We start from the raw sequence: 72,089 nt of genomic DNA on the forward strand, positions 1-72,089 counted from the left end.
TGCCCCAAAATGTATTTTGTAACGTATTCCGTTACGTTACTCAATGAGAGTAACGTATTCTGAATACTTTGGATTACTTAATATATTATCATGCTTTTTACAACAACTATTGCTGTGTGATTTTTTACTATTACTGAAGGTAATAATCATGTGCAGTTCTGAAAGCAATACCAACTAGATTTTTAAATCTTAATGTAAAATGAGTAACAGTAGGGTGGACATTAGGTAAGGCTGCACTTTTTGCAGTGATCTCGTATAGAAAACTATTCCGTGCGTATATAAAACAGGTCTGCGGCTCCGAACCGTAGTAAAGGGACCTCTGGCTAATACGTCAGGTTCCGTGTCAGGCTCGTAGCTGAAAACTAGCTTTACTTTGTTGTCTGGGTCAACTTTGGTAGCGAGAGACAGCGAGAGGTGTTGAAAGGCTGCTCCAGTCGAACTTATTGTTTCGGAGGAAAACACGAACACAGTGTACAGCCGAGTCTTAATAGCTTCAGGCACTCTTTTTGGCTGCAGTGGTTATTATTATATTTACATGCTTCCAGCTCCCGTTTCTGATCGGTGACAGCTCGTACTTTTCCACTCTCCTTTTTCTCCCTCCCTCGCGCTCCCAGACACATAACGGGTACAGCAGTCCATTCTCCCTGCAGCACGGACTACACTGCCCATGAGGCTACATTCTTTAGGGCGATGCCATTAACACTCTGATTGTTGCCTTCATATTAAATAATTTTTTAAAATATTTCTTCACGTCATTATGAAACGCGAGATTGAGACACAGGCATTTGAGCCTCTTAATGCGTGTTTTGTTTGGGTTTCCACCGGCGTGGATTTACCAAAAATAGAGAGGGCATAGCCTAACATATGAAACAGGAAAATACCGCCGTGCAATCCCTTTATTTCAGTAACTGTATTCTAAATACCACCTTTTTAAATGGTAACTGTAACGGAATACAGTTACTCATATTTTGTATTTTAAATACGTAACGGCAGTACATGTATTCCGTTACTCCCCAACACTGCGTAGTTTGAAGCAAACCTTTCAGCGCAGGTGTTCTTCCTTTATTTATTACCTCCTGTTTCAATTAAAAGTCCAGTTTAGAAAACTGTTTGAGCTTGGGTATAAAATCTTCCATTCTAAAAGCAGACAGGGTGAGAGGCAAGAAAATATCACTGCACTTGACTCGCTCAAGCTAGATTATTGCTAGGTCGCTGTCACTTACTCTGCAGCTGCGGAGTAGCATAAGAACAACTGGGCTCACGAGTGCTCCCTATCTTAAGGTAAGAGAGCTGCCAGCCTCACCCAGTGCCTCTTCACTACAGTTGTAAGATTGCTGAGCACACAAAACAGGTTAAACACAATATAAACATCAGCTAAACAATGGAAAGCCGGCCGTTTGAAGTGTTTGAAACCTTTGATTGGCGACATACAGACAGTGATACACTCTCATTGCAAGGCAGCAATCAGTTTGTGAGAGACTGCGCAATTTTTTAATAAAAAAAAATTGTCCAAATTGCTTAAACTAAATGGAAAATTAGTTTATAGTTCAAATCATTTAATAAATATAGCTATTTCATTTATTTGTTCATTTTATTTTTTTTTCCCATGATGACAGGTGAGTCTCTGCTTCCTCTACCTCCCCTGACCGCACGTCACTGGTAACACTTTATAATGACCACTGGAAAAAGATTTTAACCTGATAATTAAACAAATACTGAAAATGTTTACCAATCATTAGTAATGCTTTAATTTAAATGTGTCTGTCAACAGAGTCTGAAAATACAACATTTTTCCTTTATGAACCAAACTTTGTATTAAGGATTGTAATATAGTTGGTATAAAATGATAAGGATTCCATTTTAATGGTAACAGTGCAAGTTTTGCATTTTTAGATTAATAATAAAAATAATGTTAGCCAAATGATGTTATTGTTTTGTGATGAAGGTTTCAGCACTGATTGGGAAGCCTGTTTACATTCACAAAGGGTGTATACACAATGCCAAAATGGCAACGCATGAAAAAAAATAACAGCAACTCAAAGCCAAGACGAGAAAAATACTTTATCTTTTGAGATCACTAATTAATAATGATGGCACAGTAATCTTTATATTTTGCATTGCTTTGTTGCATTATAAAAAAGGGGCCCCTTAAAGCTACATTAGGTGACTTACTAAAAAAAAGAATAACCCCAAGAGTCAGAGCTCCATTGAGCCAAGCATTCCTTAAACTTTAACTAGTGACTTCAAAAATTTCTTCATGAATAAAATTTTAACCAAATATAACAGTCTCAGAAATGTGTCATTATGTACAGAAACTTTATAAACTATGATGCTTATTTAAAATCCTTCTCTCCAGTTGATCTCTCAGAGTTAACTTCAGCTTTGAAACATCATGTCTTTTAGACCCCATTTCTACAATACTCTTCAAAGAAGTCCTACCATTAAATAATGCAACTTAAAAAGGCCAGTGATCTTTCACCCTAACTGTCTGCTTTTCAGAACAAGATTGTAGACTTTTGCTGTGTAAAACCAACAGTGGTGGATGGGTAATTCCTTTATGATTCTTTTACTTAACTGCAGGTATAACTCTTTTACTCAGACTATGAGATGTCACCTGAATATGTAAGAGAATGACAGCTTTCCAACTGGAATGTTGAGGCTTCAGTTTACCAGGTACCATCTGTCTATTTGTCAACACACTTTCACAACAGACTGCTCATAATTGTAGACTCCATGAAATCAATGCAGGGAATGTGGCTTCCAACTCCAGTAAGCCACTCCCAAGTGAAATACAGCACAACTTATAATTTGTTTTGTGACCTGTTGTTACTTACCACCATAACTGTCTCCTTTTAGGAATGAAAATTACCAGCTCCACCCTGAAAACCTGATGTTCCATAAGTTCTCCTTTTGTTTTCATCGGTTGCGCTGCTTATTACAAAAAGCTGTGTTTTTTGTATTGTGTAATGTCTTTTGCAATGCAGGTGGTGGCAATGCAGGAAAATAAAACAGCAATGTTTAGTGTACAATGCTTGTGCTTTTCATACAAACACAGAGTTTCATATAATTAAGGTATTTGTCGTTTTATGACTACAAATTGTGCAACATTTCACACACATTTATCACTTTTTAAAAAAAATCTTCAAACCACTGACTTTCTGTAAATATTTATGAAAGTACAATTTCAAATATATTTGTCAAACATTTGTGATTCACATCAGGCACTGCCTTCTTATGTTCTTGTTTGTTTTGTTGTGGCCCATTGGTAGCTCATTATTGACAGGAAATCATAAAAACTGTACATCAAAGAATGTGACCACTCTGAAACTAGCACCTGTTACTGATAATGCTACCTGGAGATATTATGGCCAGTTGTCATGGTGTATGCTGTGTGGTATCGTGGCAGATTTATTTTCTGATGTATTAATCACATATTTTAACCATATCACTTTAGTATAGCATGATCACTCCTGTTACCAGTTGTATGCATGCATGCATGTAGAATGTTATCACAAGTGGGCCCCATGTTATTGCACCTTCACAGTGGACCCACTCTGATCAGTTAATAAAGTTCATTTGATAACTTGATTGTTATGGCTGCCACTTACTCAGTAAGGCTGTACGTAGTTTTTCACACAATGTTTCTACATTTTGGCTTAGTTTTTGTTAAATAAATAATGCCTCTTTACATATGTTTTTGTTGTCATTTTACCTAATTGTCTTTTAATTTGGTTCTACAAACAAATGTGAAATTTTAAAGACTTTTCTACTTCACTTTTTTAAAGGGGGGAAAGGGAGTGTATACAACAGCTCATTGTTTTTCCTTAAAGTGATGTCCAAGGATAATACTCTTCCTTGTTGTTGTTGGCTGTAATGGAAGGCATCACTGACACCTAGTGGAGGAATGTGTCTAATTTTTGATTATTTCATGGAAAATCACAGCTGTTTAGGTCCCTGCTTTTACATGGTAACCAGGGCCCGTATCCCTAAAGAATCTTTGTGCAAAAAGTGGCTCCTAGCGGCCAAATTCTAAGAAAATTCTCAGAGTCATGACGTTTTCCTAGAATTTCCCCTAAAAGTGACACGACAATCCCAGTTAATATAAAAGCTATTCCTCAAGATTCCTAGCGCTTAAAAGGGCTCCTAAGGCGAGATCTGCTAAGAGCAGGGAAGAGGACTTTTAGTGGCTTAGGAGTTCCCCTAAGCAGCTGCACAAAATGGCCAACAGAAGAGGCAGGAGAGATGTCCTGCAAACACTGGATGACAGGGAATTATTGAGACGCTACAGATTGGATCGTGCAGGAATCATGTTTGTGGTGGATCTCCTTAGAGATGCAATTACTTCACCAACTCGACGCCACAATGCTATTACACCGGAGACGAAAGTAATCACAACCCTGAGGTATTTGAAAAAAATGCAACAATGCAGCAGTGATGACTTGGGTCTGTCCCAATCCTCCGTCAGCAGAGTCATCACCCAAACACTGACAGCTTTGTCACAACCTAATATTGTGACACAATTTGTTTCATTCCCGCTGGATGCCCGCACTTTACACACACATAAAAGGGCATTTATGGACATTGCAGGATTCCCTGGCGTTGTGGGTGTAATTGATGGAACACATGTGAGAATAATTGCGCCATCAGAGGACGAGGCTGTCTTTGTTAACAGGAGGAATTTCCACAGCATCAATGTGCAAATAGTGTTCAATGCGGCCTGTAAGATTTTGGACATTGTGGCGAAATGGCCAGGCTCCACACATGATGCGAGAATGCTCTCCGAGAGTGGCATCAGACAGCTTTTTGAGAGACGCTATGTGCTAGCTAATTGCCACTTGTTAGGGGACAGTGGCTACCCATGCAAACCATGGCTCCTTACACCTTACCTCCAGCCACGCCAAGGGCCCCAACTAAACTATAACAGGTAAGCCAAACAATACAAAAACCATGGAAATGAAATGCAAGCAATATGTTAGAGCATCCAAGTAGTGCAATATTTCCATCAAATAATTAAAGGTCTCTGTATTCTATTGTAGGGCCCACAAGACAACAAGAGCGGTGGTGGAGCGTGTCATAGGCCGCTTTCATGTTCTCCACAGAGAGGTGCGGCTGAGGCCTGAAAAAGTCAGCAAAGTCATCATAGCCTGTGCAATATTACACAATATTTGCAAGGTTAGACAGATTGCAGAACCTCTGGAGGATGGCGATGAGGATGAAGACGGCGATGAGGATGAAGACAACGATGAGGATGGTGGTGAAGAAGATATTTACATTCCACAGGGGAACCTAGCCCAGAGTAGACTGCCTTACAGGGCAAACTTCACAAATTTACATTTCAGGCAAGCTGTAGCCCCATGTCTTTTGAGAACTTGTGATGGTATTAAGAACTACCACAGTTTTCACCTGCAATTGTTAAATGCAAGACACAGAACACAATCTGTAAATGGTTTATTTTTTAGGTGTTCAATTTTAAGGCGGTAGTACTCCTCCTGAAGGGAAAGGACTTTTTTTTGTTGTTCAAACACATCAATTGTGAGTTGCAATCTGCTCTCCTGCAGGTGCTGCGGATGGGAATGGTGTTTGATCCGCCGGGCTATCCTGAGTAGCAGCTGCAGATGGTTCAGGCGGCAATCTCATCGGCAAACTTGATGGGCCCGGTTCTTGTGATGGCTCCATGCTACAGAAATACATAGGCCTAGTTTAATTATTGTTTTGATTAAATTAATTAGATACAATGAGCATGGATAACACATGAAATGGCTTCTGCAATGAATAAACACTGTAGATATGAATAACCCTGTGTCCTACCTTTGCTGCACTTCAAGGGCCTGCATCATTGATGTGTCAATGCCTGTTGGCAGCCCGGTGACACTGACCTCAGAGTGTCCCAGGACTTGAAAGACAGTGTCGGCCACCTGGGACAGCCGCTTTGCAGGTGGTCCACCCCCTAGAAAGAAACAGTCAATGAACACAGTACTTAGGCATGTAAATTAACTTTGCCAGCAGGAGCAAGTTGCCAGATTATGTGGTAGGCTATAATATTTTGCTCACCTGTGAGTGAGGATTCCCGCTTGTGTGCTGCAATCTCATCTTTTGCCTTGGACTGCAGCACATACCACCTTTTCTCACAATCGTCGCCTGTCCGCACCACCAGTGGAAAAGAGGCATTGATTGTTTGGGATATTGTGTCCCAGGCGCGCCTCTTGCCTTGGCTAGTGACAGTTGGGCCAAATTTTCCTCGTAACATACCTTTATGTTCGCTCACCAACTGGGCCAGCAACAAACCTTGCTCCTCAGTCCAGTTCGGCTTGCGAGTCCTTTTTTTCTCCATTTTCTGTGTTTGTAGGATATTTGTTTTTTTTAGTTGTTTTTATAAATAGAGCAGCCAGCAATCACAGACATTGATAAAAGCTGAGCCATGTTACCCTCGTTAAGACCACACTGGACTTGTAACGTTGTGATTTCTACTTCATTAGGGACAGCCCCTTGAGATAGGCCATCTTGTTTTCAATGGGGTCCATATGGGAGTGAAAGTACAAAATATGCCAGCTAGGATATTGATATGAGCAAATAAGACACAAATCATTATTTGAACAGGGTGCAATGAGTTTAAGTTTTCACATATTTTAGATTCTAATGTTAGGCTATAACCCCTACAGCTTACTATTCATTTTCCAGATATTTTCTTGAATGTGAAATATTATTTACAATTACAGTCAGCATAAGATTAGAGTGTATAATTATGTTTATTGATTTGAGGGTACATCCTTTGCTCATTCTCACCAAAAGCTCATTTCCATCAAACTTGTAGGATCAACCAATCACGGCTTTTGAAATGATGACTCATACCTAGCAACGGGGTCAACCACACCTCCTCACTAAGATAGGATTTTCCATCCATTCCTTGCTCAGAGTTCACTGAAAATGTTCTGGAATCACTTCTAAGCTAAAACTCCTGGCAAGGAAGTTTTAGGTTACGTTAGGAGCTCTCTGAGAGGATTCTCAGAATCTTTAGGGATACGGGCCCAGGTTACCATGTAAAAGCAGGAACCTAAAGAGCCAGGATTTTCCATGAAATAATCAAAAATTAGACACATTCCTCCACTAGGTGTGAGTGATGCCATTACAGCCAACAACAACAAGGAAGAGTATTATCCTTGGACATCACTTTAAGGAAAAACAATGAGCTGTTGTATACACTCCCTTTCCTCCCTTTAAAAAAGCGAAGTAGAAAAGTCTTTAAAATTTCACATTTGTTTGTAGAACCAAATTAAATCACAATTAGGTAAAATGACAACAAAAACATATGTAAAGAGGCATTATTTATTTAACAAAAACTAAGCCAAAATGTAGAAGTATTGTGTGAAAAACTATGTACAGCCTTACTGAGTAAGTGGCTGTTGTTTGTCTGTCTAAATCTGTGTTAGTCAGAACTTCTCTTTTGCCGAGATAATCCATCCCACTTCACAGGTGTGGCATGTCAAGGTGCTGATTAGACAGCATGATTATTGCATAGGTGTGCCTTAGACTGCCCACAATAAAAGGCCACTCTGAAATATGCAGTTTGATCACACAGCACAATGCTACAGATGTTGCAGCTTTTAAGGGAGCGTGCAATTGGCATGCTGACTGCAGGAATGTCTACCAGAACTGTTGCCTGTGAAATGAATGTTCATTTCTCTGCCATAAGCCGTCTTCAAAGGCGTTTTAGAGAATTTGGCTGTACATCCAAATCGTCATCAAACAGTCCTACACACACAAAAACATGTGAAAATATAAACAACCAGACTATCAGCAGTGATTTAACTACTTTAAGACCTCTGTGAAAATCATTTACAGTATATATCACAGAATTTAAGCCCTTTAAAATCACAGAGCATACAGAGAAAAGTACTAAACTGAATCAATTTCAGCTTTCGTTTTTCATGATGTATATTGTATTAATAAATAAATTTCATTATATGTATCTTTACCACACATTTGCCACACAAGTGTAGATACTGTAGGTTCAGTGAATGCTTAAATTGCACTGATTAGAATATACTGGACATTCAAGGTTAAGATTCAGCGCACTGTGTTAGAGGCTGGGATTTGATGAATTTATCATATATACAACCTTTGATCATCATTTATGTTCAGTTGAGAATGAATCTGTGCACTCACATATTAAATGAACTGAAATCAGTAGTGCGATCTCCAGTCTTGATATAAGGAATGAGAGAACTGACAGCTGTTATTTTAATCAGCCTGTCTCAGTTGTTTAACTTACTGTCAGCATTGTAATCGCTAGTTTAAAGGCTGTAGGTTGCAGCCATTGCTCTAACACTGTATAAATGTAACAGGTCTCAGTGCTGGTTCTAACAGTCTGAGCTGCTTCCAGCTTTATTTGAGAAGAGCACAGCAGCTTACAAAACACGTAGCTAGCTCGTACAGCTGCGATGTAAAATCTTCATAAGCTAAGATGACATTAAAATAACGGGGCTACGTGCAGTGATGCTAGCGTTAGCCATGTTAGCACGTTACCTTCAACAGGTGGTCAGACTGAGTAAACGGGCACTCAGTCAGAGTTTGAGCTCTCCGTTTCGCTGCAGGCTCCCTTCATTCTTCACATATCCGTGTCGATCCGAGTGTAAATCCCGAGGCTGAACGGCCTTTGTACAAGCACACACGCTTCTTAGCAGGGCGAAGCTATGAGCTAGAAAAATCCAGGCAGACAGCCTGTGTCTGTCCAACCAATCAGAGCGCTCCTTACGTCCCACGGTGTGGCTAATTTGAATAGCCGCAGGATTTTTAAAATGAAGTTGTTAATCCAGCAGCTAATCCAAAATTAATCCCTGAGCGAACAGGAAAGGGAAATGGATTTTGAAATGCAGTTTATTAAACTGGAATTCAAAAATGTTTTTTGAAATGAAGTTTTTTAAAAGCATTTTAAAAATCAGTTTATTAAATTGGAATTCAAAAATGAATTTACAAATGGAGAATTTATTCTACAATTCATTATTTAAGCACAGAATTCTTTATTTTGATGTGCATGGCTCTTGTGGTCCTCCATACATAACAACATACTACATACTACTAAGTATGACAAATACTTTGTTACTGTGCTTAAATAGAATTTTCAGGTATCTGTACTTTATTTCATTAGTTATTTTTCTGACAACTTTTTACCCCTCTCTACATTTTGAAACAAATATCTGTACTTTGTACTCCTTACATTTTAAGAACAGTTAGTTTTGTTTCAAGGCATTTGAGGGCAGTTGTTATAACAGCAGGCCTTTAAACATCAAACCAATTTGAGCCTAAAGAGTAACACTTAAAAGACAATTCTGTTTGTGTATTAATTATACATAAAAAAAAAAAAGATGGAAAAGGCAAATAAACTTTTGCCATACTGAGGGGTTAAAGTGGGCCAGTGTTTTTTTTTTCTTTGTTGTTGTTATCTTGGCACAAAACCAGAACAACTGCAGGTGTCTGTAAGTTGTGTTCACAGTACTTCAGCATCTAGCAGAAGAGTAGCAAACATAGAGAGAGTAATATGTTTTAAATGGCAGGTAATTTCAAATTCTTTCAGCTGAACAAACCTCAGCAAACACACAAACTGTTTGCATGCAGTTTGTCACACAGTGTGTTGCTAGCTAAAGGTCCACCTGCTGTATTTCACAGGGATTAGAAAAGAAGGGATCTAACTTCACTCAGACACAAAGAAAGGACAAGAGAGGAAAAGGAGAGGTTAGATTTAAATGTAAGAACTGCTCAGAATTGATAAACTGGACATTTAAGGCTTACATGCAAGTCCTCATGTTTTTATAACAGATAGCGGGTGTGTACATGTGACATTATGATTTTTCATATGGTGAAACATGCTGAAAAACAAACTGAGGTAGACTGTGTTATTTAAAGATTGCATGAGCTAAATTAAATAATACTGTTAAAACCACTATAAGAATGAAAATGTAATAAAGAAGTCTGGAAAATGTGTAAATATATATACATTGAAAATACAACTTCAGCAACCAGCAACTATAACAGATTAATTTTTGATATATTGTTGAATAAATTTTTAAGACCATCTGTTATATAAAACACAAACTCACACATTCTTTAAAGTTAAAAATTATATTCTGATTCTGAGAAGTCACACTGTTAGACTTTTCATCTCCACTTTACGGTAACATACTGGCGTCACTGTTGCCAGCGTCATACCGTGACGCCGTATTACTGTAGCTTACCGTTCTGCAGGATGATACCGTTTTTTGCTGTTGTGGTATAATACTCTTGGACAAATTATGGTAACGCACCGTAGCTTTTTTTACGGTATCTCACTGGCGTCACTGTCGCCAGTGAGATACCGTTATGTCGTTATGTCGTAAATTACGTCAACAAAGTAACATTATACTGCGATTAAGAAATTGGTATACTACCGTTTCTTCACGGTATGTCACTGTATGCCCGCTGCAAGGTAATAAACTGCAATATATTTACAAGTAACTTACCGTTATCACGCATCATCAGTACCAAAAATATTAATCTCTGCTAGAGGATACCGTCCCAACAGGCGGTCATTTACTGTTTAACACGTCGTAATTTGCCGTAATTTAAGGAAATAGTACCATACTGTAAGAGACTGGAGGGTTAAAAAAATTGTATTGTATTTAAAAAAAAAAAGGTACCATTTATTTATTTATATAAAAACATATATATACCCATTAAAGATCGATTGATCGAGATAGATAGATACACACACACACACACACACAATAATTCATGTGCTTCACACCACTTTTTATTTCTGTTCTGATTTTTCCCTGCTGAAATACACATTTCCAAAATCAAAAACTGAAAAGAACTGAAAACATATTTTCATTGAGGAAGCACTTGTTTTTACTAAACCATGTAAGCCATTATTTCCTCAGATGGTTGTACAAACAAAAACAATATTATGTCATATCCATATCATGGCAGACAACATATGCTCAAGTGTTGGGTTTTCTCAGTTATATTTTGTAGGGTCTTAAACCTACAATGTGAAGTGCCTTGGCATTCATTTTGTTGGCACCATACAAATAAACTGAATTGTAATGAATATAATATCAAGCCCCACACTTCTGCCTCTATATACACTTTATCCAAAATACTGGCTCACACCACCAAATCAATGCACAAAGCAGGGTCCACAAGGACATGGATGAGCATGTGTGGAACTGAAGGAACTTGACTGACCTGCACTGAACCCTGATCTTGCTTTATGGACTGAGTTCATTGATTTGTAGGGTGAGCCAATACATGTGACAATTAAAGTGTAAGTAGCTGAAATAATTTTTAACAAACGGGTAAAAGAAGGAAAAAAAAAAAAAATCAAAACTGTTGCACTCAAAAAACCTATTGGACAGAGACAGCGTCTTGCAAGATGGCAAAAGAGCTTGTCTTCATTGTTGTTCGTCTTGTGTAAATGTCCAGAAAGCATGGGCCATGGACCGTCTGTGGAGACACAGGTAACAACACATTGGTCACTTAAATTATACAAGAAATTCACTAAAAATGGCAAAAACAGTTACCTAATTTGAAGTTTTCCACTCAAATTCAGTAAGCCGCTGGAGGAAAGTTGTGACATGAGGGTTAATGTGAACAACCTTTGGCTTCACAGTGGTCCCAGTCTTTCTGCTTGTCCCAACCTTGGAGGTACATTTTGTTCCCTCTTCAGGGTTTATCCTTGCAAAAAACCTTAAAACATGCCATAATAAATAGTAACATACAGTAACATTGAGTTGTGATTTGAAATAATGAGTTACTTAGGGATAATTTATTCATCATCTATCACTATTAGCTAACTGTTCAAACATACCTCTGAATTAGTTCCAATGTTGCACACGCTGACTCCTGGTATTCCAGGTTCAATACATAGAATGAACCAAAGAAGACTGACATCGTATCAGCAAAGGTGTTCTCTTTGTCCAGCTCAACAATTACACGTCCCTCTGCACTCACCATCCACCTGGTGGCGGTCATTGAACTTTGTCCTGTATGTATAGGGGCAACATGTTGTCATTATGCAACACAAAATAATTTCAATACTTCACTTCTTCACACTGTCTAGATAGTCATAAAGCAAATAGCTACGTACAGTTAATTATTAAACATAAGTCCGTTTTAACATATTAGAATTGTACATAATTGGGAATTATTCTGCACATTAAACACACCTAACAAAGAGTCAGCCCAATTAAATTACCGGAGATGAATCAACTGTATGGTTATTTTGGAGTTTATAGTTTGTGCTGCTGTTAAACTTTACAGTATTGACTTCAGTATTTCTGCTGTTGGTGTAGCTAGACTACCATGTTGATCAGTAATATGTAATATGAAATTTGATATTGTTACCTTGCTGGGTTCACTGAGACACATGTCCAACAACCTTGGTTTATAAAGGAAATTACAGAAATTTGAGCTACGAAAAAAGAGACTGGATACCTGTGCCAAACAGAAATTTTAATATGGTCTAATCAGCTCTATTTCATAAATGACTTCTTACCAAGCATAATCAGCCTTGGAGCGATTGGCAGGTTGCTCTCTGCTTCAAGGGACATCCTGGTAGATGTTTCCTGCCAGAAAAAGGACCAAGACATTTTATGTAACAAAAAACAAAACAAAAACAGGACAGCAATCAACAGCATTAAACATAGAGCTGTATGAAAAAAGCTTACATCTGCTAAGACAAAGAGGGGGTCTTCATCTTCCTTATAGTACTTCATCATGAGAAGTATGGCTGCTGTGCCAACCTTGTTGTTGGTCAAAACTCCCTCACTTTCTATCTGCTGGATGAGTGTCCTTATACCAAGGTTCCATTTGAGCTTCTGGCTGGAGAAATAGTTAATAATCCTTCTGCCTTTGGTTATGAGGGCCTGACCTAAGTGCTCACTGATATCGATGCCTGTGAGTTTGTAAAAGTGGTTCAAAAAACCTTTCTGAGTAAACAAGAATGGCCACTGCTCCTGAATTTCAGGTACTGAAAGTGAGGGACAACTGTTGATAAGCTGCCGCTGAGAAATATATGTGAGGCACATGAAGTCATCCACATCAGGTCTCTCCACAGCTCCAGGTCCTTCTGAATTAAAAATTGTTAACAAGATGTGCTTCTTTTCCTCTATAGAAGCTGGTGTTTCCCCATCAGGAAGTTCAACTGGCTGCCAATTTATACAACCATAGCTATCAACAAGGCATCTAACTTTTTTAGGTGAGGTCGCATTACTGTTGGGACTGCAGTCTTCCTCATTCCTGGTTCTCTTTTTTTGACGAAGTCTATGTGTTGTATTATCTTGATTAACATGTTCAACTCTAGATTTGATGCTTCTTAGTAGTGAATGATGTCCACAACCCAGTCTTTCTCCCTTTTCAGTAAAATCTGCAAATGTTTGAGGGTATCTGTTTACAATGATTTTAGCAACTTCTTCACAAGATGCACGTTTAGGGTTCCTGCAGTGAACTTGCATGGCCTCCACAACAATTCTAACCATACTTATCCTGTTCTCTGGATGAGCTCTGTCTCCTCTTGTGATTGCATGCGACAGTCGGAGTGGAAATCTTTCCCAAGGAATCTGTAAGTGTGAGACCCAAGAGCTGGAGTAATGGTTGTACATAGTGGTGGACGTGGAGGAGGAGTGAGGTGGATGGCTTGATGTTTCAGCTGATGCAGCAGGGCAAGGCTCCAGGGTAATGGTGTCATTCAGGTTCTCTGGTCTGTTGCCATCTAAACAAATAAATAAATAAAGATCATTGGAAAAGTTACCTTAAAAAGCTACTATGTCAACAAATATGTCCTCACTAAAAGATGAACCATTCAATTAGGATTGAGTAGTAACGGCAAGGCAGTTTTTGGGGACCTTGTCTGAAGATGAAAAGAAGCAATCCCAGGACTGCAAAAGAACTACAAACTCAAGGTCTTGCATTTAAAGGACCATAAGTCAATATATTTTACAGTATTTCACAATTTCAAACCCTTAGTTGTACCACTACCAATGAAAGGTTAATGGTGTTAGATTTAGTGTCTACTTTTGTTTATGTTTTCCGTGTTAATTATCTACCAGACAATGTGAGCCCCAAAACGCTCTTCAATATTATACTGTCAAAGTACATGTGTAGTATGGTGAAGAGAAAAAAAAGCTAATCAGTGACATATGAGTCTATGAGTGACCTTCAAATCATAGACTCAAGTCTATGATTTGTACAGAACCTACACAAAACCTCCTTTAAATGCAAGAAGTAGTTTACGTATCAGAATTGGTGTGAGAAAGGGTTTGAGATCGTCCGCCTCTACAAACACTTTTACTTTTTTGTTGTACACCAATAACGTCCGTCAGATGTTCTACAATGCAGATTATTTTCTCTCTGTCTAGTGTTGGCAGGAGGCTTGTAAGTTCCTCTTCAATTTCCATCCCTGAAAGAGAATTAAGAGGAAACTGAATGGTGTAGGGAGACAACAAAAAGGCCTGCCATGTTATAAAGTGGTGGTGGGTAATAATCCATCAGACTGTCAGCATTTACACAAACACTTCTTTCTGTACGGCAACGCAAGCAGTGAAGTCCAAGGTCAATGAGGAGTACTGAGTGAAGCAACTCGAGCACAAAGTACAATTCAGAATCGTTAACAAGTATAACAGCTATCTTCCCAAAAACCAAGCCATCATCAGTGTAATCTACAATGGAAACATAGCCTTTGACATACTTGGTACCTTTGTAGACAACTGCTGACACATCCAAAGTTTGCCACAGCTTCTTGAATGAGAGCGTTGTAAAGATGATCATTCTAATCTCTTGTTTCTCCAATCATTTGAACTATAGGTGGAAACATTTGGCCCACTGAGAGGTAGGACTGCAGTAACTGATGCTGTTCAGTCTTGCATAAGTTGACGAAGTTATGCAAGACTGAACTTGTACATGCTTTGAAATACGAGTGCTTGCTCTCAAACCTAAGGGTGCACAAACGAATGAGTGGTCCAAAGTGAAGGATAAGCTCTGCATAATGTAACAAATAGTGATGTTTTGCTTTTAAAGCTTTGTCAGGAAACCTACTGTGTCTCAGATATATATAGTCCTCTATGAAAAAAGTTCTTGATTGATTTTGTCCACTTCTGCTTATGGAATATTAAATGAAGACAGTTTGTCAGACAGTATTGCAAGAACATCGTGCATTGCACTGAGAAGATCCTGAAATTCCTCTATGATGCTCTGTATAGTGCTGGTTGGTAAGAGCATTTTAGCCTGCATTTTTAAATGACACAAAGCCAACTGTCTTCTAATAGACTAACTGTGTCCTGTCCTTGTATTATAGCAAATTCCCCAATTTCATGTTGCCTTGACTGCTAAACTGTCTACTTATGTTTTCGAGAAATACGGCTGGAAAATGATGTTCGGACACTGAAGTATTTAGAGCAATCTTCAAATGGACATAATACTTTTTTCCCGTCTTTGATGTGAAATCTGAGATGGGCACAGAGTTGTAAAGTTTTGTGCAGCATACCCACATCCAGGAACTTGACAGCTGAGGTCACCAGTGAACTTATAAAACTTCTCCTCAGTGGTCTCCCTTCTTGTTCTGTGATTCCTAGGCATATGTGAATGAAAGGCAGAAAATGTTCTGAAAGTGGCAGGACAGTTCTCAGTTCCACAAGAAAGCCTATAGTTAGCTACATGTTTGTGGCTTTTAACATGCAAACTGAACAATATAAATTTGTGTGCACGGAAGCCACAAAATTTACAAATACACATAGTTGCAAAAAGTTCAATGACCAATTACCTTTCCTAAATGACATATGCAATGCAAAAAAAAAAATAAGAAAGAAAAATAAGAGTATTGTCAATAGGGACCAATTCCCAGTTTTTACATGATCAAAATTATTAACAAAAGGCTTCAATAAACAGAAAATGTGTGCTGACAAAAGACAAGAGAGCAGTGCACAAAAAGATATTTGAGCTCGACGCCTTAATGCGTTTAGCCTAAGTCAGCACTTCGCACTGTACAGGTAGTACAAGCACACCTGAAAACACTGACCAGCTAACAGCTTTAAGCATTTGGGCGCAACCTCGGTAGTTCACCGATTCACCTGTTGCAAACGTCCAATTTTCTATCAAGTCTCATAAATCCATCGGCAACTATTACCTAACTAGTCTTTTGAGTCTCCACATTCATAGATATTGATATTTTGTCTTAGCATTTGAATGAAAATAACCTGGCACGGTAGCTTAAAAGTCAAAACAAACAGTAATAAGAACGCATTTCTGACTTCTCTCGAATAAGTGAAAAAACACTTACCTTCAGACTGATTAGCTGGTGTCAATCCAACTTTAATGTTTCCCATGTCAGTCCGTTTTAGGGAAAAAGTGTTAAGTTTAGTTGTTTCATTTACTTTTGAGATACTCCCTCATGGACGAGAAATTTGGAGTCTAGTAGAGTTGTCACAAATAGCATACGATCTTCAGATATAATCCAATCAACCGTGCATTTAACCTGACTGAACTCCATCCAGTTACCTCTGACTACTTCTAAGTTGCACATGTTAACGGTCCGTAAATTATCTCTGTTGTTCTTCCACCATCTCATCATCACTCTGAAAAGCTAAGAAAAGCAGATCAATATTTTCTTCTTGTTGTTATTTAATGGTGGTTGGCAACCAGCGAAAGGAGCATTAGCCACCTCGATCAATATCTTCTGTCCGCCATTGTTGTTTTGGAAATGTGCGCCATACGTCACGTTGTACGTCAGGTAAAGGTGTGGTCTCGACTATTGCTCTCCCATTGGGATGTGTAACCAGTGCTACACACACCTGTCGCATAACACGCTTTAAAAACGTAACATTCGCTTTAAAAACACAACCCAACGCGCTAAACATGAACAAACAAAAACACCCGTGTTACATTATCATGTATATCCAGGACATCTCTTCTGAACCAAAATGAAGTGGTGCTACAAGGAGAGAGTGCATTTTATAGCAGTCTGGCCTGCCACAAAATGCACCGCTAAAATACAGTTTCTGCTTGTCCCAGAATTTATTAAATTTGAGAGTGAAGTTGTGGGACTGATGCTGGTTAGTGGTGTAGGTTTCATGGATGTGACACCTGAACTTGTGTAAAATGACCACCAGAGCATATTCCGAGACTTCTGGTTAGTTCACTGTAGTTAGGCAGAGGTGTCTTAAAAGTACCACCTTATACAGAAAAAAAGAAGTTCCAGTATAAAAAACAATAAGAAGAGAAAAAAGCTACACCCTGCTAAATGAAGTAACTTTTAAACATTACTCTAAATGTAACATATAGAAAGGAAATCAGTCTAAGTATATGTTACCTAGTAAGTATATTACTAATGCTTCTTGGGGACTACATTGGCCCCCGTTTTAGTATATAGAAGTATACTTGAAATGAACTTTTAGATGTACTTTTTGTTCACTATAACTGTACTAGCATAATGTCCTTTCCAGTCTATAAGAGTATACTTAAAATATACTCTACTCTAACACAATACTAAACTTACAAGTATACTATTGATTTACTTTTTAGTTTATATTTGGCTTACTTCTGGTTGAAACATAGTAATTAAAATCCAGTTGAAACATATTTTTCACATGTAACAAATCACTCCATTCCCCAGACAGTCAGATAGTAGTTCCAACTATCAGAAGGCTTCCTTTGCAGAGAACTACACTCATAGTTCACGTACCAGAATTATATTGCAAACAGGTGAGAAAATGATTTGAGAGTTGAGGTTTATTAACTATTAACCCTTTTCACTTACGGTTTAAACATTTATTTTTATCCCACTTACTCTGTTCAGAAGGTAAAAGACATTACACAAGAATTTGTGACAAATTCTTGTTTAAAACATCAATTATTTGTTTCATAGTTGTTTTAATTTTACAGTTAAAGCATTGTAATGCTTGCTGGGTATTTCGTTGTACTTCTTAGTATACTTCAGTTATACTTCAAATACTTCAAATAGTGTAGCTGCAACTTACTCAAGTTAAAAATGATGCTGTATATTGTAGTTTACATGTGATACTACTCTCACAATGAATTGCATTTTATGGTAATACACTCTGAATGAGGATTTAGGGATTTAGGTAATTACTCTTAGATCTACAGTAGAAAACAACAGAAATCCCAATTGTGTAATAGTATAATCTCAGTAACATCACCAATTGTTACATTTGCTGTATTTTACAGCTGTTTCCATGAGTTACCGTAAAAATAATGTAATCTCATGGAATTTTCCCACAATTACTTGCAAATTACAGTACTAAACTGCAAACATCCTTTAGAGTTTTTTACTGTTGGTTTTGCAGTACTAAGCTATGGAAATTACTGCAAAGGCTAACAGTGCAGCGATGAATGACAACTGTCAAAAGTGGTCACGTGAGGACCAGAACTAGACCACAGAACAATTGAAGAAAGTGTGGTGTAGACTATGGTGTAGAGATAAGACATTTGTACCAACCTTGGTTAACACTGCTTAATATAAATCATCGCTGGAATATTTTAGATGAGGACGCTGTTGACAAACTAGCTAGTGGGTCTTCAGGGTAACGCTACGAGAGTGTCTCTCAGTATGGGCCAGAAGAAAGCACTGACACCTGAGGAAGGTGATGTTATTAAGAAGTCACTGGAGTTTATGACAAAGGAAATTTCTGCTGTCAAACTGCAACAGAAACCATCCTGGACCTCGGTGGAGGAAGTTAAGGCTCGCCGTATCCTGAACGCTGAGCTGGCATACCTGGAGAAAGAGTAGGAGATTTGGAGCAGTACATCCAGATGAATGATGTGATCATCACCGGCTTTGCATCAAACCTCGGACATATGCTCGGGCGGTGGCCTATGGCAATGTGGGTGAGCCCGGAGAGGAAGATGTCAGCTCCATGGAGCATCAAGTGGTTACCTTTCTATGGTTCAAAGGTGTTGAAGTGGACTATAACAACATTGAGGCTTGCCACCCTCTACAACAGTGAAAAACTGACAGTGACAAATCAGCCATCATTGTAAAAATTTTTAACAGAAAATTGCAATAATAAAATCAGCAGGAAAGCGTGTTACTTGAAGAAACAGGGAAAAATTCTAAGTGCATGGATCACAAACTGTAAAGTATTCATTAAACTCAGTAGAACACCGGAACAAGCCAAAGTATTGGTCATTAGAAACATTGAAGAGCTGGACAAATACTGATGTTCATCTTACACTGGAGGTATGAATACACATGTGACTTGACACACAACACACCACATAGCACAGTCTGAAAAAAACTTCATCTTCATCTTGAATTTACACCCTAAAATAACGAGGCCAAGCAGAATTACACCTCATTGTGCCACCTTAATTGACAATATTTTCACCAACAACATGGAAAACAACATTGTGAGTAGGGATGGGTACCGGTGTCCGGTGCCATGATGGCACCGGTTCTGACATCAACGGTAGTAACCAGACCGAAAAGCAGCGCACATTTCGGTGCTTTATTTCGGTGCTTTTTTTTCCTGAGCCAATTCTAGCCAATCATTTTACGTTTCCGAGGATAGTAGGCGGGGCCAGGTACGTACGTTCTTTTAGAGCAGAGCTACAGATTAAAAATGCCTAAGGCGAAGCGGTCAAAAGTCTGGCTGTACTTCACAGCAAAATATGCAAACTCAGCAGCCTGCAACAAGTGCTTTAAGGTGATACTGTGCAAAGGAGGTAACTCCTCGAATCCGATGAAACACCTGGCGACGCATAGCGGGTTTTTTTTTTAAAGCCGAGAAATGCGCCGTGTTTGATAGCTTGCTGTGAGACCTCACACCGTGCACATCTACTGCGGGTGTGTTACCTGTTATCGGAGTTAGCAACATCCCCCAAAAACCCGAAGAGTAGAGTCCTGGCCCCTAGCCCTGCCAGTGTAGCAGAAATGATGACGGATGATGATGGCAGCAGCAGCAGCAGCAGCCGTTCTTCTCTGCGTGAGTAGCTTAATGTTGTTCGTGTGTAATTTACGTTGAGTACGCTAACCACATTATTACATTAATGCATGTAACTAGCAAACACCATCGTAGTTACATGCGGCTGTCTTCTTGTTTGATGGCAGATACTCCCTTCACCCTGGCCAAAAAGGCTAAAATGACCAAAGAAAAAGTGGAAAACAGTTAAACATGAGATATATGCCCTATAGCTGAAGAAAAGGCTTACATTGTTATCTTTTTTTTTTACAAAAAAACAGCTAAACATGAGATGTTTTTGGACAAAGTTTGTGTTTTTTCCATTGATTAAGCACTGCTTCGAGCCAAGAGTGATACCATATATGCCCTATAGCTGCAGAAAAGGCTAACATTGTTATCTTTTTACAAAAAAAACAGCTGAACATGAGAGGTTTTTGGACCAATTTTGTGTTCTCCATTCTTTAAGCACCGGTTTGAGCACCGTTTAAGCACCGGCACCGTTTCAAAAGTACCGGTTTGGCACCGGTATCGGATAAAACCTAAACGATACCCATCCCTAATTGTGAGTGGATTATTAATTAATGACATCAGTGATCACTTACCAGTTTTTGCAGTTTATGACACTAATTACAAGAGAAATCATCTAGAGCAGGGGTCTCAAACTTAAATGAGCTGTGGGCCACTGCTGGCACTGTCATCTCATGTGAGGGCTGATAGGTTTGTAGCTTAACCCTATTCGCTGGAACGTTGAAGGCAATGTAATTACACAGCAAGCAAGACACGAGTAGGCAACATTCTTTATGGTTCACGTGCACGGGAGAGAACTGGACAGGCGCCGTTCCTTCGCTTGACCCCAGTTGCTCTCGTCCGCTCCCCCGTAACACTGCTCTTTTATTGTGGTTCCATGAATATGCATAGGGTCATTAACATATAACAGCATACCCAGGTATACATGTGAACAAAGAATACCCTGTGTCTGTGTGTGTGTGTGTGTGTGTGTGTGTGTGTGTGTGTGTGCATAAAATGACTTCCTAACCCTGCTGGCCTGGAAGTCCAGCAGTTCATCTAAACAAAATGCACTTAGCCTAAAACAGGCATAGATACGTTTATCCTACCATAAAACAATAAGACAAGGTACGACCTCTCCCATGCTCCCAGGATGTGGGTGTGAAAGCCAGAGTGCTCTGGAATGCACACAACGTGTGTCTGCAGACTACTAAGGATCAAACCTCTATTAATCTACAACTAATTATAAAACTCTAAGCATATATGAGTAGATATTTCTAAGCATAAATGACAATCAACAATACAAAACCTAACAAGGGCCACTTTAGTGTTAAAGTAGTACAAAAAAACAAACAAACTCAACAAACAAACTTTTTTTCTCACTCTTAACTAACTGAAGCCTTCTACCAAATAAACAAATTGGTGCTCTCTTTCTGGCCAGACACTTGACAGTACTTCTGCTATACTTCTGCTTCTGCTATATATAAATAAAAATCATATTTTGCATGGTTGGATCTTAACAAGGTTCCAACAAGAAGCAATGGAAGTGAGACAAAACATTTTTTGAGCATCCAATTTATTGAAAACATCGCTTAAACTGAAACAGACTGTTTTGCAGCTGATCAAAAGTTTAGGACCACACCTCCAAAAAAACCTGTAAACCCCCCAAAACAGAAATCCAAGTTCCAAACATGAACTTGGTGATGAGTAGTTCCATTTTATTGTAAACAGTGTAAGTACAAAACATCAACTGATTGTAACAATATTGATATGAAATTTGTCAAGAAGGGTCATAGAAGAAATCTCATAACCGCTAAAATAAATCTGCAACTTATCATTTCAGATTGTTAAAGGGTTGTACTGCACTGGGTGAAAAATTGTTTAAGTGACAGGAAACAATTGGTCAAGCTGGGTGAATATTCCTCATCACACTTGGACATTGCATGTGGTGTTCCACAAGGCTAGGTCCAAGAATATGTATTATTGATATAAATGATATTTGTAACCTATCTGATATATTAAAATTAGTGTTATTTGCAGATGACACAAATATTTTTTGTTCTGGGGGGAATCTAAAGGAGTTCCAGGATACGATTGCTTAAGAAATGTGTAAAATTAAAACACAGGACAAAACTGAAACTAAATCTAAAATCGTCTTATTTGGGAATTGTTGGAATTTATGTTTATCTGTAAGGCTAATATCTCATAATTAGCATCACATATTTGTATTTTTTCTTTTACTACACACAGTGTATTGTGGAGAAGTTTTGGAAGTAGACTGTTACTCTGATACTACCAGACACAGCCTAAGACCCCTCTCAGGAATGGGACCTTGGTCTTAAATCTGCTCTTATGGAATGCACCCTAGCTCCGTTTTAAAGCAAGAGGATAGCAGGAGGTTGCTATGGTGATGGGTAAGGTGGCGTCTACACACGAGAAGTAGCCAGAAAGCAGCAGAAGAAACCTGAGCCAACATCAGACCTAAGGCCACCCTAAACTGTTTTGACCAATCACCTTAGTGTCCACTTTAGCACACATAATAAGAAGGATTTGCTGTCCAGGTGATTTCCCATTAACCAGGTAAAATCATGGGTAAGTTACTTTAAAAAAGTAATTAATTACTAATTACTAATTACTTGGTCAATATTGTATTTAAAATACTTATCTAATTACTGTGTCAGAAAAGTAACTTAATTACTAAATAAGTAATTTAACTACATACTTCTTAAAGTCCCTATAAACCTTGAGTGGGCAAACAATAGAAATTAAACTCTTTAAATAATAAATACATTTTTTTAAAGACGGAGACTCTGTGTCTCTTCCACAATGTAGCCTGCAATCATTTTTTTAAGCTCACCTTCAGACGCTTTCTGTGCTGGTGAAGTAAAATCAAGTTTTGCCTGCTTAGCAGGAGTTGCCGCGGTGTTATCCATGGATGATGAACAAGGATCACTCAGAAGTGTTCATCTATGCTCTCGTGTCAGGCGCTTCATTAGATTACTCGTGCTATTAACAGCAGTCGAAAGTTTTTTCTCCCCAGGACATAGCTTACATATTACTGTAATATTCTTGTCTGCTTGTTTCAGAAAAGTGAAGAGACGGGAATATGTCCATTTCAAAAAACAGCCACACGCTTCAGCCGAGTCCGACAGCTTCCGCTTTAGAATACGACTATGCAGCAAACTGGCGCGAAATGACGTGCAGCTGCACTACAGCGATGTTAAAGCGGCAGAGTTTACTTCTACGTTTAGAAGATAAATTATTGAAATTAAATAATGATATTCAGCGAGTTTAATTATTTTACAATGTAACGCAAGTACATTGTAAGTAACTGTAATTAAAATACCTAAAAATGAACAGTAATTAGTTACTCTACTTTTTCAGTGGAAAAGTAATTTAATTACAGTAATGCGTTACACCCAACACTGGGTAAAATAAATATTTATGCAGATATTTTGCAAATATTTATTTTTCATTGTTTAATGACATAGTGCTTTTTTCCAATTTATCTTTTTAATTCAGGTCAAGGCTCCGCTACACACTCTGAAAGCCCAAAGGCGATATAAGGATGACAGCTCACGACATTTTTTGTTTGCTACATGGAAAAGTTCAGCTTTATAATTGTGTTTCTTTATTGTTATTACGTTTTTAAGAGTTCAAAATGTTCAAAATGTAAAACTCCTCATGGATTTTCAGTTGGAGCAAAACCCTTTTTCATACCCAGTCACAGGATACATTTCCTCACGTTATTTCACAAGAGCATCAACTCAGATGTTACTGCTGGCCTGACAGGAGCCATGACAGCAGCACCATACAGGAGGCTTTGAGGCGACTGATCTTGTGGCTCATTCCATGTGTGTTCCACTTTTGTAAATGTTGAGAAAAAGAAAAAAGAAAGCCATTGCTTTTAGAAAACTGTTATGTAATATAGAAATATGTTTGAAATGACTGTATTAAATATATCTTACGTGTGCCGTTCACAAATATAGAAGTGGTTTCAGTGCTGAAGGGTGTTATCTTGGCTGCATAGATCAAAACTTGTGCAGTCTCATTTGCATTAGGGACCAGTGACAATGCAAATCCAATGTCCATGTCATTGATAATGGATCCATTACTGCAAAAGGAATAACCCCAAACTTTATTTTTTTACTTTATTTAGTTTAAATATTTGTGAAATTGTATACCATAAACAATTTACCTGAATGCAATAACATTGATGAAGTGGAATGAAGGACATCTTGCCTGGTAAAAAGGTTCAAGTTGCAGAAATATGAAAAAACACATTGTAAGTATGTATGCTTTGCTTTTTTGGATTGTGCTGCTTCACTTCCATGTTATTTGTGATATGTCATTTGCACTATATCATAGTACAATTAATAGTTAATACTTTCTTTCTGTTTATCCAGCTGCCCATTTTTTTGAATGACTAGCACATAAGGATTATGTTACAGGTCACATTTATGCTTTATCTTTTATCTTTAACTGAGAAAAGCATGGCATCAACTTGGAAAAAATAGAAACACCAGGAGAATTTAAGTTCAGTTTATGTCATGGTAGAAATGTTTTTTGCACATTGTTTATTTGATCTAATCTATATGATTCTTTTTTATCTCAGTCTGTATAATCTTATTAACAATGGAAAAATTGTTGACTTGAAGAGAATTCATAAATATATGGGCAGAAAAAGGATGACCATACAATTTTTTTAATGGTATGCTACAAACAGTGATGGGTAAGTTACTTTAAAAAAGTAATTAATTACTAATTACTTAATCAATATTGTATTTAAAATACTTATCTAATTACTGTGTCTGAAAAGTAACTTAATTACTCAATAAGTAATTTAACTAAATACTTCTTAAAATCCCTATAAACCTTGAGTGGACAAACAATAGAAATTAAATTCTTTAAATAATAAATAATTTTTTTTTTTTTAAAAACATACGAGTCAACATGAAATAGCCTTTTAGCTTTCTGAATCATCTTTATTACATTTTATAAAAAAAACATTCTATAATAATTAAACTTTTTTAGTAAGAAATGTAACTTTCTTTAGGTAAGGAACACAATTCCTGAATAACATACATGTGTGAATGTAAGATGAAAGCACATAGGAAAACCATAGAAGAAAGTGTTGAATGACGCAAGTTGTATAAAGTGCTTTGAGTGGTCAGAGTAGAAAGGTTCTGTATAAAAAACAATCCGTTTACCATTTAGACCCCAATATTAACTGAACATCGGGAGAGGAGGTGCCTACGTTACTTTTTGGAACAGCTGAGAAAAGAAAGCTGCAAGTGACACTGATCAAACACTAAATACCAGGAAAGATGGCACTACAAAAATTCTGTAATGCATTTGGAGACTTTTTTGTGTTTGGAATTGCACATCATATTTAACAATTACATTCAGAATGTCAATACAAATCCCTCCAGATTTCTGTTAGAATTGAAAACAAAAAAAATCTGAATGAAATGGAATGGTAAAAGCTACATCAGAAGTATCAAAAGTAGACTGAAAGGGCTTAAAGTGACGTCCATATTCGCAGGACTTTAAAGACTTTGAGTCCTTTAATTACATTTGTAATTAAAGTAATTACATTCCTTTTTATTACATTTGTTGTTTGGATTTTTATGCACTAGATTTAAATAGTACTGCTTTTTGTTTTTATTCACAGGTTGGTCAGTATATCTGCACATGAATCTTTCAGAGAGGACACAAATTGACAAAAACGGATATTTCAATTACTCACTTTTTGCTTTTCTTTCATCCAAATTGTAAACATAGGGGAGTCATTTTTAGGGACTTAACACTGACAGTAAGTCATTAAGACTTTAGAATGAGATTATATTTAGGATCTATGACATTAGTTGAGGATGTGAACTCAGCTATTATCTTTTAACAATGATTCATAAGTAAAACTTGAGGAACATGACACAGATCTGTTTTAAGGTACATCTATCAATAGATACTAATGAAAAGCAGAAAGCAGAATCAAAAGAGAAAAAAACAGGTCTTTTCAAATAAATTGGTTATTGGTTTTCATTTTAAAAACTGCAATGTTTTTAATAGTTTAACTGCAAAACATGGAGAGAAAAAAGGCTCCGTCCTTTCATGGCATTTACATATGACATCATAATCAAATTTTATTAATGATAATGAAAACATTTTTTAAATGCAGAAATAAGAACACGAGTACAGTAATATCAAGTAAAATAAGGTACACATAAAAAAAAATTCTTTCTTACAGTTTCTTACAAAAGGACAATTTAGCTAAAAAAGATTTAAGTACACACTTAAAACAAAATGTGCGTGCGGGCATACGTGCGTGTGTCCATGCATGCGGGTATCCGTGCATGTGTGTGTGTGCTTGTTTCAAATGCATATGCCTAATGGTTGAAAACAGGGTGATCTTATAAAACAGCTTCAACAGAAAGCAATTATTAACCAAATGAAATCCACATTGTTTTTAAAGTTTTACTAATCAACTTTAATTAACAGTTGGCATTTAACAAAGCAATTCTTTTCAATTCTTCTACAATTATTTTACTTAACTGCAGGCATAAGTGTTTTAGTCACAGTATGGGATGTCACTTAACTATGCAAGAGAATGACAGCTTACCCACTGAAATACAGCGCACCTTATAATTTTTTTTTTATTTTTGCACAGACACAGAAAAAACATGTGGCTAAGGTGACAAGGAGAGCCATGTCATTTATCACATTTTTTTTCCACTTCTGGATACAAATCAGAAAGTCTAGACTTAGAAAAATGCGCCCTGTGTATGACCTGATAAGGTCCAAGACCTTAACCGTTAGCACTGTTGCCGCACAGCAAAAAGGTCCTGAGTTCAATTCCACCATCAGGCCGGGGTCTTTCTGTGTAGAGTTTGCATGTTCTCCTCGTGTTTGCGTGGGTTCCCTCCGGGTACTCCGGCTTCCTCCCACCGTCCAAAGACATGCAGTTAGTGGGGATAGGTTAATTGATTAATCCAAATTGTCCATAGGTGTGAATGTGAGCGAGAATGGTTGTCTGTCCCTGTGTGTTAGCCCTGCGGCAGACTGGCGACCTGTCCAGGGTGTACCCCGCCTCTCACCCTATGACAGCTGGGATAGGCTCCAGCGCCCCCCACGACCCTGAAAAGGATAAGCGGAAGCGAATGGATGGATGGATAGTTTCCCACTGCTGTTCTGGAGGTAAAGAGGGGAAATTTGGGAAACACTTGGCAACAAAATTTCAAATTTGAATATAGCGAAACAAATGGGTAATAGGGAGACCATAACGAGAAGACAAATTGGCAAAACTATCGAAGACACCATCCACATATGATTGTTTGAACTGTTTTATACCCTTGTCACACCACACTGACAATGTCGAGTCCAAGAGTGAAGGGGGGAAAAAAATGGTTGTCGTTTAGAGGAACTGAGGAAGATGGCATTACAAAATTAAAGTGCCGTCTAAACTGAAACCAGATCTTGATTGTGTTAAGAACCACCTGATTATCAGTATACAGAGAGGGTTTTATGGGTAAAGAGGAATAGAGCAAAGCTGGTATAGAGGAACCCTTACATGATGATAGCTCCAATTTACACCACGAGGAACCAGAAGAGTTTAGCCAGTAGCAAAGTTTATGGATGTGAGCGGCCAAGTAGTAAGCTAGAAAATTAGATAATGCAAGTCCTCCACTAAATCTGTATCTCTGCAGTAAAGTTTTAGAAAACCTAAGCGGCTTCCCTCCCCAAATGAAAGAACCAATAATCTTGTCCAGTGAAACAAAAAAAAGTTTCGGCAAAAATAAGGGAATCGACTGAAATAAAAATAAAAATTTTGGTAAGATGTTCATTTTAACAACATTAATCTTGCCGATTAAAGAAAGGGGGACATTACCCCATCTTTGAATATCAGATGTAATTCTTGATTTAAGGGGAGTGAAATTACCTGATTTAAGGCCAGATAGAGAACGAGTCACGTTAATCCCTAAGTATTTAAACCCCGATGGACTGAGACGGAAGGGTAGATCGGACTGTTGAAGTTGACATGCTGCCGTATTAATGGGAAAACACTCACTTTTCCCCACATTTAATTTATAACCTGAAAACGAGCTGAAGTTCTCCAGAATACAGAAAACAGCAGGGATGGAGCTTGCAGGGTCAGTCATATATAATAACAAATCATCCGCATACAATGATATTCCCCTGAATACAGAGGAAGATCTTAGTGTGATGGACAGAGGCTTGATGGCAATGGCAAAGAGTAGAGGTGACAGAGGGCAACCTTGACAACAACCACGACCCAGCGCAAAATAATCAGAATAAACATCATTAGTATGAACACTGGCTTTAGGGGACGAATAAAGAAGCTGAATCCAAGAAATAAATTTATCGCCAAATCCAAATTTCTGCAAACAAGTACTCCCACTCCACCCTATTGAAAGCCTTTTCAGCATCTAAAGAATTCACAAGTTCGGGAAATTCAGATAGATGCTTTGACTAAATACCATTAAAGAGTGTACGGTTATTAAAAAACAATTGCCATCCCTTTATAAAGCCATTCTGCTCTTCAGATATAATACAAGAAAGCACATTCTCTAGGTGAGATGCAATTACTTTAGCCAACACCTTTGCATCGGCATTAAGCAGAGATAATGGCCTGTAAGAACCACAGGAGGTCGGATCCTTGTAATTTTTGAGAAGGAGCGCTATAGTGGCTTGTGTAAAAGTAGGTGGTAATGAACCCCTTTCCAAGGATTAATTAAATACAGATAAGAGCAATTTACCAATAAATGTTTTATAAAATTCAATTGGAAACCCACCCGGGCCTGGGGCTTTATTAGACTGCATAGCTGTATTAGCATTTAATACTTTTTCAGCAGAAAATGGGGAGTCCAATTGCCCAGCAATATTAGTACCAATAACGGGGTCTGGTCTGAAAGATTATGAAGAAATTCATTTATCAGTTTTAGCTTTGTCCGTAGGAAATTCGGACTTATACAACGAAGAGTACCGTATTTCTGGGGCCATAAGGTGCACGGTATTATAAGGCGCACTGTCGACAAACGGGTCTGTGTTCATACATAAGGCGCACCGCATTATAAAGCGCATTAAACGAAACAAAATAGTCAGATAAGTCAAACTTTACTCAACTCATTCCTCTTGCTTCCTTCACTTCCGTACCATTAATTCATTAATGTTGAATTCTCTGGTAGCTGCTCTATAAACACTGGAACAACAGTATATGTTATTCCAGTGTTTTTCTAATTTTTGCTATGTAACTTTGCACTGTCCACTTTCTGCTGTAACAAATTTCCCACGTGTGAGACTAATAAAGGTTATCTTATCTTACATTAATGACTAACCTCATATTGTGGCTGGATTATCTCAGTTGTTCTCCCCTACTGAAGTTTGGTCCGTTTACAGCAATTTTCCATGCAATTGCATTTGTCAAAAAAAAACAAAACATCAGGAACTTTAATCAAGTGGAAAAAGGTTAGCGTTCATTCTCCAGGTTCACTGTGTTATGCTTTGAGAAAATTAAAGGATTTTAAGTGCGCCTTATAGTGCGGAAAATGTTCTAAAGGTAGAATTAATTTCCAAGGGATCTGTAGTAATAATGTCATAAGAGTTTTTAATACTGGGTATCACACGCGAGGAGGCCTGACGTCGTAACTGATGTGCCAACAAGCGACTAGCCTTGTCGCCATATTCATAATATGAGCCCCGACTGCAAAGTAAAAAGGCGCTGCTTCAGTAATTCTGGAGAAGGGTTCAGTGTATAACTTTGATCAAGTCTGGCATTAATCTTTTTATTAGCACAGAGTAAGAAATAATTTGACTTCTCAGGTAGCATTTAAGAGTCTCCCATAGCAAAGAATATGAAACTGAAGCGTTTTGATTGAAGGACAAGAACTCCTCAATAGAACTTGAAATAAATTCACAATATTCTTTATCTGCCAGAAGGAGAGAGTTAACTCTCCAAAGTGGTGGGCTACATTTATAGGTAGAGAGTTGAATATCCAATAGCAGAGGTGAATGATCGGATATTACAATACCAGAATAGTTGGAAGAATTAACACTCGAATTAAAAGCTCTGTCGATGAAAAAGTAATCAATCCTGAAATAAGAGTGGTGGACGTGGGAGAAAAGTTTTTGATTGAAGGATTGCGAAATCTCCATGGATCAATAAGATCATTCTGTTTCATAAAATCTGAGAATGTTTTAGACATAGATGATGGAGTCAAATTATGAGGACTAGATCAATCCAAGATTGGATCAAAAACTCAATTCAGATCACCACCAAGGATCAGCAAATGAGTATTCAAAAAGGGGATGTTACTCAGCAATCTATTAGCGAATTCAGCATCATCAAAATTCAGGGCATATACATTTACCAACAACAATGAAGTATCTACCATTCCTATCAGCGATAACATTGGTCAAAGAGAATTTAACTTTCTTATTAATGAGAATGGCCACTGCTCTAGCTTTTGAATTAAAATTTGAGTGAAAGACCTGACCCACCCAAGGGCAATATAACCTATAATGATCTTTAATGTGAAGATGAGGCTCCTGTAAAAATGCTACATCAGAATTTAGATGTTTCAAGTGAGTGAAAACCTCAGATCTCTTAACAGGGTTACCCATACCTCTAATATTCCAACTAATAAATCTAAGAGGCATGCCTGACCCAGCAGTGCTGGGGTCTATATTACCATTAACCATTCATAAAGAAGAAGAAAAAAAAACAAAACAACAACAACCACCAAAATGCCAGTGGCCATGAAGAGCCGAAATGGAACAGCCCCCCCCCCCAAGTAACCCTGAACACAAATACACCCCAAGTCTCTACAGAACAGAACAAAGGAGACAGCAGTGTACCCCAAAGTAGCAAAAATGATTCACCAAAGTGACTGGACTAACTGGAGCCTGAATAAAAATAAAAGTGAGAGAGAAAAAAAACCTCTCGCCAACTTCCCTACTGTATAACAGTGTGCGCGTAACAATAAACACGTTAAAAAAACAAACAAACAAACAAAAAATCTCACAGTACAAAATATTGTTTCCTCAGAAGGTGAACATTTCAACAAAACACCAAAAATGCATAAAATAAAAAAAATTAAAAAACTAAACAAAAACAACCAAAAAAAACCCCCAGTCCTGTGCAAATCAATGCAGTAAGCTTAGAGAAGATTGTGCTGGACTAAACTGAGGGGCCATTGAGGCTCACCCAGAGATCAAAGTTTTGACATAATCACTGCCTTCCTTCGCTGATACAAAGTCCTTCTCAACACCCTTATATGTGATGCAAAGTCGCGCTGGATGAAACAGGCCATACCGAGAGCACACCTTATAATTTTTGTTTAGTTTTGTGACCTGTTGTTATCTACCACCCTAACTGTCTTGTTTTAGGAATGAAACTCTGCCAACTCCACCCTGGAACTCAATGTTCCAGAAGTTCTTTTGTTTTTGTGCGGCTTGTTACAAAAAGTCCATCACTGTCAGTTTACAAGAAAGTTTAACGTAATGACATTTGTAACCCAGGTGGACACAGTGAATGAGAATAAAACTGCAGTGTTTAAGTGTTTAGTCACAACACTTTCAATTTACAAATATTTATCACTTATAAATATAAAACTAAATACAAAATATAAAAATATATTTTAAATATTTATGAAGACAGTATGATTTCAATCGCATTTGTGAAAAAAAATTAATTTATGTAAAGCAGTCTGTGATGGAAATGCATTTTATTTTATTTATTGGTCACATGTTTTAGTAATATCCCTTTTGTGTCACTTAATTGTATATATGTGGCATAGCATCCAGGGGGGTTCATCAGGTGGTGGAGCCTTTCAGGAAAGGGGAAAGAGGCAGGAAGCAATCTTTAGATGACGCCGTAAGAGGAGATAAAGGTTTTAATCTCTCTCTCCCTCTGGGGGGTTCACGGGTGAGCTGTGGAATGCCTTTTGTTCTGACCTGTATTAATTTTATAGAAGTCCTGTGCTATTCATCTTTAGAGGCTGTGAGCCAGCGCCCTGCTGAAGGCCCTCTCTCTCATGCGCATGAGAATAAAGGGGTTGATTACCACTGACCATGTATGCAGCCTTTGTTAATTAAAGTTCCACAACAATTCCCTTTTATGTTCATTTTTGTTTATTTATTTATTTATTTATTAATGGCAGAAAACCACATTAGCTGCAAATCAATGGATATGAATCGTCCTGAACTTCCAGCTGGCCTGGAATGTGACATTTTTCACAACAGACTTTAGCGATATGAAATTCTGTAAAGCAAATAAACACAATCAAAGTATAAAAATGAAACATTATTGCAAATAAACAAAAACAAAACCCAACACCCGTTAAAATGATGAAGAGTATGTGATCATGTTAAGAAAGCTAACCTAGACTACCTAACAATATAAATAAAAGTTCTACTTAAATAAACACTTGAGGAAACAAGAAAGGCCTTTTGTACTCTTCATTCTAAGTAGCCTTTGTTAAAAGTTGGTATGCAGGGATGAATCAGTAGCATGTGACTTGCGTCAGTTTATAGTTATTTACTCACCTTGCATTACTTTAATGAAAGAATATAAAAACATGCAGAAGATTAATGTCTATGAGAAAGGGCAGGGCCTGATTCGATGTCCTATTATTAAGTTAAATGACGTTTGTTTTTAATGCCATTACTAATCTACCTTAAACAATAGCTTGCACAGTGAACTGAAGACAGGAAGTAAATCTCTTAAACCAGAACCTCCATCTCATTAACACTGGAGATGCCAGCACAGTTCAGACACTCAATACCTAGCACTTTTTTACTTATTGCTATGTTTCAGGTTTGTACTGTAGGGCAAACCTTCGACATTTAAAACAGAGAATTACAATCTCATTCTTGATATTGTTGTGAAAGCAGTAAATGTGACATGCAGTTGTGTTTCAAGTTTGAGTTTTGTGGGATTTGGTGAAGTTATTTGTATGTATGAGTGGTGAATTGTATTGTATTTGTAAAATAATTTACAAATACAATACAGTACAAATACTTTGATACTTTAGTTAAGTAGAATTTTCAGGTATCTGTACTTTACTTGAGTACTTTTACACTTTCCCGGGGAGGCTGAGAAGTGTGATCTCCTTGAAGTTGGGAATCACCACCCCAGTCTGCCAATCCAGGTCGCCACACAACATTTTAGAGGCATGTCAACCAAAAATCCATTACTCATCTTCAGAGGGTGCAAAATGCTGCAGCCCAATTGAGCACAATTCCCCTATTTTACCTTCACTTCACTGGCTGCCCATTCCCTTTAGAATTCATTTTAAAATTATTTTATTTGCTTTCAAAAGCCCTCCATGGCCTAGCCCCATCTTATCTCTCTAAGTTGTTACAGCTTTATACGCCCATCCTCTCTCTCAGGTCAGCTGATCAGCTGTTCCTGACTGTATCCAGGACTTAGTGTAAACTTAGAGACCATGCTTTTTTTTGTAGCAGCTCCAAAACCTCTGGAACTAACTGCCTTTAGAGATTAGACAAGCCTCTTCTTTGCCTATTTTTAAATCACTTCTGAAATCCCATCTCTTCACCCTGGCCTCACCTTGTGAGATGTTGGTTTTTAGTTTATTTTTATTAGTTTTTATTAGTTTATTCTATGTTGTTTTTTAAAATAGGGCTGTTTTATTTTTTTCTGTTTTGTTTTATTCTATTGTTCTTAACTTATTTACAGCACTTTGGTCCTGTGCTGGCTATTTTAAAGTGCTTTATAAATAAAGTTTGATTGGATTGGAAGAAAGCCTAACAACAACCAGAGCCTCAGTGACCTCACCTGTGGTGATGGACGAGTTGTCCCTATCGTCCCAAGACTCTGCTTCCTCTATCCAAGACGTGTCAGCGGAAGGAGTATGCCCTTAAAGTATTCCTTTTGCTGCTCGATAATGTCCTCAATCAAAGTCATTAGTGCTCCAGCTGCTACCGCTACAGTGGCAGATAAATGATATTCCGAAACACATTTTTATCTAAACCAATTTTCATATACATGCCAGTGTGGAATAATAGACTTCTTATGCTTCCTAAGTCACCTTAATGAATAACAAGTTTAACACACATTTAAATTTAAGACCAATCTGTATAAATGATAAAATGTGAAAACATGTTGTAGAAGCCAGAACATATTTCATGTCTATGTGTTCTATTTCTTTTTCACTTCTACCAACCACCTCTGCGAGCCCCATTTCAAAGTGTGACAAAAAGGGGCATCAACAAAAAACAAGTTATCTAAAAGGATTTAATGAAGGGTTTATTTGTCAGGGAAAGAGAGCCAGAACGCTTTTTAGGTTTGGTAAAATACAGTGACTTCTATATAGGGTAGACTTTAAGGGAAAAGAACATGGCCTGGTAGCAAATGTTTTAATGTTGACTTAAAGCTTTTTAATTTTACATTTTTGGAGGGTTACATTTTAGACATTGCAAAGAAAAAATATTTAAAAATGAAAATGTGGATAAGAATGAGACTGTCAAGGCTCAGGAGGGACTCGTAGGCAGACTGAGATCGAAAGTTCACAGTTTATTAATACACGAAACACCAAGTGCAACTATATACAAGTGAAGGTAGCTTGTAGGGGTCTCCGGGGACACAGGTACGGTGAGGGAAACACAGGCAGGCTATTTACAGCAATCCTCCTCCAACTCTTGGGCTTAGCTCTTTCACACAGGTCTTACTCTCACAGTAGTGGCGGTCCTCAAGCTGGCAGGTAGGATCTGACACAGGGAGAAGAGAGCAGGTTAAATCACGGCACAAAGGAAACTCAGAGAGAAGCATGAGACTTAGTGAAGACACTGACGAGTGTTACACAATAATCCAGCGATGAGGCATTCCCAGCGGCCGCCTTAAGTAGTGAGAGCGTTGATTAGATGATCGTTCGCAGGTGCAGGAGCCAGAGGCAGGAGTCACCCTGACTCCGCCCCGGTAGAGCCCTCTCCCCGAGAGGGGAGCAGGAGGTACAAAAATAAACAAAAACACTTGTAGCCATACTGAGTCAGCTGAGCAGGCACAGGGACCATGACAGAGACAGGTGTTCTTAAGCACAGCATTTTGACTGAATTGGTGCCATCTATCTAAGGCATGAAGTAAAATTAAGAAAATAAAGAAAGTGAAGAGTAGTGTAATTAGTTATGACATTTGCATTGGGGCTTTTATTTACTGGATTTAAACAGCACTGCTTTTCTTTTCCAATTCACAGGTCAGTTAATATGTCTGTATATACACCTATCAGAGAGGAATCCAGCAGAAAAAAGCACTGAAGGATATTTTGATGACTCTTTTTTTTTATATACAAAATATACACACAGCCCATCATATGATCTGGATCTTGATTCAGGAAGTAACCGCTTACGGTAAATCTTCATTAGGAATTTAGATTCAGAAAATATCTAGCATCAATGACGTTAGTTGAGTGTGTGAACACTGTTATTCTTTTGTGATAGGAAGGAGCAACAATAATTCATGAATGCAACTCGAGGAACTTGACACATATTTTTAAGAGACACCAATGAAAAACAAACAGTGGTTTGTTTTATTTGGCAAAGATTCATTTCTCTGCCATGTCTTCATTGTTTCAAGCTGTACACCTGCCAAGTGAGACTAACAGAGTTAAAGATCAGTATCAAAGATTAGGTAGCAAAACATTTCCATGGAAATTATGGTTCAATGAGCGCAGTGCTGAGATCCACATGTGAGAACTGATTTATCATTAACACTACATTTTTATACGTCAAGGTTTATATACATGTCACTGCCGATTAGAAAACCTACTAAATGAGAGAAATTTATCTTGAAGCAATTCATGCATAGTTTTGTCACACAAAGGTTATTCATCCCCAGAATAAAAGCTAAACACTGCTCACCATTTTAAGGTTTAATGTGCCACTGGCTATTACATTTAATCTCATCTGACAATAATTTATGTAGACGTGAGACTCTACTTACCTACTTGTAAATTGAGTGTGTGTGTGTGTGTGTGTGCGCGCACATGCGTGTGTGTCTGTCTGTGTGCGTGCATGTAGGTGTGTGTGTGCACTCACGTAGGTGTCACATGGATATGACTAATAGATTAAAACTGTCACGCCCTCATAGCAGACAGCATTATTAGACTGAATGACATCCACAAGATTGTTTTCATATTTTTACTAATTCCCCTAATTAACAGTTGGCATTTAGCAAAGCAATTCCTTTTACTATTAAAATGATTAATTTATTGTACTCAACTGCACATATAAGTCTTTTAGTCAGAGTATAGAAGGTCAGCAAGATATGCACGGAAATTAAATCTGCAGATAAACATAAATGTGACACCTGTAAGAATACAATTTACCTACTAGACATTATGAGCACAGTCAAAAAAGTCTTGTATTACTGAAAGAAAAGTCTGAAGGTTTTCCTCCAGTGCTAGCCCTGTAGTCACATCATTTAACAAACTGTTTCAAATTTTCATTTGTGCACTTAAGCCCATTTTCCCACTGGAAAACTAATTAGGCCACACCCCAAGCAAAATACAGGCCAGCTTATAATTGTGTTTTGGCCTGTTGTTAGCTTTCACCCTAACTGTCTGAACAGAACAAGATGGTTGCTCCACCCTCAAAACCTGATGTTCCAGCTCCTCTTTTGTTGTTATCGGTTCAGCTGCTCATTATAAAAACCCTGTCATTGTCAGTTTGCTACATATATGGTGTAATGTTCTTTTACAATCCAGGTGGTGGCAGTGCAGGAAAATAAAAAAAGCAATGTTTACTGTACAATGCTTTTGATAATTAGTGTGAATGCTTGTAAAAGCATTCACAGTATTGTTGTTGTAATCTTTATTATTATTTTTATATCATCTTCCGTACGTTTTTTGAAGTCCTACTCCTTCAAAACCGTTCAACTTAGAAAAACCATTCAAACACCGTTAGATTCCTCTTCTTTAGGACATGACTGCTTCTATTTTTCTCATTTTTAACATTTATATTTTAAATTTTATTCAACTTTTTTCAACAAAAATTTCCCATGTATTTCAATGGGGAGACCATTCAAATCCTCATTCAACTTACTCATTTTTAAACTCCTACTACTTCCACATACGTTGACATAGAGCCACCATTCAAACTTTAAAATAAAGATAAGACATTCAACTATTCAACTTGTATTTATCTTTTCAATATCTATTATACTTTTTCTTCAGTTCTAGTTTAAGTTTCATCCTTTTTTTCAGCTGTTTCAGAGTTTATAATGGGTGTGTATGGGACGGAAAGTTGGGGCTAGAGTGAGACAGCTCAACTGCTAGAGTGAGAGGAGACGGGGAATTAATCTTAAAATCTTTTCTGAAAACTGCTGTTGTGTCCGCAGCATTTGCTCTACAGGTATGATTTTACCCTCAAAACGTAGCCATCGCTGTCCTCTTTCATCCAATGTGTTTACTATTGTAATAGATGTTATGGTTCTTTCATAAATGTCACCAATGCACAGCCTCCTCCCTCCAACTCCTCCACAGACTCCAATGTTAAAATGGCTCAGAAAGTTCCTTTGAAAATCAGAAGAGCATGGTGTCTTTAAACTGTCACCACGTCCATATAATAAACTCCACAGGAATGAAAACTGAGAATTCGGTAGACTAGACATTGCTGTCGCTCACAGTGAAAGAATTTTGTCAATATGACTTGTACTTTTCATTTGGGAAGGATTTGTTTGGGTCTGACTTTTCTGTTCATTTTAAGCAGCAAAAGTGAGATGCATGTCTGTGGACGTGTGTATGGAGCCATTGGGTGCAGTCACTATAGCAACCAGGCTCACACCTGCCTGCCTAATGAGCTCTGTCTCTCACTCTGCCAAGATTCATCTTAAACACTTCTCTTTCAACTGCTGCTGTGTCCACAGTGTTTGCTCTACAGCCATCATTTTACCCTCAAAACGTCGCCATCATTGTTCTCTTTCCAACACCGTGTCTTTCAAAGCTCACGCATTTAAACTTTTTAAACTGTGTGGATTCAAGTGGAGGGATCACAATTTAATCATTCAGTGATTCAAAGAATATGAACTTTTAATATTCATTCAGATGTTTTCTGACTCTAAATTTTCTTTTCTCATTTCTAAGGTTTTTCTAATTTACATTTAAAACATTTTCAGCTCTTTTCCAACTTCTTCTGTGTGGATGTCAGCTTTTAGCAGTTCAGCACTTTTGTTTTCAGTTGCAAATTTCTGTATTTTTCATCTCATTCAAAATGTTTAACTCAAAATTCAGCAATTAATTCATTTCAGTGGATACATTCAGATTCAAGCATTCACACTGCAGTTTCTTCAGAAAATGCACTTTCTAGTTTGAAAATTTCTTTTGATTTCATCAGTTGTGTTAAACCCCTGAAAACAGGGGGAAAAGAATCACGAGTGTGATTTTGACTTGCTTCTCTCATGCAGTTGTTTATTGCAATGAAAATGAACATAAATATTTTACATTCTGTACTGCTTAATGTCACATGGTGGAAGGAAAGACTAAATAATAAACCAAAATACTAAAGTGCTTAATATACATATATTGGAACATGTTTCCTCACCAAATGGATAATAATAGCCACGTTTCTAGTAGGGGTGGGTTTTAATAATCGATTCATAGATTAAAATCGATTCTGGCTTGGATAACGTGAAATCGATTCATTAAAATCCTGAATCGATTTTTTAATATAAATTTATTTTGCCCGAAACGCCAGAATCTCAGGTGAAACCTCACAAAATTTCAACAACCACCAAACAGCTAAGACAGTAAATGAGAGCAGGTACACGGATTCTGCACAAGGACGTAAAGACACAGCGCGGACCCGCGGATCAGAATCAGTGAGATGTCGCCTTTCTCACCCGACGGGCGCTGCAGCTTTAAGCGGCTGCGCGCGCTCCCGCGGGCGGCAATCACTTTCTGGCACAACAACTGCACGGACACGGTCGGGGCTGAAAGCCGACAGCTCGCTGATTCTGATGTTTCGGCGGGTCCGCGCTTTGTGTTCACGCCCTTTTTGCGCTGATTCTAAAGCTGTTAGTTTTATCTCTCTCCAAACAATACTGACCGAACCAGCAGCAAAAGAAGATCCAAACTACGCTTCACGTAAACATTGTCATGAAATCACTCTGACTTTTACTGTTTTGCTTCACCCACCATAAAATCACACTTTTTTTTTTTTTTTTTTTTTTTAAACCTGTCCCGTTTGGTTCTTTTGCCATCAGAATTATTGTCTAAAGGCGAAGAAAGATGCCCAACGGATTTACTTTACCAAATGGACCATCCCAGCCTTGCCGTAATGGTCCATTTGATTTACCTTTTATTGTTTATTTTTTATTTATTTTTTTTTTACTTGCTAGATACGGGACAGGGGAAAAGAAAAGGGAGAAAGAAAGAGGGGGGAAAAAAAAAACAGCGGAGAAGAGGGACGGGGATAAAGGGCAAAAAACAAAAACCAACAAAATAAGCAGACAAAAAATACATATATCGATCACCTGGATCACCTGTTGAGAAAGAAAAAAGAAAACAAGCAGAAGAAAACGAGAGTAATAGAATAAACAACATCACATTGATATATGGGAATATAACACTAAATACTAAATATTAAACATTATTGTGCAGCACGTAAGATCGACAGCGCACAGTGTGCTTTGAGGTAGGAGCCAAAAAGGGTGTAGTTTGTGTGTGTGATCACCTGTGTGTACACCTGTGAGCATGAGCGCGCTTGTATTTAAAAGGTTCCTTCATGTAATGATCTGCTAGAGGGTGTGGGGGGCCACAGTCCCATCCTCCAGGGCATGAAGTAGGTATGGAGGAGATCAAAACTCCAGACATCCAGAGGCCCCCAGAACTCAAGAGACCAAGGAAGCCCAACAGAGGGGCAGCCGCGCCACTATCCCAGAAAGAGCTGAGGAGAGTCCCAGATGAGGGATCCCTCAGCAGCCGCGGAGCAGAAGCCAGGGGGGGTTGCAGTGACGTGCCCGTGAGCTCCGCCGGCAGCCAGCTGTGCCTGAGTGACCGAGCCCCAGGCCGAGAGGCCGAGGGCACCCCACCCCCGAAGTGGCCCGAGCGAGCCCCAGGTTCCAGGCCCCGATAAGCAGCCACCAAGGAGTGAGCCGGTGTGTACCCGGACGCCCACCCCCGGACACAAGGAACCACCAACGCACCGATGTCTGAGGGGGTCTGCCACTCAGACGCCCTCAGACATCGGGCGTCTGAGTGGCAGATGCACAGCTCGCTCTCTCTCTCTCTCTCTCTCTCTCTCTGTACTTCAAGAACAGTTTCCCGTCTAAAAATCTGTTTTCTGCATTATTCGCTTGCTTGTTACGCACAAGTCTACCGTTGTTTACAGCGCTGTCCACCGCTGTTTTTTTTTCGTTTTACATACTTCCGAAAAGAAAACCTAATTTCTGCCGTTCAATACTGAACAAATTTAAACTTTTTAAAATTATGCAAAATGCAAAACGCTTAGCCGTGTGTCTAATAAAACCGCTGTAACTTCAGAGGTATAACGTTCATATGTTGATTAATGGTTTTCTTTCGTTTTTGATTTTTGATGTGTACAAAACAACTGTGATATGATCCTTCTAAAGTTTACAAAACAACTATGGCTTACCTATGAAATATCTTAACAATGTACAGACTGCAAATATATCAACTTATAAACACTTTTACCTGAAAAACAGGGGGAAAAGAATCACGAGGGTGATTTTGACTTGCTTCTCTCATGCAGCTGTTTATTGCAATGAGGAGAGCGCGCGAAAGCTGCCTAGTGGAGAATAGAGACACTACTAATCAATCCAGAAAAAGCTTACTAGCCGATCAGTGATGTATATTTCGCAGTTCTCTTAAATAAACTGAAAACCCTTAATATAACATGAAAAATATTAATCTCTTAACCCTGGGGTCCCTCGTTGAGGAGAAGAAAGTGGCAACATCAGCGGAGATACGCTCCAGAATTGGGCAGGCGGCAGCAGCGTTCGCTTCCCTGCACTGGTGCGTCTGGAAGAAGAGCAACATCTCACTGACAACAAAGATCCACCTTTACCGAACCCTGATCCTGCCCATTCTACTCTATGGTGCAGAGACGTGGACGATGCTCAAACACGACCTGAGCAAGCTCGAAGTTTTCCAAATACGTTGCCTTCGATGAATTCTCGGCATTTCCCTTCGCGACTGTCGAAGGCCCGTCAACTCGACCTCGAGCAGGCAAGAGCCATCGCCTTAGATCGAAAAGCGTGGAAGATCATTGTTGGTCAAGCAAGAGAACCTGCGGCACCTACAGCAGTGTACTGGTTGCGCGGCTGACCACTGCCGCCGGACGCCCGCTAAGGACAAGAGAACCTCTTAACCATTTTCTTACCATATTTACATTATTTTTGTCCTTATATCAACTAATATGAATTAGTATTAATTGAACCCTTTTATATTCAGTAATCCTTCAACCTGTCACACTCTCCCCCACTCAAAAAATGTCGTCCCGACATTATACCAATAAATTGCTTTTTAGTCATCAACAGTACATCAACAGTAGAGTGAACCATTGTCCTCAATTCTGTGGGTTTTAACACCTGCTTCATCACAGTCCATCACTGGTGACTGACTGAAGACAAAATCTATAACCAGTCCATATGTGAGTCTTCACAAAAAGTCTATTGTTTATGGTTATAATCCACAGATGGAAAAAGTCAGTCTTTTTTTCTTGATGACAGTCCGTAAGTACAGTCTTCAAGTCATCAGTGAAAAAGTGTCAACTTACATTTGCTGGAATCCATACAAACCAATGGGCTGGGTGCAGTATGACTGCACAACTGGAAACCATGGGACCAGGCCCAGGTACACAGGAAGCAGTTGCGGTGCTGGGGTGTCTCCTCCTCAAGTCTCTCGAGTACAACAGGTGGGGGAGGGGCAGGTATGTCACCTGCAGAAGGCTCTGCCTACTGCGACTCTGTCATTGAAACTTGACATAAGCAAGTTTCTGTGAAGCACTCTAGAGTGCCCTTTGCCTCTCTCTGGTCTCACCTTGTAGATAGGGAGGTCAAGCCCCATTTGTCTGACTATTATGTGAACAGTGTGCTCCCAATAGTTTCTCAGTTTCCCTGGGCTTCCTCTTGGTATCAGGTTTTTGACCAGAACTCTCTCGCCAGGTTGTAACACAGAACTCCTTACTTTTGTGTCATATGTCTTTTGCTCTTTTCAGCATTCTCATTTGCTATAGAGTATGCTTGTTCCATGCCCTTTCTAAATTTTTCAACATAGTCTCTGTGGTCACAAAAATTAGTTTCTGAGTACAGTCCAAAGAGCATATCTACTGGTAGCCTGGGTGACCGTCCAAACAGTAGGTAAAATGGGAAGTAGCTTGTTGATAGATTCCTTCCAGTTTGACTTTTGTGTTTCAGTTAGTGTTCTAAGCATTTGCAGCAATGTCCTGTTCATACTTTCAACTTGACCGTTCCACCATTGGGTGACAGTGTTGTCCTAGAACCGGCCATGCCACACAGTTTCTTGAGCTGACTGAATAGCTGATTTTCAAATTCACCTCCTTGGTCATGGTAAATGTGACAGGGGAAGCCAAACTTTAAGGCATAGTCACTGAATATCAGGTTTGCAGCAGTGTTGCCTGACTTTGATGTGGTAGCGTAGGCTTGCACAAAATGTGTGAAGTGGTAAGTTATCACTAGAATATATTCATAACCGCCTTTGCATTTTTCAAGATGGAGAAAGTCTATACACACCAGTTCAAGGCTGCGTAGTTACAATGTTTGTTAAAGGGGCTCTTGTGTCATGGATCATTTTTTTCTGCTTTACACAGGAACAAACGTTGGTCACATAATGCTCGATGTCTGCCTGCATGTGTGGCCAAGAGAAGCGTTCAAGCGTTCAAGGACACTGTGCGGTCAACAGTGTTGGGCAAGTAACTTTGAAAAAGTAATTAGTTATAGTTACTTCTTCAAAAAAGTAACTGAGTTAGTAACTGAGTTACAAGATTCTAAAAGTAATTAATTACTTGAAAAGTAACTATTGCGTTACTTAAAAAAAATGTTTAACCCTCTGGGGTCCAGGTTATAATTGGCCATTTTTAACTACTTTTGATGTTTCCTCTACTTTTCATCTTTAAAAACTGTTTATTTGCCTTGTTTGGTATCATTCTTTTCAGCACAACCTCACGTGTCTGACTTTACAGTTATGTTTTCATTTTGTCATACTGTACTAACACAATTGATCTAAAATCAGACAAAAAACAAAAAATCAGAGTAGAAAAAGTTATATTTTTTACTGTAACAACCACAAACATGTTTAATGAATCATATTTCAAAATTTAATTCAAATATAAATTGTCGATTTTAATCCTATGCACAAGTTTTGCAAACAACAAAGTTATTTGCAGCCATTTACCTTTTACCCCTTGTTTAATAACCATTTCAAACTATTTACATAACAATCAGCTGTTCTGCATTCAATAAGATGCCACACAAATTATTTGTGCCACTCCAATAATTTCTGTCCACTATAAAGGAGAACATCACAGCCTGATACCTGCAGGCCTGACAGCAGCAGGTGTATCACTCCTGTTCTCTACCTGGAGACAGCAGTCGCCTCATTGTTCTGACACACAACACAAAACAATCCACAACACTACACAATAACTACACAAGACAACACATTAACTACACACTCCAAACATGCTAAACGTCACAAATCTCTCACATCTCAAAACTCGAGCTCTCTCCCTTTTTCTGCTGTCTTTCTTTTTCTCTCTCTCTCTCGCCGTCACTCCTAAAACTTCCCCCTCTTCCTAAACAACCAAATGTCATGTTGCCATATCATTTTTGATTGGTCGACATGGTACATTTTTCCACCAACATGAACGGGCTGTTTTTTGTTGTGTTTGTTTTGTTTTTTGTTTTGGTCATAAGCAGAGAGTGCTTGCTAGCGATGTCCTTAGATGTTAAACGTGACGAAACTATTCAGGAAAAAATACCACGTATATATTGTTTATCATGACTCTGGTTTTACGTGGCCTATCAACACAATTTAAAAACTGGTATATATCACTTTGTTGCTTTGTCATCTTGAAGTGGTCATGTGATTGGCTTACCACGACTGCTTTATTCTTCCTCAGTCAAACAGCAGCACTCATGCGATTGTTTTGCCCCTTAGTAATTGCTGTCCGCGGGAGCGTGAGCAGCTGCTTAAAGCTGTAGCATCCAGATTACTTACGTAGTCAGCTACTTCCACGCAACTGATATAAGATGCGGTAAACTGAAGACAGCTTCAACCGTCTGTTTGTTGAAAAATAGTAACGGGACCGAACTGCATTTTCTTGTTAGTAACGGTAACGGCATTGTTACAATAGAAATACTAATTAGTTAGTTACTGAAAAAAGTAACGCTGTTAGTAACACCGTTACTTTTAACGTCGTTATTCCCATCACTGGCGGTCAACACCTTGATGGCCCATATGATTGTGCAGCTCTTCAAGTACACTTTTTGAACTGATCTGGCAGGACTAGCTATTTACGGGCAGGAGTGATTCTGTACAAGATGCCATTGTCATCTAGCATTAACTTGCCCCACTCTCTGAACAAGCATTTCGGCTTTGGGCCAAATGTTCTTAGCTCTTTGGGCAGTGGCTTTGAATCTTTCTGTTTACACTGTAATACAGGCCTTATAACAGGATCAGACTTCTGCGCTTCATTAAGCTGTTCTTTTGGTATGGGTGTGAATGTTGCTTCTGCTGGCTCACCTTCTGCTGTGACTAACATTGCTGCAGTTGACAGTGTCCATGTAGCAGGTGTGTCTTTCTGTACCTCTATGGCCTGGATAGCAGCTGCGATAGTGTCCGGTGGCACTTCCTCAGAACAGTCTCTCATTAAGGTTTCTACAGTGACACAGATGCTCTCTTGATAAAGCATCTGTGTCACTGTTTTCCTTCCCTGGTTTGTACTTAATAGAGAAGTGAAAATCAGCGAGCTCGGTGACCCATCTTGATGTGGTGGCATTCAGTTTGACTGTTGACAAAATGTACGTTAGTGGGTTGTTGTCACTATAGACAGTAAAAGTTGGGGCATAGTACAAATAGTCTCTAAATTCTAATGTCCGTGATGGCCCACTTCAAAGCTAAAAATTCCAGTTTGCCTGCATGGAAGTGGTAGTTTTTTTCAGCTGCTGTTACAGTACGGGAGCCATAAGCAATAACTCGCAGCTTACCATCTTGTCTCTGGTACAGCACTGCACCTAGCCCTTTGTGTGAGGCGTCGGTGTGTACGATGAACGGCTGTGTAAAATCTGGGAATCCCAGCACTGGTGGGTGGAGCAAACAGTCTATTAGTTCCTCAAGTGCACTTTGATGCTTGTCAGTCCACACGATTTGTTTTGAGGAGGGCACAACTTGCCTTTGGCACTTTTGTGGTGTCTGAGTTCTCTGTGGTTTTGTCTGCTTTTAACAGTTCATACAAACAACTTGCTTTTCTGGAAAAGTCTTTTATGTATTGTCTGTAGTAGGAGAGAAGGCCTAACATTTTTCTGAGCTGACCAACATTTTGTGGTTTTATACCTTTGAGTGCTTTGACTGCTTCAAAATCTGCAGGATCAACTTTACTGCCCTCTGCAGACACTATTCTGCCCAAATAGCACGCCTCAGACTTAAACATGTCACATTTACTTGGCTTAAGTACCAAAGCCTCTCAATCTCTGGAGCACATTTCTCACGTCCTCCAAGTGATCTTTCAACGTTTTGCTGTAAACCAATGTGTCATCCAGATAGGGGATGAAGATGTTGTTGCGCAATCCATCCAGGCACTCTTCCATACAGTGCTGAAATGCTGCAGGGGCATTGATAAGTCCAAAGGGGATGCAAATCCACTCATATAATCCCCAGGGGGTCACAAAAGCAGTGAGTGGACGACTTTCTTCTGACATGTCTCCAAAAGTTGATTCTGTGCATCTGGACGTAGTGTTTTCAGTGGTTTCGTCACTTATCCAAGTGAATTCTTCAGTCTCAGCTGACTGCAGGTTTCCCCAGTCTTATAAACAGGGGAAACGAAGGCTGTCCAAATCCGAAAGTCCTCCAAATGTGGAAACAAATGCGTTCTTCTTTTCCCCGAATTTGTAAGATGGGTCGGGTGTATCCTTCGTGTTCTACCATATCCCAGGATTCATTGCGGGCCATACAGGAGATTTTTTTCTGATGACAATGGCGTTCGAGGCAGGAGTCAATGCGGGAGAAGAAAACACTTTCAAATGTGAGTATATGAAAATCTGGTGATACAAAAGTTACATTTTTGTAGCGGTTGTGTTGTTAGGCTTTGGGCATCTGCACAGACATGTTTTTTTTTTTAAATTAAAATAATCATGAACTAGCTTGTATCGGGTGCCCTGTTGGTTTTTCATACAGCCAATTTTGATTTTTTTGAATTAACCTTTTTGTGATATGTTTTAGGGAACAAAGACCAAACGCCTCAATTTATTAAAATGAGGAAATAACGATTACCTCTTTACTGGGGTGAAGAATTTGACCACTGTGGCATGGAGGTACAAGCATAAATCAATTTACACATCATATTTATATGAATACAGTTTTATTAACCCTCATGCTGTACAGAACCTGTCCTCTTGTGTTCTGTTGTGAAAACTTTTGGATTTGGGGATTAACATAGTTCCCATGGTTTTCTCTCTTCTCTTATTTTTTGTGTGTGATCAGGACAATTCTGGAGAAGATGGGCCTGCAGGGGAAAGTCACCCCCTGGCAGGCCAGAAAGAAATGGGATAACTTAAAAAAAATACAAAGTATGCATGTGTGTTATCAAGAAGATCATTTTTATTTGTCTACTGTGATTTTTGATTTTCTCTGCCTTTAGGGTTGCAAGTATCTAGGGTCAGGAGAGGGAGTCAGTGGGAAGCCCACTGGTGCTACTTGGCCCTGGTTTGCCCGCATGGATGAGGTGATAGGACAGAAGCCTTCCATTAAGCCTCCTGTCCTAATTTCCTCTCTCCTTGAGGACACTCCAGGGCCAAGCGCAGCAGTGGGTGACCAAAACGAAAGTGATGAGGAAGGGGTCGGCCACCCACAATAGGGAGAAAGAGGAAAAGATACAGGGATGATGAGCTGCTAGACCTCATCAGAGAGGACATGAGGCAGCAAAGAGAGACTGAGGAGAGTAGAGCGCAGGAGAGCTGGGAGAGGATGGACTGTTTTCAATTCTTGAAAGATTAGTTCCAGAATGAGAAATATATTTGAAAGTTTTATGTTATTAATAAATTGATTAGAACAAACAGTAATTGTCACTGAACTCATTTTATTTACATGTATTTGTAACATGTTTGAACATAATGCTAACTTTGAACAGTTTTACATGGATATTTATTTGATGACAATAAAGTAAGAAAAACAATATTTACAGTTGTTCACACGGGATTAACCTGAGTGACCTGTTCCTGGACCGTTTCTTTAACAATTGTAATAGATTATAGGAAGTCTCTGGCAGTACTGCTGAATCTGCCGAAGCAAGATCAGACATGGATGGGGTAGCGCATGTGCATGCGGTTTGTCTTTTCTGGTCGGGGAGTGGAGAATCACACAGGGTGGTCTGCAAAGAGAGCTTTAGGATGCTTCCTCCCACTGTCCACTGCATTGTCCATCCACAAGTTTTGCAGTGCTGGCTCAATCAACGGCTGCCACACCACTAAGATGTTTTCATAAATATGCAAGCAGGAGACGGTGGATGCTATATTAATATTAGTATAATACTTCTAACTCTGTAGTGGACAACAGTTTGATGAAGTGTTATGTAAACAAAAGAAACCACAAGATTAGATTCTATAAGTTTCAAAGACATTTAGTTTATATATTTTATATAATACAGTACATGTGTACGAATGACCGGCAATAATTCAGTCACTGAAATTATCCATGAAACTAGCTAAGTAATTCCTAAATGCGTGTAGATTAAAGAAACTTATTTTATCTGGATATGATTGTCTCTGATGTATGGGCAGAAATCTGTGCCATCAGAAACTGAATTTGAAAAAGTTAAATTTGAATTTGAATTGCTCAGATTGAATCTGAATTGTAACTTGAATAAATGCTTTTGAAAACTGAATTTGAATTAGTCTAATTTGAAATTGAATTTATGGTTTGAAAATGATCATCACTAAATTGAAATTGAATTTTATATATTGAAAATGAATTCATTTGCTTTGAAACCGCATTTTATCCTTTAAAAATTCAGCTCTCAAATAATTTCAGTTTCACTCTCGCCATTCAGTTTCAGTTCTACAATTCAATTTCAGTTCCAAAATTCAGTTTTTTGGGACTTACATCCGGTTCCGGTTCAAGCGCAGATTAATAGAACTACATTTTGCCAGCGGACTGAAAGTGACGGGAAGCTACAGCGTCTTGCGCTGAATTAAGGTACAAAACATGCCAGCGATGATGATTAAGTTTTTCTAGCTCCACGAGAATTAAAAATGTAAAAAAAAAAAAATGGAGCGACATTTCTGGGTCCATTTTAAAGTTTTCATGCTGTGGCGCTAGCGACCGGAAAAACAGCAACCTGAAGTAAGGGCAGACTTGAACGAAGGGTAGAAGGCTGTCCAATTTCACAGCCGCTTACTTCCGTCCTAAACAGCTGTCGAAGCCCAAAACCTGAGAACTGGCTTTGTAACCCTTTCCGTACTGACAGATGGCAGTGACTTTGTTTCACAGGTGTTTTTTTTTAGATCGTGCATTATGTGTTGCTTTTTGAGATCTTTTAGCCAGCTTCACTTTGTCAGACAAGTCTGTTTCAGTGATTTCTTCATTCAAAAGTTCTGCCAGTATTCAGGGTGTGTTTGATGAAATGGAAATAAGCTTTCCAAAAACTATGGTTTCATTATCTGTTGTCAGATAATTAATTCATTATCTGACAACAGAAGCAATTAAATTTCTATACAGGACCAGCTAGGATTACTTTGTTTCCTGAATCAATGAAATTGTGATTTAAAAACTGCATTTTGTGTTTACTCTTTACATTTACTCTTTGTATTTAATTTGTCTAATAATAAAATTTGTTTGATGATCTGAAACGTGTGTGACAAAAGCATGCAAAACACTAGGAAATCAGGAAGGGTGCAAAAACATATTTCACTGTACATACATTTAAATATCATCGTTGTTATATCATTGATATATAACCAGCAGACTCCAAACACAGCACCCTCAGGCCCTTTTCCTGATATCTGGGGACTTTAATCTCCGTGTCCTCCACTCGCCCCACCTTCACCCAGTATGTCACCTGCCACACAGACAATAAAACATTGGACTTATTGTATGCCAACACCAAGGAGGAATACAGCTCATCACCTCTCCCTCCCCTGGGGGGCTCAGATCACAACCTGGTTCATCTCCAGCCTGTGTATAAACCTCTAGTACACAGAGAACCAGTTGTGAAACGCACAGTAAGGAAATGGTCGGCAGAGACTTAAGAGGCCCTGAGGGACTGTTTCCGTTCTACTGTGTGAGACAACCTCTGCAGCCCCCTGGAGGATGACCTCAACAGCATCACAGACTGCATTACGGATTACATGAACTTCTGTGTGGACAGCACCGTACTCAGCATCAAGGTACAGTGTTTTTCTAACAACAAGCCATGGATAAATCCTGAAATTAAGGCTCTCCTCAAGGAGAAGAAGAGAGTCTTTAGATCTGGAGACAAACAGGAGCTGAGAGTTGTCCAGAAGAAGCTGAAATGGAAGATAAGGCAATGGAAGGAAAACTACAGGAGGAAGAGCAGCTGCAACAGGACAACATCAGAGGGGTTTGGAACAGCCTTAAGACAATCTGAGGACAAAAACCAACCCCCCAGGCTGCAGGAGACTTGGGGTGGGTGAATGGCCTAAATAAATATTTTAATAGGTTTGATCAACCACCCACCCCTCCCCCAGCATCGTCCCCCCTGCTGCAATCTCCTTCATCTTCAGGGACTGCCTGTCCTTCATCTCAGGACTTCACACCTCTTAGCTTCACACCTCCCAGCTCCCAGTCATTACACCCACCCCCGGCTTCTGTGGACTCCAACATACCCCCCCCCCCCCCCCCCCCCCCCAAAAAAAAAACCAAAAAAACAAAACCACTTTTTCTATCTCACCACTTCAAGTGAGGAACAAGCTTCGCAAGATCAAGGTGCAGAAGGCTGCAGGTCCAGATGGCATCAGCTCCAGGCTCCTGAGGTGCTGCGCAGATGAACTGTGTGGCATCCTAGGATATCTGTTCAACCTGAGCCTGTCACTGAGGAAAGTACCACAGCTGGAAGACATCCTGTGTGGTACTGGTACCAAAGACCTCCCATCCCAAGGACCTCAGCAGCTACAGGCCGGTAGCCCTGACATCACATCTGATGAAGACCCTCGAGAGGTTGGTTCTCAACCATCTGCGCCCCCTGGTGAGGTCTTCATTGGATCCGCTGCAGTTTGCTTGTGGAGGACGCCATCATCTACCTCCTGCACCGAGCTCTGACTCACCTGGAGAAGCCTGGAAGCACTGTGAGGATCATGTTCTTTGATTTTTCCAGTGCTTTTAACACCATCCAGCCACGACTTCTGAGAGACAAGCTGGAGGTATCGGGAGTGGACCACCACATGTCCCAGTGGATACTGGACTACCTCACAGAACGCCCACAGTATGTGAGGACACAGGGCTGTGTCTCTGATACGCTGGTCTGCAGTACGGGGGCCCCACAGGGAACTGTGCTGGCAGTTCCCTGCGGGGACCCTCTTCACCCTCTACACTGCAGACTTCTCCATCAACTCCCCACGCTGCCACCTACAGATGTTCTCTGACGACTCTGCCATAGTTGGGCTCATCACAGGTGAGGATGACTCAGAGTACAGACAGTGGACTCTGGACTTTGTGGACTGGTGTCAGCAGAACCACCTGCTGATCAACGCCGGGAAAACCAAGGAGTTGGTGGTGGACTTCCGGAGACGCAGACCCACTACACTGACACCGGTGAACATCCTGGGAGTGGACATTGAGATAGTGGACTCTTATAGGTAACTGGGTGTTCACCTGAATAATAAACTGGACTGGAGCCACAACACTGATGCTCTTTACAGGAAGGGTCAGAGCAGACTCTACCTGCTGAGGCGGCTGAGGTCATTTGGAGTACAGGGAGCACTTTTAAAGACCTTCTATGACTCTGTGGTGGATTCCGTCATTTTTTACAGTGTTGTATGTTGGAGCAGCAGTTTATCGGCAGCTGAGAGGAAGAGGTTGGATAAACTCATCAGGAAGGCCAGCTCTGTTCTGGGATGCACCCTGGGCCCAGTGCAGGTGGTGGGAGACAGAAGGACTCTGGCCAAAATAACATCTCTGATAGACAGAGCCTCCCACCCCATGTATGTAAATGTTGCTGAACTGCAGAGCTCCTTCAGTGACAGACTGCTACATCCTAGATGCATGAAGGAGCATTTCCGCAGGTCCTTCCTCCCTGCAGCTGTCAGACTGTACAATCAAAACTGCTCCCAACAATCATAGATGTTTACATCTGCGCTGTAACTGCAATAATTTAATCAACTGATTCGCACTACAACCTGGTTTGCCTCTTATCTGTAGTTAATTTAATTTAATTTAATTCAATAACTGTACAGTACTCAGTTTATAGTAACCATTGTCCTTAATGTAAATATGTAAGAAAAATTGTGTATGTTTATGTTCTGTGTCCTGTGTACTGTTTGTTGTATATGTGTCTTTCTGGCTGCTGTTACAACCACATTTCCCCTTGTGGGACAATTAAAGGATTATTCTATTCTATATAAGAAATGTATATGCATGTGCTGGTTTATTTATATGTCTGTGTTTAAAGTGGCATAGAAGGTTGAAATGGTATTACTAATTTTTTCAGGTTTTATTTTTGTGTATTTTTTATTCATCCTTAATTTTTTTTCTTTTTTCCTATTGCTTATGACATTTTATTTATAATCATTATTATTATTTATTTATTTTAATGTTGATATTACAGTCCTACAAACTAAGTTGGGATATCTTTTCTTGGTAGTCCCAGGAGGTGTACAACATGGCCATGTCACCAGGTCACTGACTGACTTCTACACACATATTTATTTACAATTGTAAATAAATATGCCGTTACCAATAAGTTCTTATTTAATTACACCAGTTATGCAACAAACAGGCCCCCTCACTGAAACACTGAATATGCTGAAAAGAAATTATGTTGGTTAAAAAGTAAGACAAAGTCATTTTATTTAGACTGAATTCAATCTTATTCCACCCTAATGTAATTCCAGTGTAAAATGTAAAACTAAGAATTTGATTTAATTTTATGTGTATCAAAAATCTTTGATGGAAACCTAAAAGTGCCATGATAGTGTTTCCTATTTGTTTTTCCTGATTAAAAAAAAGAGAGAATAGCAGATTAAAGTGTGTTTAATAATTAAGAGTCTTTAATTGAAGCTTCTTCAGTTTATCATGATAGACTTCAAAAGAACCTGCTTCAGAAGGAAAAGGGTGATATTAATGTTATTTTTTTATAACAATAGTATTTTAAATCATTTTAAATATCAGAATCACTTAGACTTAGATTTTTGTCAAAGTTATCCAATACCACACAAACATAATACATACAATACAAGAATAAGATACATACAACAAATATATTTAAATATTGACTGGTAAAAGTGACTGGTATTCATACAGGATATTTTCACACATCTTATATTTCCTGGATGCCAGGTGAGGTGATGCTATGTTGAGTATCACTTCCTTTCTTTCACAATCAGATTCAGAAGCTGAGGAGATGCTTTATGGATAAAAAACTTTATCTCACTGATATGTCTAACTTACATTATGACTTTATCTCTTACATTATAAATTGACACCCAATGACACCTTTGTCAGAAATTATGTTCAAATTTATACTGATTGTTTACATAAAGGTTCATTTTAGCTTTAGTTACTTCTAAATCATACTATGATTGCTCTTCATCAGAAGTTCTTCGTGGATTTTCTGTTGTAAAAATCATTTTTCATACCCAGTCACAGGAGACATTTCCTCAAGTTATTTCACAAGAGCATCAACTCAGATGTTATTGCTGGCCTGACAGGAGCCATGACAGCAGCACCATACAGGACGCAGTGAGGAGACTGATCTTGTGGCTCACTCCATGTGACACTTTTGTAAATGTTGACAAAAAGAAAAAAAATGCATTGCTTTCAGAAACTGTTCTAAAATATAGAAACATGTTTGACATGATTGTATTAAATATATCTTACGTGTGCCGTTCACAAATATAGAACTGGTTTCAATGTCAAAGGGTGTTATCTTGGCTGCATCGATCAAAACTTGCGCAATCTCATTTGCATTAGGGACCAGTGACAATGCAAATTCAATGTCCATGTCATTGACAATGGACCCATTACTGCAAAAGGAATAACCCCAAACTTTATTTTTTTACTTTATTTAGTTTAAATATTTGTGAAATCGTATACCATAAACAATATACCTGAATGCAGTCACGGTGATGAAGCGGAATGAAGGAAATCTTGCCTGGTAGAAAGGTTCAAGCTGAAGAAATATGAATAAACACACTGTAAGTATGTATGCTTTGCTTTTTGGGCTTGTGCTCCTTCACTTCCATGTCATTTGTGATATGTTATTTGCACTATGTAATATCATAGTGCAATTAATATTTAATATTTTCTTTCTGTTCATCCAGCTGCCCATTTTTTGAATGGTTAGCACATAATGAATATGTCACAGGTCACATTTATGCTTTATCTTTTTTCTTTGATCTCTTAGAAATCATGGCATCCAGTTGGTAAAAATAGAAACCCCAGCAGTATTTACTGTGGAGTTTTAGCTCAGTTATATGGTGCAAATATTTCCCAAATGTTTATTGAATATAATGTATATGATTTTTTTTTTTTTTTTTTAGCTCAGTCTGTATAATATTAGTAACAACGGAAAAACTGTTGACTTTAGAAAGGAGACCTGAACGTAGGGATAGAAAAAGGACAAGCATATCATTTGTTAGCTTTTTTTAAGGTATGCTACAGAAATACTGCTATGTGACTTTATCTAGAAATTATGCAATTAATTAGAATACAGACATTTAAATATTGTTCAACTTGAAGAAAACAAACTTACTGCTGTCTTTATCAGTGTAGCTCGTTGTTTAAACGCTGTGGATGATGAAGTCAGCAAGTCAGTCGTAAATATCCCTTTAACAGATCTGAATTTCACCGCCAGTATTTTGACTGGCTCAGCAGTTGTTACAGTTGTAGTGGTTATAGGGTTCACAGTTGTAGTTGAAGCTGTAGTTGTATTTGTTACAGGTGTGGTGACTGTAAGATTTGTTGTGGTTGCATTTGTAGGTGTAGTCACTGATGTTGTGGTGCTCACTGTAGTTGTAGTTGAAGCTGTTGTAAATGCCAATAAAGGAAACAAGGTGTTGCTTTAACAAACAGTTCTGAGACATCATGAGTTTTAAATATGATCATATCAAATATTGTTTACCTAAATCACTGACTGAATGGTCTGTTGTTTTTTATACATATAAAATCTCATTTAAAGTGTATCGCATGAAATTGTTATCTTTGAGTTTTTTGAGAAAATTATTATATAAATAACTACATGGGTTTTCATGTCACAAACAAAACTGTATAATAATAATAATAATAATAATAATAATAACAATATATTTTATATGAGGGCACCTTTCTAAAACCCAAGGTCACCTTACAAAGAGAAAAATATATCAATAAAACAGTAGATTAAAATAAATTAAAATACAAAAAACAACAAATAAAAAGAAAAAAACAAGATTTGACAGCAAGTAAGATATGTATTAAAGCGAGTAAGCCAGTTTAAACATGCGAGTTTTGAGCTGTGACTTAAATAAGAGAAGGTAATCTATATTTCTTAATACTGAAGGAAGTGAGTTCCAGAGCCAAAGACCAGAGCGACTGAAAGCTCTGTTCCCCATAGTGATAAGATGAGCAGATGGAACAACAAGAGGAGTGGCAGATGAAGATCTGAGAAAGCGGGAAACAGTGGTGATATGAAGCAGATCACAGAGATCTGAGAGTAATCGATAAGGGAAGTAATAAGACTATGGACAAGGATGGCAGCAGCATCGGGAGTAAGGAAGGGACGAAGTCGGTTAATGTTACGTAAGTGAAAGTATGCAGACCAGGTTACGTAATTAATGTGAGACTGAAATGAGAGAGTACTGTCGAATATGACACCCAAACTCTTTACCTGCGGGGAAGGAAGGATTGGGGAATTTTCAATATTATTGGAGAAACTGTGAGATTTGGTTAAGATAGAGGTTATGCCAACGAATAAAACTTCTGTTTTATTACTGTTAAGTTTGAGAAAATTGGAGGAGAACCATGATCTAATCTCCATAAGACAGTTTGAAGGGGAGATAGGTGGGAGCGATGAATTAATCATGTATATGATGTGAGAAATGAATCTGTGTATTGCCTTGTTCAAAATGAATCCTTCAGGAGTGACATGTGTGACTTCTGTTTACTTACTGTTTACTTGGGTTGCTACGACAGATGTGGCATTAATAGCTAACGTGAAGTTGTTGGGCTTAGACACAGCTTCTACTAAGGTTTTTGCAACATCTGCAGCCTCTGGGATTTCTGCAAGTGTTATCGTGTTGTTAAACACAACTTCAGTAGTAGCTTCAGTATTTGATGCTCGTGTTCTGGTCCCAGCTTGTCTAAATGAAGAAAAAAGAAAAAAACATTAATTTTTAATTTAATATCCTAAATTAACACTATTTTTAGTCATTGTCGATAATAAGATTAGTGTTGCTAAGAATGAACAAAAGTAAAAATCTTACCTAAATGCTATGACAATAACACGGCTGAAGAGTAAACCATATCGAGCTCTGTAGATGAATTCATACTGTGCAAAACAAACAAGTAGAAAATTAATTCATTCAGATGTCATTGTAATCTGCTGGAAATTTAACAAAACTTGTGAATACATCTCAGTATTTAACTCACCATTACTACCACTTGTGCCTCAAGTGCCTTAAATTGTGGACTGGTTGTATTAGTGAGTGCATCTTCAAAAGGTGTAACCAAAACAGCTGCAAGAATAAAAACTGGTCCACGGACCACAGCCACTGCTGCTGTCGTTGTTGTTGTTGACTTCGTTGTTGTTGTTGTTGTTGGCATTGTTGTTGTTAGCTTTGTTGTTGTTGCTGTTGTTGTATTTGTTGGGTTGGTGTTTGTAAGATTTGTTGTGGTTGCATTTGTTGGTGTAGTCGGCATTGCTGTTGTAGTGTTCACAGGTGTAGTTGAAGATGTTATAGGCCTTGTAGTTGTATTTGTTACAGGTGTGGTGTTCGTAAGATTTGTTGTGGTTGCATTTGTAGGTGTAGTCACTGATGTTGTGGTGCTCACTGTAGTTGTAGTTGAAGCTGTTGTAAATGCAAAAAAGGAAACAAGGTGTTGCTTTAATAAACCGTACTGAGACATCGTGAATTTTAAATATGATCATATTAAATATTATTCACCTAAATCACTGACTGAACACTCTTTTTTTATACATATTAAATCTTATTTAAAGTGTATCGCATTAAATTGTTATCTTTGTGGGGTTTTTTGAGAAAATACTTATATAAATAACTACATGGGTGTTCATGCCACACAAAATAACTGTATATAATGTCAAATATGAATATGTATATTGCCTTGTTTAAAATAAATCCTTTTAGGAGTGACATGTGTGACTTCTGTTTACTTACTGTTTACTTGGGTTGCTACGACAGATGTGGCATTAATAGTTAATGTGAAGTTGTTGGGCTTAGACACAGCTTCTACTAAGGTTTTTGCAACATCTGCAGCCTCTGGGATTTCTGCAGGTGTTATTGTGTTGTTAAACACAACTTCCACTTCTGCTTCAGTATTTGATGCTCGTGTTCTGGTCCCAGCTTGTCTAAATGAAGAAAATAGAAAAAAACATTAATTTTTAATTTAATATCCTAAATTAACACCATTTTTAGTCATTGTCGATAATAAGATTAGTGTTGCTAAGAATGAACAAAAGTAAAAATCTTACCTAAATGCTATGACAATAACACGGCTGAAGAGTAAACCATATCGAGCTCTATAGATGAATTCATACTGTGCAAAACAAACAAGTAGAAAATTAATTCATTCAGATGTCGTTGTAATCAGCTGGAAGTTTAACAAAACTTGTGAATACATTTCAGTATTTAACTCACCATTACTACCACTTGTGCCTCAAGTGCCTTAAATTGTGGACTGGTTGTATTAGTGAGTGCAACTTCAAAGGGTGTAACCAAAACGGCTGCAAGAATAAAAACTGGTCCACGGACCACAGCCACTGTTGCTGTCGTTGTTGTTGTTGACTTCATTGTTGTTGTTGATGTTGTTGTTATTGTTGTTGTTGCTGTTGTTGTATTTGTTGGGTTGGTGTTTGTAAAATTTGTTGTGGTTGCGTTTGTAGGTATAGTCAGCATTGCTGTTGTAGTGTTAACAGGTGTAGTTGAAGCTGTTGTAGGCCTTGTAGTTGTATTTGTTACAGGTGTGGTGTTTGTAGGATTTGTTGTGGTTGCGTTTGTAGGTCCAGTCAGCATTGATGGTGTAGTGTTCACAGGTGTAGTTGAAGCTGTTGTAGGCCTTGTAGTTGTATTTGTAAGATTTGTTGTGGTTGCATTTGTAGGGGTAGTGATCATTGGTGTTGTAGCGTTCACAGGTGTAGTTGAAGCTGTTGTAGACACTGTAGTTGTATTTGTAAGATTTGTTGTGGTTGCGTTTGTAGGGGTAGTGATCATTGGTGTTGTAGCGTTCACAGGTGTAGTTGAAGCTGTTGTAGACACTGTAGTTGTATTTGTTACAGGTGTGGTGTTTGTAAGATTTGTTGTGGTTGCGTTTGTAGCTCCAGTCAGAATTGATGTTGTAGTGTTCACAGGTGTAGTTGAAGCTGTTGTAGGCCTTGTAGTTGTATTTGTTACAGGTGTGGTGTTTGTAAGATTTGCTGTGGTTGCATTTGTAGCTCCAGTCAGAATTGATGTTGTAGTGTTCACAGGTGTAGTTGAAGCTGTTGTAGACACTGTAGTTGTATTTGTTACAGGTGTGGTGTTTGTAAGATTTGCTGTGGTTGCATTTGTAGCTCCAGTCAGCATTGATGTTGTAGTGTTCACAGGTGTAGTTGAAGCTGTTGTAGGCCTTGTAGTTGTATTTGTTACAGGTGTGGTGTTTGTAAGATTTGTTGTGGTTGCGTTTGTAGCTCCAGTCAGAATTGATGTTGTAGTGTTCACAGGTGTAGTTGAAGCTGTTGTAGGCCTTGTAGTTGTATTTGTTACAGGTGTGGTGTTTGTAAGATTTGCTGTGGTTGCATTTGTAGCTCCAGTCAGAATTGATGTTGTAGTGTTCACAGGTGTAGTTGAAGCTGTTGTAGACACTGTAGTTGTATTTGTTACAGGTGTGGTGTTTGTAAGATTTGCTGTGGTTGCATTTGTAGCTCCAGTCAGCATTGATGTTGTAGTGTTCACAGGTGTAGTTGAAGCTGTTGTAGGCCTTGTAGTTGTATTTGTTACAGGTGTGGTGTTTGTAAGATTTGCTGTGGTTGCATTTGTAGCTCCAGTCAGAATTGATGTTGTAGTGTTTACAGGTGTAGTTGAAGCTGTTGTAAGCCCTGTAGTTGTATTTGTTACAGGTGTGGTGTTTGTAAGATTTGTTGTGGTTGCGTTTGTAGCTGTCGTCAGCACTGATGTTGTAGTGTTCACTGGTGTAGTTGAAGCTGTTACAAGCCCTGTAGTTGTATTTGTTTCAGGTGTGGTGTTTGTAAGATTTGCTGTGGTTTCATTTGTATCTGTAATCATTGATGTTGTAGTGCTCACAGTTGTAGTTGAAACCACTGTAAATGTAAAGAAAAGGAAACAGGTGTCACTTAAATGTCACAGTTCGGACATGTTGTGAATTTAAAATATGATAATATTCAATATTACTTACCAGGGTCACTGACAGTAACATTGGTAATGCTGAAGACTGTTATGTTTGGAGCTGCATTAATCAAAACATTTGCAATGTCAGTGTTATTAGGCACTGCTGTAGATGCAAACCGAATGTCAATGTCAGTGATGATGGATCCGTTTCTGCAGAATGAATAAACCAAACATCGTTTTACTTGCATTAATTCATTATGTATTATATATTATATGGAATCTGCAAATAAAAAATAAATTACCGGAATCCAGTCACTATCATTGAGAGGTATGAAGGAAACGTTGTCTTATAGATAGGTTCAAGCTACAGAAACACACGCAATCAAAGATCTGTCAGTACGAATCCATGCAATTAACCATTGCTTGACTTGAAGATCAAAACTTACTGTTGTCACTGTCATGGAGGATCTTTCTGTAAACGCTGGAGATGATGAGTTCAGCAAGTTGTCTGTAAATGCCTCTCCAACTGATGTGAACTTCAACTGCTTTGTTATAACTGGCTCAGCAGTTGTAGTTGTTACAGGTGTAGAAAACAAAGAGCAAGAGCAAAGCAATTGACAACAAAGTAATTTACATAAACACACAATTTTTTATATATATATACATTGTAAATCCCATTAAAGGTATTTGATGTTAAATATTTGTTTCAAAAATAATCTTTCGCGAGTGACAAGTGTGACTTCTGTTTACTCACTGTTTACTTGGGTTGCTACGACAGATGTTGTATCAACAGATAGATTGAAAGTGTTGTTCGGATTAGACACAGCTGTGACTAACGTTTGTTGAACATCTTTAGCCTCTGGGATTTCTGCAGGTGTTATGGTGTTGTTAAACACAACCTCGACTTCTGCTTCAGTATCAGATGCTCGTGTTCTGGTCACAGCTTTTCTGAATCAAAAAAAGAAAGAAAAAAACGTAAATTTTTTATTAAATATCCTAAATCAACACTATTTTTAGTCATTGTCGATAATAAGATTAGTGTTGATATAAATGAACAAAAGTAAATATCTTACCTAAATGCTATGACAATAACACGGCTGAAGAATAAACCATATCGAGCTCTATAGATGACTTCATACTGTGCGAAGCAAAGTAGAAATAAATTAATTAATTCAAATGTAGTTATAATCAGCTGGAATTCTAAAAGCACTTGAAAATCAATCTCAGTATTTTACCCACCACTACAACCACTTGTGCTGCAAGTGCCTGAAATTGTGGGCTGGTTTTATCTTCGAGTTGAGGCACAAAGGGTGTAACCAAAACTGCTGCAAGAACAACAACTGGTGCACGAACTACCGGCACTGCTGTTGTTGTCGTTGTTGTTGCCGTTGTTGTTGGCTTTGTTGTTGTTGCTGCTGTTGTTGTTGGCTTTGTTGTTGTTATTATTGTTGCTGTTGTTGTTGGTTTTGTTGATGTTGTTGGTGTTGTTGTTGGTTTTGTTGACGTTGTTGTTGTTGGTGTTGTTGTTGTTAATGCTGCTGCCGTTGTTGTTGGCTTTGTTGTTGTTGATGTTGCTGCTGTTGTTGTTGGATTTGCTGTTGTTGTTGCTATTGTTGTTACTGTTGTTGTTGGGTTTGTTGTTTTTGTTGCAGTTGCTGTTGTTGTTGTTGCTGTTGGCTTTGTTGTTGCTGATGCTACTGTTGTTGTTGGTTTTGTTGACGTTGTTGTTGTTGGTGTTGTTGTTGTTAATGCTGCTGCTGTTGTTGTTGGCTTTGTTGTTGTTGATGTTGCTGCTGTTGTTGTTGGATTTGCTGTTGTTGTTGGCTTTGTTGTTTTTGTTGCAGTTGCTGTCGTTGTTGTTGCTGTTGGCTTTGTTGTTGTTGATGCTGCTGTTGTTGTTGGATTTGCTGTTGTTGTTGGCTTTGTTGTTGTTGGGTTCGTTGTTGTTGTTGTTGCAGCAGCTGTCGTTGTTGTTGCTGTTGGCTTTGTTGTTGTTAGTCTTGCTGCTGTTGTTGTTGGATTTGCTGTTGTTGTTGCTATTGTTGTTGTTGCTGTTGTTGTTGTGTTTGCTGTTGTTTTTGTTGGAGCTGCTGTAGTTGTTGTTCCTGTTGGCTTTGTTGTTGTTGATTCTGCTGTTGTTGTTGTTGATGCTGCTGTTGTTGTTGTTGTTGGATTTGCTGATGTTGTTGCTATTGTTGTTGCTGCTGTTGTTGGGTTTGTTGTTGTTGTTATTGTTGCAGCTGCTGTTGTTGTACGCGTTGTTGTTGTTGTTGCTGTTGTATTTGCTGCTGTTGTTGTTGCCGTTGTTGTTGGGTTTATTGTTGTTGTTGCTGCTGCTGTTGTTGTAGGCTTTGTTGTTGTTGTTGTTGCTGCTACTGTTGTTGCTGTTGTTGTAGCCGTTGTTGTTGCTGTAGTTGCTGTTGTACCTTCACTTGTTAATGCTGTAGTTGCTGTTGTTGCTGTAGTTGCTTTTGCTAGAGCTTCGGTTGCTGTAGTTGCACTTGAATCTTCAGTTTTTAAAGCTGCAATTGCTGTTGTCTCTGTAGTTCCAGTTAAAACTTCAGTTGTTGTTGTTGCTGTAGTTGCTGTTGTTGCTGTAGTTGCAGTTGAACCTTCAGTTGTTATTGCATCTGTAGTTGCTGTTGTTTCTGTAGTTGCAGTTGAACCTTCAGTTGTAATTGATGCTGTAGTTGCTGTTTCTTTTGTTGCTGTAGTTTCTGTAGTTCCAGTTGAACCTTCAGTTGCTGATGATGCTGTAGTTCCAGTTGAACCTTCAGTTGTTGTTGATGCTGTAGTTGCAATTGAACCTTCAGTTGTGGTTGATGATGTAGTTGCTGATGATTTTGTGGTTTCAGTTGTTCCCACAGTAGTTGTTGAGGCTGTGGTTGCTGTTGTACCTTCAGTTATTGTTAGTGCCGTAGTTGCTGTTGTTTCTGTAGTTGCAGTTGAACCTTCAGCTGTTGTTGATGTTGTAGTTGCTGTTGTTTCTGTAGTTGCAGTTGAACCTTCAGTAGTTGTTAATGCTGTTGTTGCTGTTGTACCTTCAGTTGTTGTTGTTTCTGCAGTTGCTGTTGTTTCTGTAGTTGCAGTTAAAGTTTCTGTTGTTGATGATGCTGTAGCTGTAGTTGAACCTTCAGTTGTTGTTGATGCTGTAGTTTCTTTAGATACTGTAGTTGGAGTTGTACCTTCAGTTGTTGTTGATGCTGTCGTTTCTGTAGTTGCAGGTGAACCTTCAGTTGTTGTTGTTGAATCTGTAGTTACTGTTGTTTTTGCAGTTGCTGTTGAATGTTCAGTTGTTGTTGATGCTGTAGTTGCTGTTGTTTCTGTAGTTCCAGTTGTACCTTCAGTTGTTGTTGATGCTGTAGTTGCTGTTGTTTCTGCAGTTCCAGTTGAACCTTCAGTTGTTGTTAATGCTGTAGTTGCTGTTGTTTCTGTAGTTGGAGTTGAACCTTCAGTTGTTTTTGATGCTGTAGTTGCTGTTGTTTCTGCAGTTTCAGTTGTACCTTCAGTAGTTGTTGATGCTGTAGTTGCTGTTGTTTCTGTAGTTCCAGTTGTACCTTCAGTTGTTGTTGATGCTGTAGTTGCTGTTGTTTCTGCAGTTCCAGTTGAACCTTCAGTTGTTGTTAATGCTGTAGTTGCTGTTGTTTCTGTAGTTGGAGTTGAACCTTCAGTTGTTTTTGATGCTGTATTTGCTGTTGTTTCTGCAGTTTCAGTTGTACCTTCAGTAGTTGTTGATGCTGTTGTTTCTGTAGTTCCAGTTGAACCTTCAGTTGTTGTTTGTGCTGTAGTGACTGTTGTACCTTCAGTAGTTGTTGATGCTGTAGTTGCAGTTGAGCCTTCAGTTGTCGTTGATGCTGTGGTTTCTTCAGATACTGAAGTTGGAGTTGTACCTTCAGTTGTTGTTGATGCTGTAGTTGCTGTTGTTTCTGTAGTTGCAGTTGAACCTTCAGTAGTTGTTAATGATGCGGTTGCTGTTGTAACTTCAGTTGTTGTTGATGACGTTGTTTCTGTAGTTGCAGTTGAACCTTCAGTTGTTGTTGATGCTGTAGTTGCTGTTGTTTCTGCAGTTTCAGTTGTACCTTCAGTAGTTGTTGATGCTGTAGTTTCTTCAGATACTGTAGTTGGAGTTGTACCTTCAGTTGTTGTTGATGCTGTAGTTGCTGTTGTTTCTGTAGTTGCAGTTGAACCTTCAGCTGTTGTTGATTCTATAGTTGCTGTTGTTTCTGTAGTTCCAGTTGAACCTTCAGTTGTTTTTGATGCTGTAGTTGCTGTTGTTTCTGCAGTTTCAGTTGTACCTTCAGTAGTTGTTGATGCTGTTGTTTTTGTAGTTCCAGTTGAACCTTCAGTTGTTGTTTGTGCTGTAGTGACTGTTGTACCTTCAGTTTTTGTTGATGCTGTAGTTTCTGCAGATACTGTAGTTGGAGTTGTACCTTCAGTTGTTGTTGATGCTGTAGTTGCTGTTGTTTCTGTAGTTGCAGTTGAACCTTCAGCTGTTGTTGATTCTATAGTTGCTGTTGTTTCTGTAGTTGCAGTTGAACCTTCAGCTGTTGTTGATGTTGTAGTTGCTGTTGTTTCTGTAGTTGCAGTTGAACCTTCAGCTGTTGTTAATGCTGTGGTTGCTGTTGTACCTTCAGTTGTTGTTGTTTCTGCAGTTGCTGTTGTTTCTGTAGTTGCAGTTGAAGTTTCTGTTGTTGATGATGCTGTAGCTGTAGTTGAACCTTCAGTTGTTGTTAATGCTGTAGTTTCTTCAGATACTGTAGTTGGAGTTGTACCTTCAGTTGTTGTTGATGCTGTCGTTTCTGTAGTTGCAGGTGAACCTTCAGTTGTTGTTGAATCTGTAGTTACTGTTGTTTCTGTAGTTGCTGTTGAATGTTCAGTTGTTGTTGATGCTGTAGTTGCTGTTGTTTCTGTAGTTCCAGTTGTACCTTCAGTTGTTGTTGATGCTGTAGTTGCTGTTGTTCCAGTTGAACCTTCAGTTGTTGTTTGTGCTGTAGTTGCTGTTGTTTCTGTAGTTCCAGTTGACCCTTCAGTTGTTGTTGATTCTGTACTTGCTGTTGTTTCTGCAGTTTCAGTTGTACCTTCAGTAGTTGTTGATGCTGTTGTTTTTGTAGTTCCAGTTGAACCTTCAGTTGTTTGTGCTGTAGTGACTGTTGTATCTTCAGTTGTTGTTGATGCTGTAGTTGCTGTTGTTTCTGTAGTTGCAGTTGAACCTTCAGTAGTTGTTAATGCTGTGGTTGCTGTTGTACCTTCAGTTGTTGTTGTTTCTGCAGTTGCTGTTGTTTCTGTAGCTGTAGTTGTACCTTCAGTTGTTGTTGATGCTGTCGTTTCTGTAGTTGCAGGTGAACCTTCAGTTGTTGTTGAATCTGTAGTTACTGTTGTTTCTGCAGTTGCTGTTGTACCTTCAGTTGTTGTTGATGCTGAGGTTTCTGTAGTTTCAGTTGTACCTTCAGTAGTTGTTGATGCTGTAGCTGCTGTTGTTGCAATTGTACCTTCAGTTGTTGTTAAGGCTGTGGTTGCTGTTGTTTCTGTAGTTGCAATTGAACCTTCAGCTGTTGTTGATGCTGTAGTTGCTGTTGTTTCTGCAGTTTCAGTTGTACCTTCAGTTGTTGTTGATGCTGTAGTTGCTGTTGTTTCTGTAGTTGCAGTTGAACCTTCAGTTGTTGTTGATGCTTTAGTTGCTGTTGTTTCTGCAGTTTCAGTTGTACCTTCAGTAGTTGTTGATGCTGTTGTTTCTGTAGTTGCAGTTGAACCTTCAGCTGTTGTTGATTCTATAGTTGCTGTTGTTTCTGTAGTTCCAGTTGAACCTTCAGTTGTTGTTGATGCTGTAGTTGCTGTTGTTTCTGTAGTTGCAGTTGAACCTTCAGTAGTTGTTAATGCTGTGGTTGCTGTTGTACCTTCAGTTGTTGTTGTTTCTGCAGTTGCTGTTGTTTCTGTAGTTGCAGTTGAAGTTTCTGTTGTTGATGATGCTGTAGCTGTAGTTGAACCTTCAGTTGTTGTTAATGCTGTAGTTTCTTCAGATACTGTAGTTGGAGTTGTACCTTCAGTTGTTGTTGATGCTGTCGTTTCTGTAGTTGCAGGTGAACCTTCAGTTGTTGTTGAATCTGTAGTTACTGTTGTTTCTGTAGTTGCTGTTGAATGTTCAGTTGTTGTTGATGCTGTAGTTGCTGTTGTTTCTGTAGTTCCAGTTGTACCTTCAGTTGTCGTTGATGCTGTAGGTGCTGTTGTTCCAGTTGAACCTTCAGTAGTTGTTTGTGCTGTAGTGACTGTTGTATCTTCAGTTGTTGTTGATGCTGTAGTTCCAGTTGAGCCTTCAGTTGTTGTTGATGCTGTAGTTGCTGTTGTTTCTGTAGTTGCAGTAGAACCTTCAGTAGTTGTTAATGCTGTGGTTGCTGTTGTACCTTCAGTTGTTGTTGTTTCTGCAGTTGCTGTTGTTTCTGTAGCTGTAGTTGTACCTTCAGTTGTTGTTGATGCTGTCGTTTCTGTAGTTGCAGGTGAACCTTCAGTTGCTGTTGTACCTTCAGTTGTTGTTGATGCTGAGGTTTCTGTAGTTTCAGTTGTACCTTCAGTTGTTGTTGATGCTGTAGCTGCTGTTGTTGCAATTGTACCTTCAGTTGTTGTTAAGGCTGTGGTTGCTGTTGTTTCTGTAGTTGCAATTGAACCTTTAGCTGTTGTTGATGCTGTAGTTGCTGTTGTTTCTGCAGTTTCAGTTGTACCTTCAGTTATTGTTGATGCTGTAGTTGCTGTTGTTTCTGTAGTTGCAGTTGAACCTTCAGTTGTTGTTGATGCTTTAGTTGCTGTTGTTTCTGCAGTTTCAGTTGTACCTTCAGTAGTTGTTGATGCTGTTGTTTCTGTAGTTCCAGTTGAACCTCCAGTTGTTGTTGATGCTGTAGTTTCTTCAGATACTATAGTTGGAGTTGTACCTTCAGTTGTTGTTGATGCTGTAGTGACTGTTGTTTCTGTAGTTGCTGTTGAACCTTCAGTTGTTGTTGATTCTGTACTTGCTGTTGTTTCTGTAGTTGGAGTTGTACCTTCAGTTGTTGTTGATGCTGTAGTTGCTGTTGATTCTGTAGTTGCTGTTGTGTCTGTAGTTGCAGTTGAACCTTCAGCTGTTGTTGATGCTGTAGTTGCTGTTCTTTCTGTAGTTGCAGTTGAACCTTCAATTGTTGTTGATGCTGTGGTTGCTGTTGTACCTTCAGTTGTTGTTGATGCTGTAGTTGCAGTTGATGTTTCTGTTGTTGATGATGCTGTAGCTGTAATTGAACCTTCAGTTGTTGTTGATGCTGTCATTTCTGTAGTTGCAGGTGAACCTTCAGTTGTTGTTAATGCTGTAGATGCTGTAGTTGCAGTTGAACCTTCAGTTGTTGTTGATGCTGTAATTGCTTCAGATGCTGTAGTTGCAGTTGAACCTTCAGTTGTTGTTAATGCTGTAGTTGCCGTTGTACCTTCAGTTGCTGTTGTTTCTGTAGTTGCAGTTGAAACTTCAGTTGTTGTTGATGCTGTTGTTTCTTCATATACTGTAGTTGCAGTTGAACCTTCAGTTGTTATTAATGCTGTGGTTACCATGCCTTCAGTTGTTGTTGTTTCTGTAGTTCCAGTTGAAGCTTCAGTTGTTGTTGATGCTGTAGTTGCTGTTGTTTCTTCAGATACTGTTGTTGTAGTTGTACCTTCAATTGTTGTCGATGCTGTAGCTATAGTTGAACCTTCAGTTGTTGTTGATGCTGTAGTTTCTTCATATACTGTAGTTGCAGTTGAACCTTCAGTTGTTATTAATGCTGTGGTTACCATGCCTTCAGTTGTTGTTGTTTCTGTAGTTCCAGTTGAAGCTTCAGTTGTTGTTGATGCTGTAGTTGCTGTTGTTTCTTCAGATACTGTTGTTGTAGTTGAACCTTCAGTTGTTGTTGATGCTGTAGTTTCTTCATATACTGTAGTTGGAGTTGTACCTTCAGTTGTTGTTGATGTTGTCGTCTCTGTAGTTGCTGGTGAACCTTCAGTTGTTGTTAATGTTGTAGTTGCAGTTGAACCTTCAGTTGTTGTTGATGCTGCAATTGCTTCAGATGCTGTAGTTGCAGTTGAACCTTCAGTTGCTGTTGTTTCTGTAGTTGCAGTTGAACCTTCAGTTGTTGCTGATGCTGTAGTTGCCTCAGATACTGTTGTTGCAGTTGAACCTTCAGTTGTTGTTGAAACTCCAGTTTCTGTAGATGCCGCACTGGTGGGTGGAGCTACAATTGAACAACTGTCTGCAGCAGTTGGTGTAGTGGCAAGCTCAATTGTCACTATTTGTGAAGAGCAGATAGATCATTACGTTTAACACACACACATATACAGAAACCACATGCATAGATAGCTAGATAGCTAGATAGATAGATTTGACTTTGTTGAGTAAAACGAGGAAAAATGTGACTAAACAACTTGTCTAAATTTAAGAAACCCTCCCATATTAAGTAACATTTTTAGAACCGTTTCATGAAAAATGTCAAAAATAATAATAATAAAGGCATTTGAAATTATATATTTAATTCTTCAATAATAAATCATGATACTATACTCCAAACTGATCAAGAAGAAGAAAAACACTTAAAAGAAGCTGTTAATCGACATGATATGAAAGCATATTACTACAAAATATGTTCAGATGTTACTAAAATATGACAAATTAAAATCTGAAAAGCTAATAAAGTGTAACTGAAAAGTGTGGCACATTGTGTATGTATGTATTTTTATTTTTATTTATTTATTTTTTTTAAGAGCTGCATTCAAATTTTTGTAAAATAATCAGTTACTTACCCAGAATGGTTAATAAAACGGTCAATGTTCGACAAGCCCCCATTACGGCCTCGTGTACCTGAAATATTTGAGAATATGAATGTTTGTTATAAATTGATGTGGAAGTACTTATGCATTGACATAGCTTTTATTTATACTCTCTCCCTCTTCAGACACACTCCCACTGCATGTTTGGAATCATTATCATGCTGAAAGTTGAAGTTGTTGCCAGTCAAATGCTCTTCACATGGATCTAAAACACGTCTGCCCTTAAACATTTGGGGGTTTTTTGGTTTATTTTGTTTTCTTTTTTGAAGCTTGTCTTTTTTTAGGCCTGTAACCTCTACTTTTGTCCTCAATTTTTTTTTTTCAAATGTTTAAAGAACACACTTCATGCGATGCTCTTTGGGAATCACAATTAATCCTGTCAAACTATCTTTGCCACCATTAGTAGATTCATTTAAAAAATGGAAACAAAGTATGTTGTGTGAAGGGTGTTAGTAACAAAGTACTTAATGGTCCATATTAAGAAATTATTATTTTTGTAATTGATAATGCATTATTACATTGTTATTAATTAAGTGATTAAATTAAGTGATGAAATTAATTAACATTTGTAAATGGACTGATATATATATATATATATATATATATATATATATATATATATATATATATATTTATATATATATATATATATATATATATATACATATATACATATATATACACATACTATAATATATATATATATATAGAGAGAGAGAGAGAGAGAGTACCTTTTTACTAAAGTTTAGTTCCAAAACTACTTGCTGCAAGCCTTATTCATGCCATCACACATCTATACCTACCCAAGAACTGTTTCACAAAGAATCATGTAAATACACTTTTGGCAAGCTTACATTCAATATCTTTGCCGGGGATACTTTGAAATACTTCAAAAAAGTCGACTTTTCATTCTTAAAAGTGAAAAAAAAGTACATTGATACTAATGTGAGACCAGACTGATAAAGAATTTGTGTTCTGGGACACAAAAACAAGAATGGAAACTTTACATTGCAGAGACAAGAAAAAAAAATAGTGTCCAAAAAACCAAATCTGTATTCTAAAAGTTGTAACAGAACAGACACAGAACAACTTCAGTTTATTTATTAATTTACTGTGCTTGTTCCGATTTTCTAACAGTATAGCCATTTTTACTGGATACACTACTATATCATAGACAGTAGAAGTAATAATCATGCTTCTTTCTTTTCTTTTTTTTACCTTGATACATTATTTTTTTCATCACTTTTAGGCAACAGTTAAAGTTGAAAAGATTTAGGTTAAATGTACTGTCTGCATAGAAAAAACGTTTTCTACGGTGTGAAAAAATATCACAATAGAACATTATTTTTCATCATACCTTCAGGTTAAGTGTAATAAATGACAATAACCATTACACAATAAATTGTAACACAAAACGCCTAGCACAAACTCACACACTAAATTTACATATAGACCAAAGAAAAACAGATTTGCTCACCCTAGTGCCGTAATTGACAGAATCCTTATTCAGCCTCCCTTGTGCCTGTCTGATCTCTTGTGATGCCACCAGTTTGTTCGGGCATTATATATTTGCTTCACAAGTATGTGATGCCCACACACAATTCTATTAAAATGTTTTGAACTGCCAGTTGAAGATACAAAGATAAAAAGATTTTAAAAAAAACATTCCTGAACAACTTTAAGTCAGTTTCATGGTCCAGTCATCAGCATTGTTAGTCAGCATTCCACTGATGTGAACTAATCAGATGTCAAAATATTATCTAACAAGCTGAATACTTTGAATTTAAATACTTATGATGAATAATCTGAAAATGCATAAAATAAATAACAAGCATTTTGAGATTAACTATATATATTTCCACAAATCTTCAATAGATATTTTTAATTTTCTCTTCCTACTTTCCCACTGTGACTGGCAAAAAATACAGACAACCAGATGATGTCTATCTTGTAAGTTACCTTTGGCTTTCACTTTAGAAGAGGAACAACAGACAAGTATTTAACAATGTATTCATTTCAATGTTATCTTTTCATACAATCCACTGACTTTCAATGTGAGATCTATTTGCTAAAAAATAAAACTACAAATGCACAATGACAAGTTTTAAGAAGTATTTGTGTGCCACTCAGGGTAAATAAAGCTTAAAATGTCTTTCCAGGCAGTCACATTTATTCTGCTTGAGGTTATATTGTACCAACTTTTCCATACAACTACAACTGCAAGTCCACACGGAGTGACAAGACATGTATTGATTGATTGATTGAGTGATATACATGAAAAAAAAAACCCATTGTCTTCTAGTATAACAGGTGCTCGAAAAGGAGTTGGAAGAAGTAATACTTATATACTCCCGGCCCTTCACATATTTAAAGCTCAGTTGTGTAGTTGTGCAGCTTTGTATTATTATTTGCATGATTTCCACCTGATCTGATTTCAGAATGATTTTCCCAACCATCTGTTTTTTGCCACTCCTGTGTTTTTCTTTCAATCATTTTAGTATTCTCAATAAAGCTTTAGTAGTTGCTAAATTTACCCTATGAAACTTGACCCAGAAATCGCCCAAAAATCTAAGCAAAATCATATCAGAAAACATCAGATTGACAGCCTGATGTAATCGAAAAAAAGAAAAACATTTTAATATGCATATGATGGATCTCCTCAGATTAATTTTTTTTAGGTTCTAAAAAAAGATGTAAACCAGAGTAAGAACTAAAACCAGTCCAGATTAAATGACTAAGACACATTTCAAGTGGCACTTCATTGTACTTGGAATTTTACTACATCTTTCTGTTGCTGTTTCTCTTTCTGTACTTCAGGTATTGAACATATAAATCTCACAAACAGCTCCATCTTATCCCTTGAAGGTTGTTATTCATATCAGGCATAATGGCATCTTTATTATCTAGGGCTAGAGGTATTTTATGCACCTAGAACACCTTATAAAAACATACAATTTTTATTTGATGACCATAATATCACATTTATGTACAAAAAACTGGTATTTTTGCTGGATTGTGATGCAACACATTGCCTGGCAATCCCTATGGACTAAAAATGACATTTACATAGTAAACTGGGACCCACGAAAATTGTTAAACTTCTTACTGGTGGTCTTGTGGCTCATCTAGAAATTGAGATCAGCAGTATCTGTAATTTAGTGATTGTAATCTGAGTGCCATCTATTTGTGCCAGAATTCTGACTTATAGAGAATCAAATATTAATTTCATTAAAATTGCAAATCAGTTTATAACTTTTTTGCAATGTGTTTTTTCTGGATTTTTGGTTGACATTCTGTCTCGACTTTACATTGAAACTACCACAAAAAAAACCTTCCTTGAAATATATTAAACAAATGGAAATTTTACATGCATTTGACTGTTAAAGTTGCTCTCGGATCTATCATTTTATAAATGCATGTGAATGGATCGAGAGCACTTACATTGAAAAAAATGTTTGTATAAATGGGTGAGAATAAGTGAATGAGGCAAGTTGTATAAAATACTTTGAGTGCTCAGAGTAGAAAAGCGCTATACAAGGAACAGTCCATTTACCATTTGCTGATATTCTGTTATGGGAGAAATTACTATGATATGGCAGGTGGCTGAAAGAGTAACGCTCTTGTTTACTAGTTGTTCTTCCTCTTCCTGGGTTCCAAAATATTACATCTTGACAATTTAATGCAAGACAGACACACATATACAATATATTTTACATATATATACAGTCAGGTGCATAAATATTGGGACATCGACACAATTCTAACATTTATGACTCTATACACCACCACAATGGATTTCAAATGAAACGAACAAGATGTGCTTTAACTGCAGACTGTCCGCTTTTATTTGAGGGTATTTACATGCAAATCAGGTGAACGGTGTAGAAATTAACCTCTTAAGCCCCAACGCCCCCTGATACGGGGGCAAAAGGCAGGAGATCAGTTAGGCTTGGGGCTTAAGAGGTTAAAACAGTTTGCATATGTGCCTCCCACTTGTTAAGGGACCAAAAGTAATGGGACAAATGGCTTCTCAGCTGTCCGATGCCAGGTGTGTGCTATTCCCTCATTATCCCAATTACAATGAGCATATAAAAGGTCCAGAGTTCATTTCAAGAGTGCTATTTGCATTTGGAATCTGTTGCTGTCAACTGTCAAGATGAGATCCAAAGAGCTGTCACTATCAGTGAAGCAAGCCATCATTAGGTTGAAAAAACAAAACGAACCCATCAGAGAGACAGCAAAAACTTTAGGCGTGGCAAAACAACTGTTTGGAACATTCTCAAAAAGAAGGAACGCACCAGTGAGCTCAGCAACACCAAAAGACCCGGAAGACCACGGAAAACAACTGTGGTGGATGACCGAAGACTCCTTTCCCTGGTGAAGAAAACACCGTT

General features: G+C 38.3%; 1 protein-coding gene across 1 annotated transcript; it reads right to left on the reverse strand.

The window, feature by feature from the left end:
* Window positions 1-11,371: 11,371 nt before the first annotated feature.
* LOC134624022 (uncharacterized) lies at window positions 11,372-56,449 on the reverse strand. Its single transcript, XM_063469015.2, has 7 exons — window positions 56,442-56,449; window positions 56,087-56,391; window positions 12,702-13,744; window positions 12,530-12,599; window positions 11,843-12,017; window positions 11,556-11,721; window positions 11,372-11,478 (listed from the first exon to the last, which is right to left on the reverse strand). The coding sequence occupies exons 1-6, from the start codon at window positions 56,447-56,449 to the stop codon at window positions 11,556-11,558; spliced, it is 1,767 nt and encodes a 588-aa protein (XP_063325085.2). The 3' UTR covers window positions 11,372-11,478.
* Window positions 56,450-72,089: the final 15,640 nt, after the last annotated feature.

The sequence above is a fragment of the Pelmatolapia mariae genome, linkage group LG3_W, assembly GCF_036321145.2.
Source record: "Pelmatolapia mariae isolate MD_Pm_ZW linkage group LG3_W, Pm_UMD_F_2, whole genome shotgun sequence".
NCBI lineage: Eukaryota > Metazoa > Chordata > Actinopteri > Cichliformes > Cichlidae > Pelmatolapia > Pelmatolapia mariae.

Coding starts and splice junctions, on each gene's coding strand:
- LOC134624022 (XM_063469015.2), bottom strand. Junction 13,745..56,086: donor CGACAGCAGCAGTGGCTGTG/GTCCGTGGACCA, acceptor TTATTTGTTTAG/ATGGCAACAGACCAGAGAAC. Junction 11,722..11,842: donor ACATTGGAACTAATTCAGAG/GTATGTTTGAAC, acceptor GCATGTTTTAAG/GTTTTTTGCAAGGATAAACC.